The sequence below is a fragment of the Puntigrus tetrazona genome, chromosome 1 (assembly GCF_018831695.1).
Source record: "Puntigrus tetrazona isolate hp1 chromosome 1, ASM1883169v1, whole genome shotgun sequence".
NCBI lineage: Eukaryota > Metazoa > Chordata > Actinopteri > Cypriniformes > Cyprinidae > Puntigrus > Puntigrus tetrazona.
This window is the reverse complement of record NC_056699.1, coordinates 8,134,765-8,206,853: the sequence shown is the minus strand read 5'-3', so window position 1 is coordinate 8,206,853 and position 72,089 is coordinate 8,134,765. Positions and strand designations below refer to the sequence as shown.

At 38.2% G+C, this 72,089-nt stretch overlaps 1 protein-coding gene across 2 annotated transcripts; it reads left to right on the top strand.

Annotated features, from left to right (window-relative positions):
* Window positions 1–27,277: 27,277 nt before the first annotated feature.
* On the top strand, window positions 27,278–34,517 carry pcdh18a (protocadherin 18a). 2 transcript variants are annotated; one of them, XM_043247042.1, is made up of 4 exons: window positions 27,278–30,373; window positions 30,641–30,696; window positions 31,564–31,733; window positions 33,217–34,517. In XM_043247042.1, the coding sequence occupies exons 1-4, from the start codon at window positions 27,884–27,886 to the stop codon at window positions 33,870–33,872; spliced, it is 3,372 nt and encodes a 1,123-aa protein (XP_043102977.1). In that variant the 5' UTR covers window positions 27,278–27,883; the 3' UTR covers window positions 33,873–34,517. The 2 variants fall into 2 exon arrangements, with proteins under 2 accessions (XP_043102977.1, XP_043102968.1); XM_043247033.1 differs by having other exon boundaries at window positions 27,279–30,373; window positions 30,608–30,696.
* The last annotated feature ends 37,572 nt before the right edge of the window (window positions 34,518–72,089 follow it).

Here is a 72,089-nt window from a genome sequence, read left to right as displayed (position 1 = left end):
TTTCTCTTCCTCTCACTCCATTTCTCTCTGTTGCTCTGTCTCAGTGATCATGTATGCGTGACGAGTTAATATGTTGCACTGGCCGCAGCCCAAACTCACAGAATGAACAAACAGCTGTTCATAATTACTAATAAGGCAAAGCGGAGCACAACTGGTCATTTCTCTTCTTTTCATACACACCCTTCCATTCCGTATCTTAACAGTTAATGCAGTTAAAATGGACATTTTCTCTTGCAATTTACAGACCCTTATGTCATTCCAAAGCTGTAGGATTTTCTTTTGTTTTTTTTTTCTTTGAAAGAGGTGTTTATAAATATAAATGCATTTAAAAATGAGGAAAACGAGTGCTAAAAGCACATAAAACTAGTTCATGTGTCTAATGTGCTATTTTTCAAGTCCTCAAGTCATATGATCATTTTATGTGAAGAACAGACAGGGCTATTTAACAATTTCGTGAGCTATAGTATTGATTCAAAAGAATGATTCGTAAATTTGATTTCGTATAACTGGTGCGGTTTCTTTTCCTCATTCATCGTAATTGCTTTGAACATAGCAAGTACAGTGCTTCAAAATATTCCATTTTGTGTACCGTGGAAGTTTTTCAATAACATGAATAAAAACAGGTCAGATTTCCATTTTGGGTGAAATGTTTTTTTAAAGGCCTGTTCACACCAAGGATGATAACTGCAGAGAATAACCATAGAGGGCTGCAGCCATAGCATCACAAGTCTACTTTCCCAATGGGTTCCCTCAAAATGTTCCAATTGGTTTTCATAATGGGCCTTTTTTTAAATTTATTAGTGAAATGAGGTCTGTGGTAAAGATACTTTTTTGTTGTATAAAACAAACCACAGACCTTGTTGGGGGGGAATAAAAATAAAAATGATTGTTGCACTCTATAACTATAAATTATTAACAATCATTCAAATATACTGAGAATAGTGCAGTCCACACCACGACTATAACAATAATGACACAGAGGAAAACTATAAAAATAATTTTGGCCATTTGATGATGGCTAAAAACATTGGCAGCCAATCAGTATCCACTTGACTTCGAGGAGCTTGACCATTTAAAGCAGCAAACAACATAACTGCTGCTCATGCTTATAAACAGAGCATTACTATCTCTGTTAGTAAGAAAAGTATATATACTGTATATATTATTTTTGTTTTTGTTTTTCTTCCATACTGTAGAAATCTGTGACTATGGTTACCAACATTCTTCAAAATATTGTCTTGTATGTTAAACAGAAGAAGGAAACTCGTATACAGGTTTGAATAAATTGAAGATAAGTAAATTATGATGAACTCTTCCTATCTTTGGTGTCCTCTAAGAGCAAAGTTTGTACTTGTATGTTCACACGCACACGTTTTCGCACACTCCCATGACAATTTAGATCCTTTCTTTAGGGTAAAATAATCCCAACCAATTTCAAACTAATCTGTCATTACCTATGGGCTTCCAGAGGACTTTTGAAGCATATTCATCTTCTTTAGAACCTCCAGGCTTTACCCACGGCATCAGGCTTGCATGTTCATATCCCACACTGCTCTACATATGAAACATGAAATATTCATCTGATATTCAAGTAAATAGACTGGTGTCAGTATGTATGGACACAGATGAAGGAATTCAAATAATTAGTGAGTGTGTGTATGTGAGACAATTTCAACATTTCCAACCCAACATAAGATATCTTTTAAGGTCCACGATAAAAGGTAGTCAGAGGGACATGCAGCAGACAACAAAATACACGATTAATGTAAGTTTTAAGGGAATAGTTCACTCAAAAATGTAAATTCTTTTATCTTTTGTAAAACTTGTAATAATACTGAAAATGTCATTATTTGCAGTACTATCACAGCACCAAAGTTGTGTTAGACGTGTATGAATTGTTTCTTATTTGGGGAACATCTGTGAACGTTTTAATAACGTTCAGATCAGATTTAACCGAATTGGTGTATTCAAGCTTCAAAAGTGACTAAGCATTATAAAAGTCATCCCACAGTCCTTGGCATATTCAGGAGAGTTTTTGTTTTGAATTTTCTTTAATAATCCAGTTTACAAAATGATCTAAATGATTTATTCATGAATCATTGCTACTTCTCGTGCACTCTCATATAATCTGTCATAAACACGAGAGAATTAGGATTGAGGTCAAGACATCCAGAACACTTGCATACTTATAATTAGAATACTTGGTAACACATTACACTAAGGTGTCATTTGTTAACATTAGTTAAGGTATTAACTAACATAAACACACAATGAACAATACATATATTACAGCATTTATTAATCTCTGTTAATGTTAGTTCATAAAAATACAAACATTCATTGTTCGTTCACGTCGGCTAACAGTGCATGAACTAATGTTAAAAAAAACACAATTTGGGATTTTAATGATGCATTAGTAAAGGCTGAAATTAGCATTAACTAAGATTAATAAATGCTGGAGAAGCATTGTTCATTTTTAGTTCATGCTAACTAATGTTGTTAACTAATGAACCTTATTGTAAAGTGTCACCGAATACTTATATGCAAGTATTCTACTTATGTAGTAATAATGGCCATAAATAATTAACTCTTTAATCTAACCCCTTTTTTTCAGTTTTCAAGCTTTCAGCAATGGTGATTTCAGTTTGTTTTGAAGATTATGTCTGGTATAGATGATGGAGAATGGGTACATTGTTTTAGTGTAGCGCATGAAGCATGTCTTATGTCAGTCTTGATGTGAGTTTTGTAGTGTGTAGAACACTTTACAGGGCTACTGCCACCCCCGTGAACAGCTGCTCAGCTGCACAATTTCATTTGTCATCGGTAAACATTCCATTCACTCCCATTAATCCAGAGGACGTGCAGAAAACAATCAGCCGTCAGAAGCACTTCTGAAAGCAGATCCACGTTTTCCCACAGTCAACTTTATTATCTGCCATTTGATTTTAAAAAGATCATTTTCAACTCTATTGACCTACTCAGTCAACTCCATTGAAGCCACAGTTATGGCATGCTTGCTGGAGTGTTACTAAGAGCTTTTCCCTTGTAATACTGCACAATCTTTCTGGTACATCATTTACATTGGATGATGGGGAATTTGACTACACAGAAAGCCATTTCATTTTCAGTAATTCCATCTCCACATGTGCAGCATGTTGAGAAATGATAAGAACCCTGCATCTCGACGAACAACAATGCAAATTAGACCCTGGTTGTTTTGGTTCACAAGTAAAAGTCTCCAGTCACACACATTAGCTCAGGCATGTCTCTCACATCTGTGAAGACTTCAGCTAAAGTCGAGATATAAATGTTTTAATCAAACTCCATTAAACCTGGCCATATCATATCAAAACTTTAGGCTCAATAGCACATACCTAACCTTTAATTCATTATTATGCTCTACAAAGAGTGCTGTGTCAAAAAGGGCAAGGTATGTAGGTAAATGCGGGAAACCAAGGCTTTGACCCCATATCCCTATTGCTTACTTTCTATCTAAACTCTTCAAAAGCCCATGTTACTATTTCTTTAGCTAATTTATCATCCATATTCACTATTTCATATTCATATGGCCATTTACATCGGTCATGAATCAAACATGAACTGGAAACATAGGCATTGATTTAATGTACCTGGTGAAAGTGAGCGAGGGGAGGGCTGCAGCTGAGTATAAAAGATAAGTCATTTTTTCGCCCCTAGAGTCGACTAAAGCAATTTAAAGCTTCAATTATATTTAACTTATAGAAATCCATCACGGTATTAATGAGCAAGGGCGATGTGCCATTTTCAGCCTCACAGAAGGAATGCAGTTGATATTTTCAAGGCTATTTCCCTATGCATAATTTTTCCAATCACAAATTCATCCGGGTTACATTTTTTGCACTTATTTCCCATCTAATCATCCATCTATGAATGTCATTGAATTTCCTTGCAACTGTCTGAGTCATTATATTCCTTGTTCAGCCATAAACTCCTGTGTTCGCACTTTCAGTAATTTATTCATGCGTTAACGCTATAGGCTCACACGTTGCTCATATATGGTCTATTTTAAGCAGTGTTGAGTATGTAGACAAAAGTTCCCCTGCCATTTGTGGAATGTTCTTAAAGAACACTAACATCCTGTTTGATCCACCATTCCCAAGAAACTCCAATTCTTCCCCCTGTTTTCCCATCCATTCAGCGTGCTGTGGTTTAGATATTAGTAGTGTGGGTGGTGTGGCTTAGTGGTTAAAGATCATGGCTATACTGTAGGTTTAAACCCCACTCAGCAAACCAGAGAACAACACTTGTGCAAGACACTTTAGCACATTACTTCATAGGGTTTTAAAGAGAATAAGTACACAAATAAAAGTTTCTAACCCTTAATGACTGCTACAGAAACTGCCAGTCACTCATACATTTGCTCTGCTGCATCCCCATAACATTCACAGATATGTTTGCTCTTGCATCTGTTACTGATGAAAGTCTGGATGGTCCCTTTGGTCTTTGGGACTGAGAGCTTAACGGCAATTTTTCCTGGTATCAAGTTGAAATGTGAACTCATCTGACCATAGCACACATTTTGACTGTCTTTCTGATTATCAGATATCTGGCCCAGAGAACCCCAGAGCTTCACTGCATAGAAACTTATGTGAACACAGATTTAAGTTTTATTTCTTAATGCAGCAACAGTGTTTAGCAAAAACAATTAGCAAAAACAGATTCTTGATATTATTTACATTTTTAAAATGTCCCAACCCTGAAATATGGTCATGTGTATGGAGTAGAGTGTATTTTTGGAGTTATGTGTGAGTCATTGAATCATCATTCAACACAGGAGTTATCCTATTATCCTTTGGTGCATTTTTAACAGGAAAGAAACCATTAACATCGCTGTTTGACATTTACTTTCTTTTTATTCAGTGAAGCATGATCATTTTTTGTACTAATCTTGATCTTAAAGAAATAGTTCAACCCTAAATAAAAGTTATGACATCATTTTCTCATCTTAAAGTTGTTTAAAATAGAGTGGAAAAAGCAAACACAGAGAAAAATAAGTTTTTAAGACATATCCTAGTGTTTTTGTCCATATATTGAAAATGAGTGGGGTTATTCGGTCATTTAATTCTAATGGGACACCCGGAACACACTCAGTCCATCTAAATTTGAAAAAATGGACTTCTAACTGTCCATTAGAGCTCAATTTATCTCTAACCACTGCAAACCAGGAAAGCTACTATCCAAATGATCATAGTTAGCGACTAACCATAGGCTAAATAAATAAAATTCAACATACCTTCGCACACAAATCTATTCCTTTACCAGTGCTCCCCTCAATTTGCATAACCCCTATACCAGTGAGTTACCTTCTCAAGATCCGTCAGCCTTCGCTACAGACATGTAGTTTCTAAAGCTATCTGATGGGCAAAGTCAGCCTAGCATAGCACAAATCAAATTAGCATAATGATTCTGGAGTGCTGAGATGCTATCTGTCCACGTTGGGTTAATGTTCAGCTGTGAAGAGTGGCTGAGGGTTCTGGATCACAGTGCTGATGTCCGGGCAGAGTAATAGCCACCAGATGTGAGGGACCATTTTGGAGAAAGAATGAGTGAACTGGGGGATAAATAAACAATGCTAATGCCTCACTTCCTGTCACCCATAAATGCTTTCTGGGAGAAATGGAGGAAGAGAATTTGAAGAACAGCATTTTCTTACCTAATCACTATGTCCGCTTACTGCTGCTGCAGCACATTTCAGGAACAGAAGGAAGCACCTATTGCACATTTTTCACTGAAAGTTACTCAAAGCCAATGAAAGATCAACACGATTTATGACAGAGACAGAAATTATTGATTGTTTGCTATGAATAAACCTCAAACATAGGGAAATAAAATAAGGTTTGAAGTCATTGGATTGAATTAAATCAGACGCTGATAACTCTCACAGTGGCTTTGCCATTTTATCAATGGCTAGCAGATTTGCTTTACTTCGAAAAGAATATAATCCACACAGAAGAACGAACCAGGGGAAATGAACATTGTGCTTTCCATACATTCCCTGAGGTTGTTTATCATTCCTTGGTTATTTATTTATTTATTTATTTATTTTTTACTTTAAAGATTAAACATATAGTGTAAATCTTACTCCTGCCTGTGCTGGGAAAGCATAAAGCACGCTCCGAAGTGTTCGCATGTCTATCCCACACACTTGCTGTTGCCCGTTCAAATGCTTTATGTCCACATTTGACCTGTAAAGGTCTGGCAGAAAGAGACCCTTTGCTTGACTATATTGCTCACAGGAACATACTGCGTAGGAACAGATGCTATACTTCCTGAAAATAGTTTATTTCGTTCATTCACTTATTCAAACATTTGAATTTATATTTATATAGTTTCTATATAATATAATTTATTTTTCTGTTCATTTAATTTCACTTGTTTTTTTTTTTTTTGTTCTTTATTTCTGTGAATAGTGTCTATATATAATTTGGTAACAGTTTATAATAAGCTGTCATTTGTTAACGTTAGATAGTGTATTAACTAATATGAAAAAACAATAAGGAATACATTTATTACACTAAATGTTTATTCACCTTTGTTAACATTTGTTATCATCTTAGCTCACGTGTTAACACACACTTTATTTAAATGATGTATTAGTAAATGCTATATAAAATGAACATCAACTAAGATAATAAATGCTGTGTAAGTTAAAGTATCGAAAATTATATGAAATATAAAAAAATGATTGTTCATTCTTACATTCTTAGTTCATGTTCTTAGCTAAAGAACCTAAAGTGTTATGATGATTTTATTATTTTATTTTGTTTGCCTGTGCAATAGCATTTTATTTTTTTTTTTTATTCATTTTCACAATGTGAATGAAAAAATATGGGAAAAAAACTTTTGTCTGTTTTTAATTTGCTTATTTTTTTATCTTTTGTTTGTTTCTTGCTTGTTTGTTAATTTGTTTGTTTCTACTGCACAATTTATTCATTTTTGGTTGGTTTATTTCATTTTTTTTATTTTTTATTTTATCATGTTTTATTTTCTAAATATGATGGGTTTTTTTCTTCATCATTTTATCATTTTATCATTTTTCTTTGCACGTAAAGTTAGGAAATGGTTAAAGTAGTAATATTCAAGAATATTAAAAGTATGTGGCACAGCTTTGACAAATGTGTTATAGCTTTTTTCGTGGAATTTGTATTTCACAACAATAGTTTAACCACAACCCTAATTCATCATGCAGTTTTAAAGTCTATTATGAAAATCCTTTTTTGCTATTCTTTTATTTCTGGGTCCACAGGAGGGTCAAGAGAGTTGGCGATTCAGTGGGGACACAGAAGGTCGCTCAGGTTTTGGTGGTGATAGATTGGATTAATCTAGCCTCTGGCACAGAATGATGGAGAGCATGCGCACACACACATACACTATAGCCCACACAGTAAAATGCAGGCACAAAGATACACACACACACACACACGTGATAAACAGCCCTGGAGATGGTGACTTGATGAAATTGGGGAAGTGTCATTTTTAAGAGAGAGGCCATTAATAATAAACATGGGAAATTCTTGGCTGATGCATTCAAAGCTCCCTCTCCTTCTCTCACCTCTCTCTCAGTCCTCCACTGCCTGTCATACAGATCTATTTCCATATTTATATTCATATGTTGGCCATTATAACCGTTTTTGTGTCTTTGTATAGTTTCAGGCTGTTGTCACACTTGATTTGATTGTATCGCCTTAACCATAGTTAAATTCCATCACCCAAATGAATCAATAAGCGATGCAACTGATGCCATCTTCAATATATATTTTTTCTTAATTCTACTTTACACTAACATCTATATTCATTTACATTTTGAGATGCAGTTTTGCTTTTCACTATGCAGCGATTTAGTGGTTTTTCTATGTATACGTGCACTACACGAGTGTGTTTGAGCATAAAATAGCATTCTCAAAATGATAATTTAGTATAGTTAAAACACACACACACACACATGCACACAGACTTTCACTATCCTGTGTCTTGGGTTTTAAATGCAAAAACAACATTCTGTGCAAATGACCCTTTTGACTGTCACAGATGTCTTGCAAAATTGTTGGTTGGCTAGGGTATTTTATTCGAAGAAGCAGGTATGACAAATGCGTTTTGCTATAGCAAGTGTGACCAAAAACATGGACAGTTGCTAATTGGGATTTTGTATGAACAGCATTCATACCAAGATGCAGATTGAAAACTGCTTCCACACCGACCAAGCAACCCATCCTCCAGCGGTGATCGCACTGAGGTCTCCAACAAAAGCTTTCCAGTTTTAATTTGTTCCTCCTCACAATCGTATATATATATATATATATATATATATATATATATATATATATATATATATATATATATATATATATATTATACATATTGCATCACACTTAGAGAGTCAAATTGAGGTTTGAAGAACTTTTGACATGGTTTAAAGAAGTCTCGTCTGTTGCATCATCCAACAAAACATCGATCTGAGTGAAAACTATTGTGAAAAGGCTACCCTTCTTTATACGTAAGTGATTTGAACCCACACTGGAACACCTCAGTTTGGCAGTGAAGGGTTGCCCAGACAGACAGGCAGGCAGCGAGGAAGAGGATTTCTGCCATCAGTGTGAGACATCAAAGCAAGTGTGTTTGCTGAATTTACAGGAGACACTGAGCGAGAGGGAGAGAAAGACAGAAAAAAAAATGCCTATGGGGTTAAGGAGGCATCTCTACTGGTTTCTGTCTCTTTCATTTTTCTCTATTTCACTCTTTGTCAGTGTTTGCGTATCTCCTTTTGACGGCGGTGTATTTCCAGTGCAAGTTGTCTTTCAGTTTTCCCCCAAATGAGGCAGATGACTATGACAGCTCAGCCTTTCCTCTATCACCGCTAACACCTCTAACATCTTTTACTAGAGGTGTCTTTTTTCCTTTGACTTTTCAATGTACCTGTCGTCCCGTTTTCTCTCATTCGCTCTTTTTCTCGGCTGGACTGTCAGCCGTTCTCTCACTATCACACTTTCACAGACAGCTATTTTCTCTGCTCCGTGCTAAAACATTTGCCTCTCTCTCACTTTCTATTTCTGTCTCTCTCTGTCTGTTGTTTTGTTTTTTTCGCTCTCTTCAAGTCCAAACAAATATGTTTGTCTCTGTTTTACCTGTCTAGTCGTGCTGAAGTTTGTCTGCTTCATGTTAAACTCAAAGAGGCAGGAGCCCCGTCTGCACCTGGTATTACTGTAACATCTGTCTCAGTGATTTGATCACGAGTGGACAACTCTAAATACGGGTTTTATCGAGGCAGATGACTCAAACCACGTTTAGCAGTAGTCACAAAATGTGACCATATTGCATTTGTAGTATAAATCTGATGCATCCCTGGACAATGAAGATGTGGTTACCTACACATAATGTGTGTATATTGGATAAAAATATTTTTATTTTATTTTATTTTATTTTATTTTATTTTATTTTATTTCATTTTTATTTTATTTTATTTTATTTTATTTTATTTTACTTTATTTTATTTTATTTTATTTTATTTTATTTTATTTTATTTTATTTTATTTTTTCTTTACTTTATTATTTATTTATTTTATTTGTTTCTGTGTCAATAGAACTTGTCCGTCAAGTGCAATTTACATTGTGCACTTTTAATTAACCTATATAGATATAGTGTTTCTGAAATGTTGCGGTACTCATGTGGTTCAGTTCCAGCCTTCTCTTGCTGCATTTTTCACCAGTGCATAATGTGGCCTTTCTAACCAGAAAAACCTCTTCAAATAAGTTTTTCACTAAAATCTCCTTTGTGTATATTTACAACTGCATTCTTTCTTGACTTTTTGAACATGGACTGTAAGTTGTCCAACTTACTGCTGGAGGGAATTATGAAAATACTCTGAAAATGTGTTTATCTTGAACACTGCAGCTTTTTCTTAATGGAACGTATTTGTGTTTTCAGTTTGACAGCAGACATGTATTTGATTTGGCTGAATAACTAATTTATGAATGTTTTGTTTTGTTAGGTTGCTCACTCTGCGGATGATGGATTGTTCTCTCTCTCTCTCTCTCTCTCTGGGCCGGAGATGTTTTTTTTATTTTTTTTTTTTTTTTTTTCAGCTAATGTCCAACGATTATGACTTGTGATTTGGTGAAATATCACTTCCCTGCAGGATGCGCTGAAAGATTTTGAATGCAAAACAAAAGTTTGCAGAAATAGTTTGGCCTACCTTTTTCTCTGCTCCTCGTTTTAGCTAATGATAATGAAGTATTTCCCCATGTTTCTTTCTTCTATTCATGCAGCGTCTTCACTGGGTGGGTCTCCTTCCAGCAAAACGCATGATGTCAACCTGATATCTCATAAAACTCCCCTCACGTTTCTGGCAAAAGTGGACAACCGCAAATTCAATTACTTTTACATTACAGAGATGCATTCTCCTTACTAAAGAAATTCAGATATTGCACCAAAATATCAAAACACACTGAAGATTGATATCACGCTCTAACAACTTTTATTACTGCTGACATTTATGTCCATAAAATGAATGGCTCCATCATGACCCCATTAAGGCCAAAGCTTTTTTTTTTCTTTCCCAGAACAAAAAGATATTCTCAAAGAAATATACATTAAAGTTTAAAACAATAAAGTGAAGTAAACTGCTTGGGCCAGCATACTGTGGAATGCTTATTTGGACTCTGTAATGCACTGCAGGGACCCATACGGGAACCATGCTTTCAAGTTCTCATTGTGATGCATGCCTGCATTCAATAATAACATCTTTAGGGAATGGAAAGGAAAGCCGAGGTGACACATTCCCCCCCTACAGAGGCTGGACCTGGATCAACATCTGGGATTACACAAAGGTTTCTCCTCAGTAACCCCACTCACAGTTGTCTGCGTCAACGTTTGTCCTAAAGTAATTCATTTACATTACTATGCGAACAACCAGATGATGACGGCGAGTACATATAACCCAAACAGGTCAACGGCAGAATGCATCAGCATAACTTCCACTTCTCAGTTTGTGTAAATTGACACACAAAGGTCATGGGACTTCCTGAACAGGATCCATCCCATCACCCACTCGTTTCGCCACGGAAACGAGAGGGTAAAAAAAATGCCCCCAAAACTGAATGAAAATGCACACATGTTTTTTGTTACTCTGATCAGAGTCATAGCAGCTATATTTAGTAAAGCTAGAATTTCCCACCGTTCTCTGGGATGGGGGAAGAGGGGTGAATTAAAAATAGCTACTAAAAGACCATTTGTTGTTAGAGGGCGAAACACTTCCAGTAGTTCAGAAAGCTGAATTTGGCAAAAGTTGCTTTTTTAATGACTACTCTTGTAAGGGTTTTGCATTTTATCTGTAAATGTCAGGCAAGGACATGGAGCAAAAGCATTTAACACTGCGCTATTGCTACTGCCGACATAGTTTTGTCTCTGAATCTCTGACAGTTCATTTGCACCCCCGAAAAGAGCAACTTATTTTAGCACGGCAGAACAGTGAAACATATTGCGCTCTCCATTTTCGAATCTATTTTTGGCCGCTGCCCCAAATCGCAGACGCAAATCCAAACCATCATTCATAGACCCGAACGGGCCATCAGAGATGTAAATCATCCCTTGAAAAGTTGGTATGACCCATCAGTGAACCTAATAATAAACCTCCATCTTAGCATTCCGGACCTCACCGTCCGACTGTCCCATCCAAACAAAAGAGAATGGGAGGGGCGACCAATATTTCATTCCTGCACTGGTGCTTTCTGCTCCAGCAGATTTAGATTGAGTCCATTGGGAGGGGATTGCTGAGCCATAAGGGTCCCGGAGTGATGGAGTGGAAGTTTAGTGTGAGGGTATTCCATTCAGACAAAGGCCTACAGGCGCCCCATTTGTCCATTGGTCCCTTTTAATGAGACCTCCCTGACAACCTCAACAAAGGCCCAGGCCTCTTCTCACTGCCAGGCATGGTCATTATTTTGATATGCATTCAGAGAAAGGACCTGAAAAGTTTTGACGCTGAGAGGGACTTGAGGGAGTTTGAGTGGGTTTTGGTTTGCGAACTTGAAACACGTAAAAATAAGGACTTTTTTCATTTTCTGAGATAAATTGTTTTGTCAGCCGTTAGCCAGTAAGGGTTTACAATGAAAATGCATGTGACAGAGAGTTGATTGGTGGTTTTTGTAAATAAGTTTTGGTACATTCATTTTAATTAAACAGTTAATTTTGTAAAAACAAAATAATGTACTGTATAGAGTACAATTCAAAAGTTTGTATAATGTTTTTTGAATCTCAGAATGCTCTTATGCTCATATTTATGTAATCAAAATTAAACTAATATTTTGAAGTATTATTAATATATAGTACTTTTTATATTAATACAGTATATATTTAAAAAAACATATTTACATATATAAATTGATATATTCATAGTATTTATAATTTTGTTTTCATCTATACATACATACATACATATATATATATATATATATATATATATATATATATATATATATATATATATATACAGTGAACACTGAACATATATGTAAACAAAATATTTTATTTTAGATATAATTAATCATGATTAATCATTTGACATCACTACTTAATGTATTTATTATATAAAACAGCAGTTTTTGGGGGAAGAAACCATGAAACGTACAATTCTTTGAGTAAAAAAGATCAGCATTTATTTCAAATAATAGAAACATTTAGTAACTTTATAATTGGCTTTAGTGTAGCCACATATCTGAACAAATAAATGCATTTTTGCTTAAGAAAAATATATATTTTTTGAATAAATAAATAGTCACACCAACGTTATGAAAATTATACTGTATTATTCATTTTGCCCAACACTGGTAACTAGTCACTCACCATTTGTGCTAGTGTTTAAATGTACAATTTTTGTCTGACAAATAAATTCATACACCTGTGCCAGTCGAGACTGCAATAATAAATGCTTGTATGTGGGCTCTTTTCACTTGATCAAGCAACGCTTAGCAATAATTACTGACATGTTTCCAAGCCATTCAAAAATGGATGTCATATAAGACCCTAGCAACCATCCAAAACACATCTTCTAGTCATATCAATGTAAAAGGTTAGAATGGCAAGTAAATTTCACACTTTTTAACACTTTTAACTGCCCCTTAAAAATGTCAGAACTGTGTTCTAGTGGTTATAAGCATTTGAAATCAATGTTGAGTTATGATACTTGTGAGAAATCTTGGATTCCAAATCCTTCAGTAAATACCTTATGTGGGAAAAGCTTAAAAGGGCTCCAAGAATATGAATTCTGTGCAAAGAAAAGTTCTGTATTATAGTGTAAACTAAATCTTCAGATCCACCATTCTCTAAAAGGGGTTATAAATTCATTTGGGTTGCAAAAGAAAGCTTTACAAGGGGAATGCTGAGAAGAATGTATGTGATTTGACAATAGGGTGAGTGCATGTGTTTTCAGAGAGTCCATCTGTAGAGTGAATGTTTGCAAGGGTAATGATGTGTGTATAAATGGGGAGCTCCTTTACCCAAACCCCTCACCAAATGTTCCTCTCCCTCTAGTGCTGTAGCACATTCATACCCAACATCATCATTCGAAAGAGAGTGGGAGGGATACAACTGAAAGGGTGCTGGCAATGGTGTGTCAGTCAAGTACCATGAAAACAGATGTGTTTCAGAGCTGGACAGACGAGAAAAAGGGGGGATTCGGCCACTGAATACCATCATTGTTTGTCTCGCTTTCTCATAAAAAGCTGCATAGCAATCATTGCGATTCCAGACCAGGAAGCTTATTGCATGCAAGCACAGCGTATTCTTATCAACATTAGTATGGCTTGCTAGTGGCGACCAACTAGCAACCACCCAAAACATCCTAGCAACATCATAGATAGATAGATAGATAGATAGATAGATAGATAGATAGATAGATAGATAGATAGATAGATAGATAGATAGATAGATAGATTTTAGATTTTTGCACAGGCAAGCACCACTCACATTCTCTTCAATTAATCTAGTTTCATATCGTTGCTGTAAAATCAGAGATTGTTTTAATGACTGCTTAGAAGAAGCGTGGCATCTCATATCTTATGCAACCTCCTGAAACAAGTCATCACATGCACATGCATACAAAACCTCATCCATCAGAGCGGTGGAGATGTTGCTCAGTTGGTGCCAAAAGCATGTGAACCCGGCTGCTCAATCTCAGTTTAGATACATGCACACCCCCTCCTGTCAGGACGGTGGATAATTAGCTGGTGCTTTCTGGCAGGGGGTGTAGTGCACTGAGGAGAAAGACCTGCTAAACTCTTTTGTCCATTTTTTTATGATGTCACATGGGGCCCCTCCCCCGCCGCTCCTTTATGACACAGCCACAGGTTCCTTTTCACCCTGCTTGTCCTCATGCATTCATGGGCATCATTCAGCAGGCCCCCCGCTTTTGTATTGGGCTGAAACACCCATCAACCACCCTGATCCGCTCGCACTCACCATATGGCTTCACCGAAAGACCCCCACTAAGAGTGAGGAAGAGAGAGAGAAGAATAGAGGGTAATGAAAAAGATCTAAAGCTTCGGCAGCACATGAAATTGATTTTATTTTTGTCTCCTACAACTCACAAAATGGGAGAAAGAGTTTGGGTCTGAAAGAAAAAGTGATGGGCGGTGGGAGAAATGCAAAGGAAGGAAGAGCTGAAGCTTGAATTTTCAGCTTCATCATCACACGCTGATCAAACTCCCTCATGAGCTGCTTGGATATTTCAAACAAATCTTTTGAGTTTTGAATGTTCATTTAAAATGCATACTGTGATTAAAAAGCAAAAATAATAGGAATCTAGTCTTTTTGTCTTTTGCGGTTTTATCTTGGAATGTATGCTCATATTTTCAGTGCATAAGTATTTGAATCAGACTGATTCAGTCAGAGATGTTACTCAGTTCACAACACACTCCCTCACTGAATCGAATCATTCTGCCATTTTGCTTGATTGTTGAATTCATTATTACCGTTGTTGTTTAGAATGTTAGATCCAAAGATCCAACTGTAAATTTAAATTGTGTATTTTATAAGTTATTGCTTGTTTGAATCATCTCAGAACTGACAGATTCTATGAATATTGTTGATATTGAACATTTATTACAAGCGGGCAAAAAATAGCAAGTCATGGTGCTTTAAATTGAACAATACTGCAGGTGTTTTCCCCAAGCTAGTTCTTTCGTTAGTAACATCTTTTTTATAATTTACAAGCTAAAGATGCAGATCTGCATTTCCCAGGATTATGTACGTCACCATTGTTTTAAATAAATATGGACATACAGTGCCACTGGTGTTTAAATATTACAGCACCGTCATGTTTATGTTACACGTCTCGTATTAGTTCATATGTTTGCTCCAAGGCAAATTATTAAGAAACACATATACCTTAATTACCCTAGGTGTATTCTCAAGATCGCATGATAGCGATGTTGCTGTTTCACACAAACATACATGTGCACTTTTTTGCATGGCTGGGCATCTGAGCGTATCTGACAGAAAGTAAGAGTGTGTGCTCACCCTAAGGGTGTGAAACCTGTGCACCGAGACCCAACAGGTCATTCACACACCGTAGGGCAAAAAGACACGCAGCTCTACATGACTACCCATCCTGACCCATTTCCATCAGCTCTCATCAGATCAAACAGCACCATGCTACAACTCTCCATATATTCCTTCCTCTCTCTATGTCTGTACGATCCCTTATTTCTGGCTCAGCCGTCGGCAGTGAATTGAGAGGTGAGAAAAGATTTAATCGCTCAAAGAGTGTTGTGCTTTTCCCCCCCTTCTTTCTCTTGTTATTTTGTGTTTCTCTCCAAAGTGTAAAGTCTGAACACGGTGCAGCAAAACAAAAGCGTGGTTAATGAGGGTGCTAAACGCAACACACATGTAGCTATTGCAGCAGTCTCCTGACAGCGCCACAGATGAAAGCAAGAGGAAGTAGCTGTGAGACAGCGTAGAGAGAGAGAGAGAGAGAGAGATGGAAAACAACATTACACCGAGATCAAACCCTGCTGATGAGATCCGTGTGATGTTCTGAAAAAAACATGGTACAATCCATTTAGGTAGAACAACATATTTAGGTAAAACAATGCTTCCTTTCACCAGTAGAATTAGTACATGGCTGGCTATTAATGTCTTTGTGTGAGTATGCGTGTGTGTGTGTGTGTCACCCCCCCTCCCCCACCTAAAATAGTCCTTGTAATGGATGAAATCATCAAGGATTTATCCATGAGCTGTATGAATCATTTATACAGCCTAACCATAACAAACGTTTACCTGATCTGCAGGCATATTTGATCAAAAGTTTGTTTGAATGTCATAGACATTAAGCCCAATATTTGCAATGTATCTCTGAGGTTAATGAACCATGATATGGCCTGATCTCTAGAAAGAGAGAAACTCAATAGACAACTGCTGTTAAATGTGTGATCATCTCACTTGACCTTGTTATCAGATTTAAGATTCATTTTTACTTAGTTTATATCATTTTTAACTTTATTTCTTTACGTCAAAGCTGAAAATGAACATGGATGGATGAATGGATTGGTAGAAGGATATATACTATGGACGCATGGATGGGTGGATGAATATAGATGGATGGATACTGTTGATCATTAGGAGGATAAACAGATAAGATGGATGAATGGATATGGATGGATATATAGATACTCTAGATGAATGGATGGATATAGTAGATTAATGGGCTTATGGGTAGATGAATGGATGATTTTAATGTGGGGCTGTGCAAAAAAATCAAGCAATATATATTCATGCACATCTCGTCAGTAAAGCTTAACTGCTGCTCAGTTTGAAAACAGGTGAAGAAGATTTACTAATCAAGGAACCGCTCTTACTGACAAGATGCGTATGAATATATTGTATTTGATTTTTTACCCAGCCCTATTTGAATGCATATTGTAGATAGAGGGTTGGATGAACAGATGCAGATAAATAGATGGATGATACTATGGATGGATAGATTACTGGATTGGTGGATGGATAGATACTGTAAGTAGATAGATAGTTAGAGTTAGGATAGAGACAGTGGGTGGATGGATGCTGTAGATGGATGAATAGATTGGTGGATGGATAGATGGGTAGATGAATATATAGAATAGATAATGTTGAATAGATAGAAAGGGTCTATCTATTAATCTGTACTTGTGTTACCTTTAAAAAGTGAAAAAGTTTAAATATGACATTATTTTAGGCATTAGTTAAGACTAACAATGTTATGTACTTTTTTTTCTGCATCTGCTTCAGATGTGTAACTTGCCACAACTGAATTTCGTTTGAGATGCCAGATGCCTCTCCATGAATAAGGACGAAAAAAGACAGCAGCAGTCATCCTCTAATCATATTTGTGGAAGTTGTAGAAGCATCCAAGTGAACTCGATGCTGGTTGTGATCGCGCTTTACTGACAGAATAAAGAATACCCTGCATTGAGTCAGAACAGAAGTTGTGTGACGTCAAGTGAAAAGGGTCTACAGTAGAGGGATGATATTATTGATGGGAATATAGATAGTGTAGATGGATAGATTACTACAGTAGATAGATGTGTGGATGAGTAGATGTAGATGTAGATGGATGGATGGATGGATGGATACTGTAGATAGAGGGATGAATGAATAGATACTGTAGATGGATGATACTATGAATTGACGGAATATATGAATGGATGAGTAGATACTGTTGACAGATTTGTGTAAGGATATTATGGATTGGTGGATGAATAGATTCTGGACACAGATAGATAGACAGATGTGTAGTAATATGACCACTGTCAGTCAATTTTAGCAGAACACTTTGTGTATGATCAGCAGTTAATGATGGGAGCTTCATAATTTTGCTCGCACAACACAAGAAAATTATGTAATTAGGCGGGGTTGGGGGTGAGTGGGTGGGTGGGGTCACCCTGTCACAGCATTAACACTTCTGCACAGAGAACAGCTTATTTCTGTTCTGAAGGACTAATTTGCAACTTTGATTTTCCACAAGTCGGGTGAAAAAACACCAGGTCACAGTGTCCTTCTAGATGTGAAAATTGACTGTCTGTTTCGCAGCATCTTTTTTTTTCTCTTTCTCCCCCCTCACTCACTTTTCATAGTTAATGGAGTATTCATCGCAGCAGGTTTAATTTCACTCTTTCTTTTCTATTTCGCTTTAATTAACGGCGGGTTCCTCTAATCACTCTCTCTCTCTCAGGACTCCAACAAGCTAGACCGAAAGATCTTTACCCCCCATGGAGGAGAAGAAAAAAAACGAGAGGGAAAAAGCTGCTATTATCTGTCTTTGTCCCTCTCCTGTCTCCACTCAAGCCTGTGAAAGGATTTTGTATGTGTGACGTGATCAAAAGCCTGGAGGTCATCAAACACACTGACACAGAGGAGATGTGATCCTTCCAGCAGACACATCAGGTCTAATTATGTTTCTATCTATCTATCCATCCATCCATCCATCCATCCAGTTGTCTTCTGGTCTACAGTTCATTGTCTACTGTCCATTTTAATGCAAATGACTACATTATTAAATGATTGGGCAGAGTTTAATTGTAACATTACTGTGAGTGTATGTTTACAATATAACTTTATATCCTGCAATTGCATGTAGCATTATGACGTATGATTTTGAAAGAGCTGAAGTCAGCATGTCCATGCCAGTGCTAACAGTAGCTCACTTCTGCCCCAATTCATCGGCGGCTGTTAAAAAACAGTGATGCTAATACTATCAGACTGCTAACATCTGTTAGCATGTTTGTTTTAGTGAAACTATGATAGAGGCTACAAGTTACAAGCTCTATCGCAGCCAAACATCTCCATGCGATATCTCAGTGAAACATCTCCAGGTAGAGAGAGTTCAGCCATGCCTGTGATGGAAGCGCTATCAGCTGCTAGCATCTGGCCATGCTAGCTGCCATTCATCAATCAGTGAAGGCGGTGTGGGCAAATAGGGCAGGAGAAAGTGGGGGGGATCGGGGAGATAACAAAATGGAGTCTTATCACCTGTATCTTATCAGCTCCAGCCCTGTGTGTTCCAAACTGATTGGAAACGTACAGTTGATCAAGCTTGATTGAGACTTTGTCAATGAGAGTTGGAAGAAGGAATATGAGCACTATTAGGGCCTTTAGAAACAGACTATTTACCATTTGCAGGTATGATATGATACACAACACAAACACATCAAGCACAAAGCTACATGAATATATACACTGGTGATTTTCCAAGAAAATAAATGGGTCTCTGGTCTGGTCTGTTGTGATAACCATGTTTAAGTGTATGTAAGGAATAAAAAGAAGTGCTCTCATCATTTGGGCATTATAATGTCATTCCAAACCCATAACCCTGCTGAAAAAAAACAGCTAAAACCAGCCCAGACTGGTTGGCTGGTCTTAGCTAGTTTATGCTGGAAGTTGTTGGTTTTATCTGGATTCCCAGCCTGGCTAGGCTGGTTTTAGCAGGTCATTCCAGCTGCTAAGACCAGCCTGACCACCTAAAAAAAGGGCTATTTGAAAGCCTCATCCAATGCACCTTGGGAAGCTTTGGTGGATTCCTGCTTGTAGCGTAGATGATCTGCTCACACACTTTAACTTCAAACACAAGCAGGAGGCATGCTTGAGCTATTATTATGAGCTATTACATTATATTAATCATGTATGCTTGAGCTACTATATGCAGTGAACTGCATGTGTTGCTCATTGTTTGGATGTAAATAAAACCTTAAATTAAACCTGTATCAAACATCACAAATATGTTATAGTTGTTTATGGAATAGGTGGTTACACTTTAGAAAAGGGAAAACATATTCACTATTAGAAGTGTTTTCCCTTAATAAACTGCAAATTTGCCACATATTAATAGTTAGTAGGGTACAGTAGCTGTTAAGCTCCAGTATGGGGTAGGGTTAAGCTATATGATGCGCATTCATGCAGAATAAGGCATAAATATAAAAAGCATAATAAACATAAATATACATACTAATAAGCAGTTAGTTAAGAACTGATCATTAAAAGATGTGAAGAGTGTGATAAATATGCATTTAGTTAACATGAAAATTGTATAAAATTGTACTTATAATCAGAGTTTTGAAGCAAAAAAGCTATTGTAATTAATTTCGCCAGTAACGTTGTACCTACACAGTGAGTTATTTAGAAATTTTGCTTTAATAGTATCTAACACTATTCCTTTCTTTTTTTCCTTTCAGGTTTTTGGACCTCAAATATGTGAAAGGCTTGTTTGAGAATTCTTGTTTTTTCCTCACCATGTTTTGTTTTCATCCTTTTGTTATTCGACTTCTAGCATGCCAATCTCAGTGGAGCAGAAGGGGGCTCTGATCACTGTTTTCTTTTCACCATGGATAACGAGATGAGGCGAGATCTATATACCACCCTAGAAGAAGAGACACAAAGAGGGAGAGCTTGTTTTAATAGATCAAAGATGCCTGTTTCCCAAAATTGTTGCCTTTGGATCAGGTTTGGCAGTAGGCTCATAGCGATTCAGAATAAAACGTTTAGTTGGACCTGATGTAAGAGCTGCGATTCAAGTGAAGCCCCTTCAGTAGCTGCAGAACATCACATGGGTTGCTCTGGTCTCACATGCATGTTCTCACTGTGCCGTTCTGGCTGCTTAGGATTTGTTTATTTTCCTCTGCCAAGCATTTTGATGTAAATGATGCACATTTCAGAGCTTGCCATTTTTATCCACATCTGCATTGGACATGCTGCAATTTTGTGCAGTAGAGAGAACTATCGCCGAGGCGCATATGTTGCTAAACATGAAAACGATCAGTGTTTGGTTGGATTGCACATTCAGTTTCTCCACTTTCTCCGCTTTTAAGAATTGTTGTCGTTACCGAGTGAAAGGTTGTTTGATGTTCTTAAACGTTAATGAGGTCATGGCAGATGCAGGTTGCTCATTATGCAACTTTTGTTTATAAGATGTTATGTTTTGGGATAATTTTCTATGGGTCATGGTAATATTATTTTGCCGGCGATTTTGTTTTCATATTATATTGAAATTTCATATACACGGTATTTCAGCAAAGAGTTTTTGACCTGGAGGTCGTGTTTACTGTATGATGCACATTTCAAAAGAGACTCATTATGCAGTTTTGTTTCAAAGCCTCAGGTGATTATCTGTGTAGTTAGTTGGTATTGGAAAGACAAAACATCTTGCTAATGAACAGAAACTGTGCCAAGCGTATCTCAACCAATCAACCGCTGGTGCAAATGATTCAAAAAAAGATTTTTTACGAATTAAACATCACACTACAAAAAAAGAAAACAAAACTTTTTTTTTGCTCGAGTCTATTTTTGCTTTCTGCTTCTGCTTTCTAATCTGTCTACATCTGGAGGAATGGGTTATTAGAGAGGGAGAATCGTTTATTTTAATCAGTATTTTTTAAGTACAGTTTTTACAGTTGGCTTAAATCCCTAAGAGTCAAGATGAAATAATGTTCACTCATTTTACTTTATGAATATGTCAGAATTCCTAGCCTAACAGGCTGAAAACACATTCAAAATTATCAAATGATTTTCAAATTTTGCTTTGTTTAAGAAGTAATTCTCTGAGTTGTCTAAGATTAACTGCCTCGAATGTTCTTTTCAACTAAACTGCAGCAATTTATATGTATAGGTATGTTTTTAAGGTTTGCAGAAATGTATTTAGAGGCATGTGTTTCCAATGATTCGATTTTGCTTTCAATAAACTCCAGTTTAATGTCCTGCAAAGTGAAAGAGTGTGTGTGTTTGTGTGTGGGTTTTTTTACTTTAAATTTAAAATAAACATTATCCATAATAATGCTCTTAATGTTGGAATCAGGAGAGAAATACACACATAACAAGTGAAAAGAGTTCAAAACAACTTGATGTGAGAAGTAGAAGGATGTTTTCCACTCAAGGAAGTGTTATTATGGATTATAGATTTAGATTTTGTTATGCACTATCCCTAACAGTCTCATTTTATTTAACGTAAATGAAAAATGCTGTCTCTCTCACACACACTGCACAGCCCACACATGGACATAATCTAAAAACAGAAACATGTTAGGTTTGCAGCAGCTGGATGATAAAGTCTCTGTCTCTTGTCCAAGCCACCTAGGGACCCCTAAACCAAATTTACCCGTAGGAGCCTCACTTCTCCGCTGCCGAGCTGTTCTCCATTCCTTTACCCACAGCTGTAAATCTGGCCTCTAACAAACTACGGCATACACAACCCGTCTGATACATGTAACCCAGGAACCTTTGCTCACATGAGAAACACAGAAGAGTACAAGCCCCCGCTGTTTAACTACCTCTGCTGAAACGCCTTTGGCTAGCATGTGCTGTTGTTTTAAAACTCACGTTTTTGGCCGCTCACGTCTCCCCGAAGGAATAAAGGCTATAATGAAAAACAGACAGTCATCAGAAGTTACAAACCTAAGAGAAGCGCGGTTCATTTGTTTAAAAGACTGTTAAAGGCAGAACATTTTTTCCAATCATGTAACACGACAGTCTTCTGAGACCTAAAACCTTAGAAAGGCCTCCACTGCCATTAACACGCCTGTAATATATGTATTACTTTATGTGTTGACACAGTCCTGAGAAAACATAGCTTTATTTGGAGGTGTTTCAAACTAAGGGATTGTCCACTGAAATATGTGTCAAGAATGAAGCAATTAAGAATACGTTTTCTAAATAAAACACAGTTTTTTTTTCTACTTAGCTCATCTTCCTGCCAAGCTCTGGCACTGACCCATTTACAACTGCTGCTGCACATGTTGGCACTAATACCATCTGCATTCTGATACCTTCATTAAAACATTACTGCAACAACTCCATCAATGTGTATCCCATTTATGGTTGTCTGATTTGTTTCCATGGTGATCACTGCTCCAGAAATGAGCTGTCAGTCATTAAGAATAGAGTCCAGTCAGGGATTCAGGAACTAAGCATCACGTTCATCCTTAATTGCACTTTTTATATACTTGAAAAAAAAGAATGGTTCATCCAAAAATGTTGGGAAAAAAAACAACCTGTGTTGCTAGGTTTGTCCATATATTGTCCATATTTTAACCTCACTATGTTGTTTTTAACCCAGCTTTTTTTTTTTGGAGTGTATGTGTATGCGTGTGAATATTCTTTATATATAAAAGTAAAACAAAATGTAAATAATGGCATAATTTGCATTCATGAGTGTACTGTTCCTTGTTGTCTTAATAACTAGCCAGAGACATCCTGTTTCGTATTATTTCTGTCTATGTTTCATTTCTCTTTCCTTCTCTCTTTCTCATTCTCTCACTCGTCAGAAGAAGCCACCTCAGCAGACATCAGTGTCAGAGTGATTTGTCCTGGGTGACTGTGCTTGAACTGGGGATGAGAGGTTGGTATTACTCATTGCCAGTGTAAGACAGTGTGTGTGGATGGCTTTAGGGAGGTACATGACATTGACTATTAGTTAAAAAAAGAAAAAGAAATCAGGATTAAGAGAAACCTATTTCTCCAAGAACAGAGAAGATGCAGCAAAATTTTAAATGAACTCCATTGGCATTTTTGTTAAATGTAATTTGGGCTCAATCATAAAGAAGACTAACAAGACTTTTCTTAACAGATTCCAACATATAAATAAGACATCTTCAAATGGTACAGTAGCTGCTTGTCAGAAAAACATACACATTTGAACCTCTTCCCCTAAAGGGATGTAGTAGCCTACTTTTAGGGTACATACAGTATTAGTTCCTCAAGGTGTAGTTTTAAGGCATCTGTCCCCATGACAATGTGTACCCTACCTTTATTTTATTACTATTATTATTATTGTTTTTTTGTTTTTTTTTCTGGCAGTGCACGTTGCAGAACATGGTTCTCAGTGGGACTATTATGATTATTAATGGAATAAAATGACCATTTATCTTTTTTATATAGTAACACCAATAAAGCACTTTAGGGTTGTGCTTTATTGGGTATGTATAAAACATTTATAATATAATAATAAAGTGTGTGTGTGGGGGTGTGAATTCTTTAGTTCCTGATATAATTTATTTAACTGTATAGCAGCAGGAGATTGATCTAAAACAAGTGGAGATAAAGATTTCACAGTAGCTATATAAAACCCTGCGGATTTTCCATATTATACAGGTCGTGTTTAATCATATTAGTATAGCTACTTCAGGTTTAATTCAAGGAATGATTATAGATTTTCAGCAGGACTCCTTATCGCTGTCCTTAAGGATTTTTGACTCGGGGACTCATTCAAATATGTACGCAAGGCTTTTCATTCATACTAAATGCAAGCTTTGATTTCAGTCAACTATTAATGGGCAATATTAAGCCCTCTCTGCATGGTAAGCACAAACTTTCACTGGCAACATTAGCAACACAGTGTAGCTAAGGGTGGCCCTCGAGTGCAGCTGTCATATCATTTCCACAAATTAGCCGGTACACACACAAAGTTGTGCTTTTATAGCAGGGCTTGGATTACCATAGCGGGCTACTGTTAAAGAACAGCAATAAATTTGTCCCCCTCACCGCGACACGAAGCTCAATATGGTGTTTTTAAGAACGCGCTCTACATGCATCACGCGAGCAAACAGACTCTTGAGTCTTGTTATTCCGCTCAACGACTCATAAAGCAGTAAACGTCCCCTCCGACCGAGGGGGAGAGGACTAAGTTTGCTCTTTGGCCTAGTATGAATAACAATGTACATTGTCAGAGACCTTTGTGACCGGGGGTCTATTGAGAAAGCGAGACGCAGCCCGCCTTTAAGGAGAAAGCGCTAATCGAATGAGGGATAATGAGACAGACGAGGCGACAGATGCTCGCGTGCCTTTACAACGGCAGCGCGCGCTCGTTCACGCGCATTCCAGCGACACTAAAAGCAAAGTTCGCGCGCGAGTTTGGAAGCCAACATCATTTGGCCTGCGTTCCACCTGCTGCGGCCATTGTTTGGACAGAATATCAATGACAAAAGTTGAATCCGTGGCCTGGTTTTATGGCACATGCGAGGGATGCGCCTCTGTCAGGGAGATTGAGACGCAGTGGCCCCGTATGGTGCCGTAAAGTTGTACCGGCAGCAAAAATGCAGATGTTCTTTGCTCGTTGACTCGTTCATTACGCCATTCGAGTCATTAATATACGCTCTCGTTCGAAAGCTAAAAACGTAAGCGCCGCACCTGTCTCGCAAGTTGGTTTTCACTTAAATGTATTAGTTTCATTATCGCATTGTTCGCGAGTTTAAATGGGTTCTGTCAGATGAGGCGTTTTTTTTTTCTTCCCTCTCGCGCTTTTTTTAAGCTAAACCGTGTCTAAGTGCATTAGCTTGTGCATCTGTTTTTACTTATCGCACTTCTTTTAGACTGTGTGATTTTTCATGCAACACTGCGGGCATTCCAGAACCCCCGAAATTCGGCAAAGACTTTGACGTCTTTGTTCAGGCAATGTGATTAGAGCAGAGGTAATTGCATTAAGGCTTCGGAGCCAAAGAGAGCGCTCGGCCGTATCAAACCTGGTTAAAGTCGCCCTGCTAAAATTGGCCGGGCGAAACGCAGACGATTCGCAAACACGGCGTCTTATGAAAAGAATAAACTAAACAAAAGAAAGCGGCGGGGTCAAACGTGCGCCTTCTGGTAACGCTGAAATTTCCCGGTAATCACTTTCCCAAACAGTCGCTGGAATACCCCAGTGTCTCAGTACGGGCCCTCTTGGTTTGTTAAAGCACGTGGAACTCCAGACTTGGGAAAAGAGGAGCAGCATTTGTGTCAAATCTGTCGCCAAAGGGCTTTTTATTAATCCAAGCCCAACTTCTGTGGGTTTGATACGGTTGGCTACATTTCCACGGGTTAACATATCACCATGGGAATTTGAGTGAGAGTCAGGAAATAGGCCATTTAATGTATTTTATTCATCCGTTTGCCCGTGAGCGTGATAGAGCAATTGAATTGTCCCCGTTTTTACACTTTCAAACTGAACTAATTTCCCTCTATAGTTTAGACTCGGAGAAAGCTTTCTCTTAAAGAGGAACCGTGACCCGTGCGCGAATGCAAATGACCCGGTCCAGACGACCCGGTCCAGACTGCGCACAAGCGCTTACATGGATGTTAAGTTAATGCATTTTGCTGGAACCGCACCAAAAGACATGCACGCGATGTAAAAACCCGTATTATTCACGTGAGCAGAGCTGTTCGCGCGCGTGAGCGAGCATTTCACTCATTCATCAGAACAAGTGATTCGACACACGGCTTAAGCTTAAATATATATGGCAGACGAGCGCGTGAGAATACTTAAACCCCAACAAGGGAAAACGGGTCATACTAAAAGGATTTAAGAAAGACACTTAAGCAGTTTTTGAAACATATTCGACAGCTGATGCAAAGATGAATGACCTATGGTGTTACAGCGCATGCTTCTATAAATTATAGCGCGGTTTAACTTCAGTTTATCCAGTTACGAAATTAGATGTGCACCACTTCTTTGAGATTAATGTAAAAGTCGTAAAACGTATCAGTTCAATTTGTTACAACTCCAATACATAGCTTTCGTCATATGCATATTATTTGAAATAGTGTAGCTAACCTGACGGGAAGGATTGTAACACAAAACACTTCCAGTTTCTATTTGGTTTTATCTTTTATTCGTCATTTTATGGCTATATTTTCAGGACGGCAGAGAAGCAAATGGCAAAGAGCAAGAAACTGAACAAGACTAAGACATGACTTGAACCCAGGACCCCGCAAGCACAACAGCTCTTTATAAGTGAGAGCTGCACGCTGCCCTCTGTGCATAATAATCAATGCTAATGTTTTCATTTGGTGTTACGATCCGCCACGTTCTCCGAGGTTCTCCAGACTGCTACAATATCAGAACCCTCTAGAGAACATTAAGGCAACTTTTAGAAGGTATCTCTCGCATCCTATTAGTATTTTAAGGTCCTCTCCCTTTAAAGGAGCCGTTCCCCTGGGCAATTATTTCGGGATCCTTAAATGGTAGACCACGTGTCTTTTAATCTGAACACAACATCACATTTTATGTTAATTTACACACTTTAGGGATGAGTACGCTTAAGGAACGTAAGAAAAGTGTAGGTTAAAAGTGTAGTTAAAAATGTTTAAACGGAACGGTTCTTATCCAACACAGATTCATAAACGAGGCCGTATTATGAATTCATCTTTTCTGCAGCTGCATAGATGTGCCAAAAAAAATCTACCATGCTTAACCAAAACATAAATGTAAATATTACACGAATAAACGGGACTGACAGTCATCTTGAGGGAAAGTTCAGCTCGAGTTATTCTTAAATTCTGCTCTCTCATCCTTTGTTGAAGCGCGTTCAGGAGAGGGAGAGGAGAGAGAGAGGGGGGAGAGAAAGACCCTTAAGGGCGGAGTTATCCACTTCCTTTCTCCCCTTCATTTAATTGGGATCTGTAGTGGCTCTGTGTTGAATGGTCAGTCGCTGAGAGAAGGGGGCAGCCCTTGATTTAGGAGAAGCGTTTTGTCTGAAGCCGTGGCTGTAAAGGGGGCTTTGCTATTTTGGGTTAGTCAGTCAAAGAGTGTCTTCAGACAGCGGGAGACAGATACGCGCGCGCACAGGCTCTCCAGACGGAGGTTGCGCTTCCAGTCTCTTGATACGCGCAACAGATTTCTCCTTAGTGACAGAGGGATATGCGCTTTCGCTTTTAATGTCATTGCTTGTTTTCAGCTCCTGCGCTTTGTTCGTTTTTCAAGACCTGTTTTTGACGTCGGAACCTTTCGAGAAGACGCTTTTCTTTCGGATTTGGGGATGTTTTTGAGACCATAACAACGCATGTAAAGGATTGAGACCGCCCAACAAAGGAAGCGACAATCATTTTGAGAGTTTATTTCAGTGCCTGTCGGAACCCAACATGGATACCAGCAAGGGCACGGTGGTCTGTGTCACTTTACTCAAACTTGCTGTTCTCGTGACATTGGCACGGTACGTCTCGGCTAAAACTCTGAAATACCAAGTTTACGAAGAGCAGAAGGTGGGTACAGTAATCGCCAGACTTCGAGAAGATGTCGCTGATGTTTTGTCCAAACTTCCAAGTTCGATTCCGTTACGCTTTAGAGCCATGCAGCGCGGCAGCGCGTCTCTTCTCTCCGTGCGAGACCAGGATGGAGAAATCAGCATCAGGACCAAAATTGACCGCGAGAAACTGTGCGAAAAGAATCTCAACTGCACTATCGAATTTGATGTCCTCACCCTCCCCACGGAGCACCTACAGCTGTTCCACATCGAGGTAGAAATTTTGGACATTAATGACAATGCGCCACAGTTCGCGCGCCCAGTCATTCCCATAGAGATCTCCGAAACTGCCGCTGTGGGGACGCGCATTCCCCTTGACAGCGCCACCGATCCAGACGTCGGAGAGAACTCGCTGAACACATACTCTCTGACCCCATCTGACTTCTTTATGATTGATATTCTAACCAGAACCGATGGCGCCAAGTACGCGGAGCTCGTTGTGCTTAAAGAGCTGGATAGAGAGGTGAGAGCGAGCTATGAACTCCAGCTAACCGCTTCAGACAGGGGCGTTCCCCCAAAATTTGGAACAACGCTCTTGAAAATCAGCATAGCTGACTCAAACGACAACAACCCGGTATTTGAAAAGCCATCTTATGTGATCAACTTGCTTGAAAATTCCCCTTTAGGCAGTTTGCTTATTGATCTGAATGCCACTGACCCAGATGAAGGGACAAACGGTAAAATTGTATATTCTTTTAGCAGTCACGTGTCACCTAAAATTCTAGAGACGTTTAAGATTAATTCTGATAATGGACATTTGACACTAATGAGGAAAGTTGACTTTGAAAGCACAAATTCGTATGACATAGATGTTCAAGCTCAAGACATGGGCCCCAACTCAATGCCAGCACACTGTAAAGTCATAATAAAAGTGGTGGATGTGAATGATAACAAACCTGACATCAGCATCAATTTGATGTCCACTGGGAATGAGGAGATAGCTTATATATCAGAGACAGCTCCTGTAGATACGTTTGTGGCTCTGGTGAGGGTAGATGACCTGGACTCTGGGTTGAATGGAGAGGTGGAGTGCCGCCTCCATGGCCAGGGTCATTTCAGGCTACAAAAGACATATGAGAAGAACTACATGATCCTTACCAATGTCAGTCTGGACCGAGAGAAGAGGTCAGAGTACAGCTTGAGCGTTATAGCTGAAGACAAAGGCTCTCCAAGTCTATCAACCATCAAACACGTCACTGTGCAGGTCCAGGATGAGAATGACAATGCACCAAAGTTTGAGAAGAGCAGGTATGAGATTTCTAAGGCAGAGAATAACTCACCAGGAGCTTATCTGTCATCTGTGAGGGCCTCAGATCCAGACCTGGGTCCAAATGGTCAAGTGAGCTACTCTATACTTGAAAGTACAGTCCATGGGAGCTCCATCTCCACATATGTAACTATTGACCCCTCTAATGGAGACATTTATGCGCTACGTACGTTTGATCGTGAAGATGTGAGTCAGATCTCATTCCTGGTCCAGGCCCGAGATTCTGGAAGTCTTCCTCTTCGTAGTAATGTGACCGTTGTGTTGACCGTCTTGGATGAGAATGACAACAGACCAGTCATCATGATGCCTCAGCTGTGGAACCACACAGCTGATGTTCCAGTATCCAAATACGCAGAGATTGGTGACGTTGTAACTGTAGTCCGCGCGATAGACCGTGATGCTGGCGTCAACGGTGACCTGTCATGTTCTGTAGTAGGGGGTAATGAGGCAGTTTACTTCGCCATGGATGCTAAAACATGTGAAATTCGAACCAACGTCAGCATGCAGGACATCCCACAAGATCACGTGGAGCTGACCGTACTCGTGCAGGACCATGGTGCTCAACCCCTCAGCGCCAGAGCCCTGCTGAGACTTTCGCTTTATGAAAACATTGAGAACCACATGAATCCCCATCTGACAGGTGGAGGAACCAGAGATGGTCCTCTAGACGTGTCCATGATCATCATCATCTCCCTTGGGGCGATTTGCGCCATTTTGCTTCTCATCATGGTGGCCTTCGCCCTTCGCTGCTCACGTGAAAAGAAGGACACTCGCTCATACAACTGCAGAGTGGCTGAGTCTACTTATCAACAGCATCCAAAAAAGCCTTCACGGCAGATCCATAAAGGCGACATCACTCTGGTACCCACCGTCAACGGGACCCTTCCAATCCGTGCACACCATCGCTCACCAACCTCCTCGCCTGGACCTGAACGGGCCCACATGGGCAGCCGGCAGAGCCAACACAGCCGCCAATCACTGAACAGCTTGGTCACTATTTCCTCCAATCACATCCCTGAGAACTTCGCCCTGGAAATGACACATGCCACGCCCCCTGTGGAGGTAAAAGCAAAACTTGCATATTCGATCAGTGTAATTGATGTTAATCTTCATAAAGAGCTTGTGAATTCTCTGTCCATGTTTATAGTCATCTTTTCATTCATAACATTCACGTCATCATGTGTGCTGTTCTCGCACTAACAGTTTTCATTTGTTCATTCGTGTGCGTGTGCGTGTGAATGAGTGTCGTGTTCCATCAGTATTTATTTTTATTTATGTCATCTGTTTTTGCTATAGCAAGTCTCACAGCTCCTCTCAATACTCCATCAGGGTCAGTATCAGCCGAGGCCCAGCTTCAGAGGGAACAAATACTCTCGCAGCTACAGGTAAACTTACAAACAAACAAATACTACGCTCCCAGCTCCAACTCCATATTTGGGCATGATCTGCTCTAAATACTTATGGTAGAGTAGATGGGTAGTGATACTCAACCTGTTGTGTGCTGCTGGTTCGATCGGATTGGATGATAGGTATTCTAAAATGTTTGTGGTAGAATAGGACAGAACTTCCCTGTTGCCGTGGTCACCCACGTTCGCAGATCCTGATTGGACTGCTCCTCACATGAGGTCATAGCTTGCTTTCTGTGCTTTTTTTTCTTTCCTCTCATCTGCGTTTTGTTCTTGGATCATGTCATTTTACTCTGTGCATATTGTTGAAACCATTGTTCCATACAATGATGCATTTCAATGTCAGTTTGGTGATTCGAAAACATAATAGCTTTAGATAGTTGCACTTTTTTGTCCTGCACGCCTCTGCTGATGTGAATCAAAATATTTAAGAGACATTTCAGGTGTGAGAGAATCGCATGGTGTCAAAGAGATTATCACTGAATAGATCTGTTTAATACGATGGTTAAATAAAGTAGACATAGTCTGTGCAAGTTAAATTGATGGGTGGGGCATATGCTTGCCTGCTTTGCATATGCATGTTCATATACTGTATGCAATGTAGAGAGATGCATTTGGGAAACTTTAAGTTTAATGCAATCAAACATATAATGCCACTCTTAATGTGTCATGCTGTATGTTTGATTTCTCCGACAAATCACTTTTAAATGCAGACCTTTTGTAGTTTAGTGATTGATGTAACTTGAATGTTGCGCATCTTTTTTAGTAATTAGCCTATATTTTGTACTGCATGCTCTATAGCATCATTATCAACCTTTAACTGTGTTTGTGTGAATGTGTGTGCAGGTACGCCCTCCAGGACATGGATAAGTTCAGTCTGAAAGATAGTGGGCGTGGCGACAGTGATGCGGGCGACAGCGACTGTGAGATGGGCCGTGATTCGCCCATCGACCGGTTGCTAGGCGACGGCTTCGGAGACCTCTTCCACAGCGACGGACACCACCGTCTCCACCCAGGTGAGAAATGAAGTCCTATTGGTCTCTCATGCGGTTTCTCACCTTTTTATCACCCTGAATTATGACATTCATCAGCTTGATTATATAGAGCACATTGCGTTTATGAAGGCGTTTAACACCCCGTCTACAGTGACTTACTTTTATTACGCTGTGAACAGGTGCGGGATTAAATTAAATGACCTGCACTATGCTTTTATACTCAAAATGGATGAGAAAACTAAAGAAAAAGCTTTTAAATGATCTGGTTCTTGGTTGGAATCGTGTTATTTTTGTAACCACTACCTTTTGCAGTGTCAGTCTGTTTTATCAGTAGCTTAAGACAGTGTATGTGCATGTGCATGTGTGGAGGCGTGGACTGGAGTGTTATTTCCCTGTATTCATTCTCTTCTCTGAGTGACAGCCCTATGCTTTCAAAATCTGAACTGAGGAAAATTCACCGTAATTGCTTTCACAATGCAGTTAAACCCCCCCTTCCGCACGCACACTCTCTTTTCTCTCCCCAGAGGGCCGCTATTTCAGCCCTGCTCTTCGTCTTTCATAGAGAGAAAGAAGCAACCTGTGTGCATCGATTAGAGTTTCACCCTTTCCTCACCAAAGTGGTTTATTGTAATTTTCACTCAGTTGCTTTACCTCCATCCCAATTCCAGTTTGTCCTCTCCGTTTTTATTCCCTCGCTGCTTTGTCTCTAATATTCAAATTCAGTCATATCTGATTCTTATAAGGCGGCATTGCCAAAGTAATGAATAATAATCCAGCTTAACAAAGGATGTCAGCCTTCACAAGAGAAACTGGAATGGAAGAATGACAAACTCTCAATCTCCTCAGCTTCTCAAGCTCCCTCCCCAACTCACCCACCCACCTCTGAAATCCTTTCTCTAACTTCCTAACCTTATCATCCCTCTTCGTTTTCCCATTCTCTTTCATCCCTTTGTTTTCCTCACTTTCCTTTCTGCCATTTTTCACATGCCCAGAGAAAATTTAATTGCTCAGAGGTTGCTCTTTCATAGCTCAGGAGATTTATGGTTCATTTAAGTATACTGTATCAAATTTGTCTCAGAGGTTTCTCTTAAAATGTCTAGCAATAAAAGTAGATACAATTTAGACAGTGGATGAGAAGTATAGTAGATAATGTGGTCTCGCAAGAAGTAAAAAAGAAATGCTGGATTTAATATTAACCTCTTTTGATTAACAAAAATTTGTTCTCTATACTAAAGATTCTATATTGGCATTCATAATTCCATAAAGAACCTTTAACATTCACAGAGCGCCCTCAGTGCACACAAGGTTCTTTGTAATGGAAAAGGTTTCTTCTGATTATGAAAATGACCTTCATATTAACAATGAAGTTCTGTAAAAAGACCCCTTTAGAACCTTTAATCTCACATATGTGTTATGATATGGCATGATAGTTCTGATGTTTACATTGGATTGATTTCACTCTTCATTACTTCAAAAAATTGAATGTCTTTCTGTCTCTTTGCAGTCATGAAATTGTGTACGGAGGAGTGCCGTGTGTTGGGTCACTCTGACCAGTGCTGGATGCCATCTCAGGCGTCTTCGGATTATCGTGCAAACATGTACATCCCAGGAGAAGAGAGCAGGCCTCAGGTCCTCGAGGAGGACCAGCAGTCAGTCGACTCAGCTAAGAAGAGCTTTTCTACCTTCGGAAAGGACAACGAGGAGGAATGCGGCGGTTCGCTGCTGTCAGAAATGAACAACGTCTTCCAACGTCTCCTTCCAACTTCTTACGCTGAGGTCAATGAGCTCGAAGGATGCGCTGGCCCTCCAACTTCCTCCGTCGGCTTGGAGATCAGAAAGGGCTTCCTGCCGGGTAAGGCGTCATCTACAAGCCCCGCCTACCCGCAGGGCGTTGCCGTATGGGCGGCCAATACTCACTTTCAAAATCCCGGCAATGCCGTGACGAGTGGACACAGCTCGACCAATCACGCGGCATCACAGGCGCATTTAAAATGGCTGCCGGCAATGGAGGAGATCCCAGAGAACTATGAAGAGGATGACTTAGAGAGCGTGCTCAGCCAGCGGCAGGGAAAACGCAACGACACGAGACACGAAGTTGTCGACGCTAGCGAACTGGTTGCCGAAATTAACAAATTGCTTCAGGACGTACGCCAGAGCTAAACAACAGTTTGTTAAAGAACATTTCCCTGTCTCTTTCTTTTTCGTTCGCTCTATTTTCGTAGAGTGAACTAATCAATTAAAGGAGGAGAAAGGGAGAGAGTTCAGCGCTGTAGCCTTGATTGAGTCGCATGTGGAAGCATTTCGGTTAATATTGTTTACTTGGTATGACTTTTTGGTCTTTTCGTACAAAAGTGAACACAATGTGATTGTAAACACCTTTTATGTTTTTTTTTACTCCGTATTTATATATGTGTATATATGTGTTTGTACAGAAAGCAATACAAATGTCTATTTTTATACAGTATTTCACTGCATGTACCTAAAATTAAACCAGGATTTGTTTGTATACTTGAAAATGTTTAATGTGTGCTTGGTGTGTGTGTGTGTGAGAGAGAGAGTGTGCATAAGGATGTTTTAATCGATACAAATTTCACAGTGTATACAAACTATTGTTGGTGGTCCAGTTCTCTGTTATCATTATTGTGAGCACCAAAATACCCTTACCAGAATGGTTCTCTTTCCATGGTTTATCCATGACTGTGAAAAACTTCTTGGGACCTTATAAGGATTTTTCTCTTTGTCAGCAGACCTTTCTGTTACAATTTTACAATAATGTTGCATTAAAAACATACATTTGGAAAAGCTTTCACACTCTCTGTTTTCATTCATTATTTATTCAGCAAATCTATTGGTCTTAGCTGTAATTATGTTTACCCTTTGGCAAATCCGCATTCATAAGCTTTCATTATGAAAGCATCTTTTACCGTTAGCCTTGGAACTTTTCGAAATTGAAGCAGACAGAATCGATCAACTCCCTACAGAATCTAACCAGTGATTCTTGTAACAAACAGACATCTGTTTTCATGGACCTCTGCCACTGCTGTTTTCACTAAGAGCTCCCCCTTTTGAGCAGAGCAGGTATTGCAGCCACAAAAAATGATAAAAAGATTCATGGCTTGTCCATCAGGAGGAGTTCTAATCAAATACCGTTTGACCGTAAAAATCTAATTAATTACTTTATTAAAGAACCTGCTTTTTAGCAATAACATTCTGATTATATGTTTGATGAATAAAGCCTCATTTTGTTGTCTTTGCGAAACCAGAAAGGGTGTAATTCTGCCCTGGTTGCCCGGCCATAACTCCTAGTAATTAGCTATAACCCAGAGTAATTAGCTCGTAGAAAGATTATGGCTTTACATAAAACATGCCATGTCGCCCAAATGTTGTTATCATTGCTGTCTGATTACTTCATGCACACGTATAATATGACACGGGCCACTGAATCTTTCATACAAAGATCAATATATGATAACCTAACATACGCATGTGTGTGTGGGTCTACGTATGCATGTTTATAAATGTGTGTTCTTGTGTTTTGTGTGTATGTGTGGTTAACACCTGTCGATGTGTATAATTTAACAGCAGGCAGCTGTTCAGGATTAGTAATCTGGAGTGCAGCCAGTCGATGTGGAATCATCTACGCTGGCCTGACCGCAGCATAGAGCGGCCATTATCCTCACACACACACACGCTCGACATTGATTTTACTTTATTATTCTTTGCAGCAAGTGGCGAGCAGGCTCTGTTCTCGCACAATCACCTCTTTCAGTATGCATGTTAGCGTAATTGTATGGTGTAAATGTTGGGCACTCTGAACTTTGAATACAGGAATCTCACACGGCGGAAGCCGCTCTGACTGTACGACCTTGATCTGGAGTTCTTTTTCCTAATACGTTTGACCATAAACCACGCTTTAAGCGTGATGATTGTAAGTGCAGGACAGTTAACCTCAACACGCTCCCTACAATTAGTAAATTGCTTTGCATAAAAGTGTCGGCAACACTGGCGATAACTAATCATCAGGAAAGAAAACTGCAGCCAGTGAGCACCACTCTATTCATTTAGGCTAAGATGGGTTTCTGTGTGCAGCAAGGGGTGTTAATTCACCTCAGGGTCAGTTTAATTCGCTTCCTCTCTGCTGAGCATCACCTGTGGTGTGAGGTTCCTGTTTTCCTGCTGAGTAACTCTGTGGTAAAGCGGATGATAGGACTTGACCGGACAGGACTGGATTTCAGAAAGATTATTTTAGACTGAAGAACAGAGTAGTGTTTTCACATTTAACTTCTGACAGTACTGAAAGTACAATCTTTTGTTGTTTAAAAAAGTAATCTTAATGCTTAATGTGCATTTATTATAATATGTTAAGCCCGGTACTCAAATTGCATATATTAGGAAATTAAATGGGCCCAACACCGAGCCATGAAGCATCCCAAGTCGAATGGTTGTCTTACTAATGTTCACAAATAGCCAAGTGTAGCCAATTCTGACAGTAGAGCAAAAGAAGCATATCTTGATTTATTATTAACTTCCTACCTTTGTGATTTCTTTGCGGTCGCGACACACAGAAGATTAAATGATTTTGTATTCGGTCAATGTGAATGATTTTGTCTCTAGAAAGAGTCCAGACAGCTGCCATATACCGCAGCCAATACTTTCACACCATTGCTTAATTAAATCAACAAGTAAATTCTGCAGTCATGTCATGTACTTATTAATTAGCACTTCAAGTGTTTGGAATACAAATTTATAGGGTGCGAGTGTGTGTTTATATCTGTGGGTGGAGGGTATCTATGTTCTGTTAACACCCTCTGGTTTATCGTATTCACACAATAGAGAAGACGTGGGGAAATGGTGAAGCGTGTTGCATCTCAGTTGTTCTTCTGAAAAGAACTTTGTGCAATGTTACACAACATTTGTATTGTTTGAAACTCTCATGCTTAATTTTGATGTCATTGCAACACTAGAAATGAGTGCATTATCATAAATTGACTTCTAATACAATAATTACAGATTTAAATACATTTTTTTTATTCATTGAAACTAAAATGTTAAACTATCAAATATTCTAAACTTTCTCTCTCTCTCTCTCTCTCTCTCTCTCTCTCTCTCTCTCTCTCTCTCTCTCTCTCTCTATATATATATATATATATATATATATATATATATATAATAAAAATGTAATAAATAATATTAAATAAAAATAATTAAAAAGTATTTCAGATCATTTTTCCTATCATGCTTCTAAATGAGGCTATACTGGTAACATAGCAGTTTGTTTTAATGTATTAAGTGTATTACATTATATACTTAAGATGTATATTTTGTAATCCAATCACCTTTGTTCTGCCCGTCTGACCTTGCACAGCTGTTTTGTTTAAGTCAGACAATAAAGTGAGCTTTTTCAGTCTATATTTTTCAGGCTATATTTCATATTTGAAACTGTTCAAGTTATAAAATTAATCACATTTAAAACCTAGAGCTGAAAACACATCTTTTTAATAAGTTATGGATATCCCATATTAACTATTTTTCAAAATTGAAAAACATATTATTTGTAATTAATAACAAACTGCTATCATCCTCTCAGACTTAATAATGTCAAAGATGCTGCATCACAAGCATCCATAAGCACACACTGATGTGGCCCTACAACTACTCTACACAGGTAGCATATGCATTATTCATGCACATTACTGCATGTAGAATTGTTGCTAAATAAAATTACATTGTTCTATGAGAAACTGTGACCTCTCTGCAAGAATCAGTATTCATAACCCGAGACAATTCCACATTTCAGTAAGAAAGTCAGAGAGAGGTGAAAAAAGAGAGTGTGTGTGTGTGTGTGTGAGAGAGCGAGAGCGAGAGAAAGGGAGGTCACATGTTGTGAATCTTGAATTGGTGCTATTAATGTTTGGTAATGTGCTTCATGGGCATGCATAAAAGAGATTAACGCCACATTACCGAATCATATTTACTGAAGCACTATTTGCATAATGGAGTGTGTAATGGAATTTTTACGTGCACTATAATTTCATAAACTTCAGAAACGTTAAGTATTTGTGCTTTTCGTCCGTTTACAGTCAGATGTAGTTGTACTCATACACTGAGAAAGTGTTCACGATCCAATAGGATGCAAATGGTTTGCTTTGACAACAATTCAATTCAGATTACATTTTTAACTAAATGATGTGATGCATCATAAAATCTGGACGATAGTCAGAACTGATTTACATTTGGTTTGATTACGTTGGCATGATGCATATGTATTTTCCAAACAGTGCAGTTCATAAAATTCAGTTTTTCCATCAGTTATACACCCAGTTTTACAGACAAAGCTTAAAGCCTAGTCCTAGACTAAAATGTAAATCTGAGCTGTTTCAACTGAAAGAAACTTGCACTCACTGATCTTAAAACACGGCAGTGTCTTTGTTTAGTCTTAAGACCACCAGTAATGTTTTTTTTTTTTTTATAAGGCATGTTTATAAAAAATTAGGCCAAAGTTCACTTAGGACAAGTAAAAAATACTCGTCCTAAGTGAACTATGGCCTAATCCTGGCTTAATCCTTGCCATAATTTGTAAGTGAGGATTATTATTGGGTCTTTCTAAAGGAATGCCAACAGCAGCTACGGGACATTAATTCCAGTAGGTCTATATATTTATGTATCAGTGCATTTTGCACCCAAATAAAAGACTAAAAACCCATGAACATTTTTATCCAATGCTGTTGTCTACACTGATATGTTTTTTGAATACCAAATCATATTAGTATGATTTCTAAAAAAATCAGTACACAGAGTAACCACAAATGTTTACACTTGTGGAACATCTCTCTAGGCTCATTCGGTTTAGTCACACACACCTGAGCTTTTAATGAGAATTTCCCTCTTTTACTGAAGAGGTATTTGTCATCATATCTGGCTAATGAATTGACTTCATCCTTTCCTTTTCTCTGTCGTGTTTGATGAATTCGCTATGGAAATTACCATGGAGGCCCACGGGGGGCCCCGTAGAGACTAACACACAGTACATATTAGGGAGGATATATGTCTCCCTGTGCTGACTGGAACTAGGAAAATGAGTTCTCGTATCAAAACACTCCACACATACACGGTCTCCCTAGAGATGGTGTGAAAAAAGAGCCAGACAGAGATAGTGAGAGGCTGGAAGAAAAAAAAAAAAACAGGGACAGTGAGAGGACAGAGGCCCTGTTTACACCTGGTATTAACATCTGTCTTGGTGTCAGCCAAAATAGATTGCTGTTTACACCTGGATTTAACATGTGTCTCGATGCTTTGATTTGTAATTGGATTTCATTGAATGAAGGCCAGTTTTCCCTTACATTTCTTTTCAAGTCAGTAACGAAAAAAAAAAGTGAAAATTTTTTTTATCAATATTTTATTTATAATTAAAAAAATTCCCTAATTAAACATTTTTTAATGACTATTAAAATAACTAATAGTGTTCACTTGTATAACGTTAGTGTCTACAGATTATTTTGTGCATACATATTTTGTTTTAATTGTGAACGAATATGCATGCGCGCAAACTTGTTTGGCCTTTCTTAACCAATCATATTCCAGGACTGGTACACTGAGCCAATCAGAGTTTTGTTACTATGGCCTCGCCCCTAGCCCCGCCTATGCTAGTATGTGTGTGAGAAGAGGGATAGAGTAATTAAGCAGCAGCTTATTAACTACCCAACCTAAAACTAGAAAATGGCAGAGTAACAATAACCAACATTTACCCAGTTAACTCCTGCTAGAGTTACATTTAACTCTATAGCAGTTCCAGACAATATCATTCTGTGCTGGAGGTTTTAGCGACGCCCACGTTTTGCTGATTAACAACGGCGGGCAGGCATTCCCTCATTTAAAATAATCCATATTCATCAAACATTAAAAAAGAAGGTAAGGGCACTTTTATACACGTATGCGCGTGTGTGAGAATCAATTATTAGTGAATGAGACCCAGCAAGTGTTGAGGCTGGTGTTTGAATATGGATTCATTCACCTGCACATTTGGGTCACTCAGGGCCAGTATAAAACGGTAGTAAAATCCGCCGACGATCCAGTTAATCTTGCATACTTCTATAATACTAGAAGTATAATCAATTTTATTATATCAGTTGTACTTTCAAAATCAGCACAGAGGAAAAAAAGAAAACAGGAGAAGTCGCTTGCATAATTTACATTTATTACATATATGTCAGTGTAATAATATTAATCAGCTGTTCTATTATTTTCTGCAATTTTTAATTACCAATCAGTGGCAGTGTGTGTTACTTGATGGGAGGTCATGGCTTGTTTGCTGTCACCAGCAGATGGCGCTCTGTCAATGCCACATGGGAGCTGTGGCTCTGCTCTGTTATGTAAAAAATATCTATCAGCTCCCTCTGGGTCTTTGAGTAGAAGGGTTTGTGTTTTATGTGTGCTTGTACAGAGCTCAGATAGACTCGTATTTTGCATGTTAGTGTTTCCCCCCTCACTTTGTATCAATCTGATGTTAAGACATCTTTTTGTTAATTTTTACTCATTTCTTTCACAGAGAACCTGGCTCTTTTTTAAGGTTAAAACTACCGGTATCTCTCTCTCTCTCTCTCTCTCTCTCTCTCTCTCTCTCTCTCTCTCTCTCTCTCTCTCTCTCTCATCTCATATATATAAATATAAATATAAAACATGTGGGTACTTTAAGTCTCATGCTGCCTCAGTGTAGGTTGCAATATGTAAATAATAGTAACGATAATAAAACGACCTTGCATGTCTCACAGCAAGTTGCAAATGTTAAACAGTGCAATATAGGTTGTATTTATGGGTAGTTAAGTATAGCTTTTATAATCAACGTTTATTTTCTCTAACACTGGTTTTTGTGTGTCAGGTTGAGCAAGCAGCTGTCACATATGATCTGTGTATTGTCATTTAATATCAGTGATTAATTTAATAAAATGTAATTAATTAATTTAAAATGTATTTAATACATTGATGTTAGGCTAGTTAGTGCTGCTGAAAAACCACTAAAGAGCATAGCACAGCGTCTCTAGCATTTTAGAATGTATACATTTAGAACTGTTATGAAATCAAAACAGACCTTACATTTATTTGATGAATGCGTCCTACTGCTCTTGTTATAAATTATTAATATGTGGGCATGTGAATGATTGCGCGTCTGTGTAAAGATCGATAGATGCCAGAGCATTTGAACACCCATATGGTGAAAATCTTGCCACAAGGGGAATAAGCCATCTAGAGACATTAGAAAGAATGAGAACAGCTGTATTTACGCTATGTTACACGGAGCTTGAATGGAGCTGAAGCGGGCAACACTTTTCATTAAACTTCTGAGGTTTATTCTTGTTGCTATGCGGTTGCTAGGCTACCTGGGATGGTTGCTAGGGAGTTGCTATGCGGTTGCTAGGTTGGTTTGGATAGTTGGATGGATGGATAGAAAGGCATTCTACATTCATCTGAGGCAGCTATACACTTATGAGCTGTTGCACATGCAGCTAAATGTAAATAAAACTACTTTTAAGATCATGAATCCCTCAGGAATATCAAATGCTGTAGACTTCCAGTCGTAGGAACCATTGAAGGGTTCTCATTCAGGTACCTGATCCGTGAAGCAGTGCATTATTTGTCTGATGGATGAGTAACCTGACCATGCTGCTGTCAGCCCTGACATTTGTTTGTCTGCGCTATTACAGACATGTGTGTGTGATTGATAACCGAGCGTGCTTGCTCTCGAGCAGACCTATGAGTGTTTGATAGCTCCGTAGCGTGTGTTTGTGTGCACATACTTGATCGTGTGTGTTTTCTCAATCTGCAGTCCTTGTTCACCCTGCAGCCTGTGTCTGCTATCCAGATGGACTCATTACAACGATTCCTCCACAGCTGTAAAGAGCTCGCTCTACTTTTGTGTACAAAAAAGACAATTGAGCATAAACAGAAAAGGTAAATTTGTGCTCTCTTTGTGTGTCAGGCCAGGTGTGTGCAGATGGCAGTAAGGGGCTGATGGAGAATTGCCATATGACCAATCAATACTCAGATGACAGTAGCAGGATTGTGTGTGTGTGTGTGTTGCTGTCAGGTAAGACACACTCAGTTGTGTGGAGTTGTTTAAATTTAGTTCTGAAAGTAACTTGTGGACTTGAGCAGCATAAGTGTTGGAACAGGTTCAGTAGGTCTTCAGAGATGAGAAACTTGGACAATATTCAGCTTCTCCTAAGAACTCAAAATATAATGTGCAGCCAAAAGAAGGACTGGTGAAAAATGTTTGGCCCCTCTCCTAGTTGGTGGATGTCACAAATAGAGGAAATAAACTGATAATATCAGTACTTGATAAAAGAATAATTATTCATCCATGATGCCCTTTTGGTGTGTGTCTGTGTGTGTTTGACTTCTGCAGGTCACTCTTATATCAGATAATGCGTTCATGATATATGACTTCAGATTTGCAGGTTTTTGCTTAACATTTTTTTATGCTAAGGCAAGCACCATGACAGGCTTTGGGGTTTGCTGTAGGAAGTGTTACTACTTTTTGAAGCGGTATGTGATTTTTGTAAAAATATCATAGACTTGCACTAAATAAGGTACATGAAGCCCCTGGGCTGTAAGCAACTAGCAAACTAGAGATGTCCTAGCAACTGCATGACAACACGCAGACAATTTGGTATGGTAAAAATACAAATGTATAACATTTCTCTGTGTTGTCATGGAGTTGCTAGGACATCACTAGTTTGCTAGTTGCTTAATGCTCAGGGGCTTTATGTGCCTTCTTCAATGTAGGTATCTCAGAAAAAAAAGAGAAGTGCATTCTGGGTATGCACATTGGGTTTTCAACAGGGGGTCTGTGGTGGTACAGCAGGGTTCAACCAATTATTTTTTATCAAAAATGTTTCTTTTGAAAATTAAAATATATTCTTAACCAAAAAAACTGTATTAGCATAACTTTAATCAAAGCTACAGTTAAGAAGTTAAATTTAGATGTTTATTTGTACATTGAGATGCACATTGCATATTACATTTAACTGCAAATAAATGGCTTATTACAAGTGTTGAAAAGTTCTTAAAATAATCATTGTAAGCATCAAATGTAATGTTTAAACAATGTACATATTATAGGCCAAGATAAAATCCAGCACTCAGTTTGTACCAGGGTCCTTGCATCTATATCCTCCAAGGGTTCCTGGCCTCGAAGACCTCTTTTCTAGCTGATGCATCACATTTGAAGCACAAAATGCCCTTTATAGTCATTTAAGAAGAAATAGAGGTGACCTCGTGTGACCTTTCACCTCAGTTTTGGCCTATTCCTTCTCCTTGTGTTTATACGCTGGTGCCTAGCATTAACGATCTTCCATTCTGGATGATTTGTCTTGCTTTCACCAAACAAAATCTGTCTCTCTCCCTCTTGTCTCCCATATCCCTTTCCTCTCTCGCTTTCCTGGCTGCATTCCTACAGTGGGTCTCATCTGTCTGTTCTTCCAAAAATCAATGTCTGTCAAAGGTGCAGCTCCTGTTCAGAGCAGAAAAAAAAGCAAGGGGAAGGAAAAAAATGTCAGACAATAAAAACAAAAGAAAGCAAAACATTATATTAGCTTCAGTGTCTGTGAGTCTCCATTTTCCTCTCTTCTCTAGCTTTCTCGTAACCTGAGGGAATGTACTGCCAAGAATTGAACGATGAGGACAATTCTTTTTGCACTCTCTTTCTCAGCCTCTTTCTTTCTCTCTATCAGGTCTTGTTCATCCTCTCCATTCATTTCATTGTCTTTCCAGTACACTCTCGGCTCAATTTATAATTATTCTGTCCTTTCAGAAGAAATGGTTGTCCCAAAAGTCAGTATTCTGTCATATTTTACTCACCCTCTTGCCCTTCCAAACCTGTATAAAGGGTTTTTTGTTTTTAATGCAGTGATCACTTCATGTAATTACTAAAGGGACTGGGGCACTATCAAACTTAAAAGCAGACGCAAAAGCACATTAAAATGATAATAAAAGTAATTCATAGGCAGTAGCCATCCCTTAAAACAGTCCGAAGCGGTCTTCATTTAAACACTAGCATTCGCTTTGATGACAGAAATTGAGATGTCTAATTCAGAAATAGTTATTTTATGCAGGATGTTTTCAGTCACTCAGCTGATCTGGTTCACTAAACCAGTCTGAATGATTTGTTCATGAATCCAACCAATCAGGTTGTCTGCTTAATGACCCAATCATCCAGCTGTAGCAGTTAAGTTTACTGGAGTGAAAGATTATGCATTAAAAATATCCCTCCCACAAAGCTTTTGAATGGCTTCAGATCACTTAGAATATAGCGCAACAGTTGGACCACTTTTAACAAATGCTGCTTTTTTTTTTCTAACCTTTTCAATCCTTCTGACCTTCTGAATGCTCAGCTCACCATGCATTGTAAGAAAAAAAAAGAAGTGACTTTGATTGCTTCTACAAAAAGCTAACACTTTAAACTTTGCGTTGTTCTTGTTATCTTTTTGTTCACTCACCCTTTCTGTTGTCCTTGCTATCCCTGCCTCGTTCGTCTCAGTATAGCAGTTATCTTCTCTCCTTTTTCATCAGGTTCTCTTGGGGAGAGTTCTAGTGATGTCAAGTGTTGTGTGTCTGCAGCGTGTGTGTGTGTGTGTGTGTGTGTAATGAGAGGGATATCCTCTTGGAGACTCCTGTCTGGCAAGAGCTGGAAACAGATCATCACCTTGTGGACCTGATACCAAAGAAAGAGAGCGAGAGAGAGAGACAGGGAAAGAGATGGGGAGGATGGGAATGGGATTAGGGAAGCTACTGTCAAAATAGTTTTTAAATGTTTTTTTTTGTTTGTCTTCTTTCTTGGAAGCTGTGCTTACAAAACTTTACCATAAAAATACAGTGATAGTTTCAGACATTACGGGGCTTTACAGGTCAATTTAATGACTGTATATTGCTTAACAGGTTTATGCCATGGCTTTTTATGTTCTTCTCCCATTAACATTACTGACATTTTATACACTCTACTGCCTATAATATACTAGATTTATTTTCCTCTAGATGGTGATTTTAAGTCTGTTTAGGGGTACATGCTGTTTATAACGTCAGAACAGGAAGTTATAATTGCCACCACAAGCTATAAGCAATGCAACCCTGTGCACAAGCTGGAAAATATAGCAATTTCATAAACGAGAAGAGCTGGCCCAATCCCACTGATAACCTGCTGCTATACTTCCTTATATTTGGTAGCAGTATATGCAGTACAATCAGGAAGCCACATGGTCAGCAAATATACATTTAAAAATAGCTAATTAGGATGCAATTTTGATAACTAATTGCCTCAGAAATTGTTCAGTAAATATTCAGTGCAGGCCTTTCTTTCACAACCAGGCAGTGTGAGGGAGGTATCACATTTTCTATTTTAATTACCTGCTTTTGCAATAAAAGAAGGTCGCTTGTCTAGGATTAAATAAAAATGTATTTAATGCATTTTATTAATCATATTGTGTTTGTTTCATCTTTCAAACATAGTTTTTGAATAAGCATAAGTTTTAATTAAAATGTCAGAGATCAATCTTTCAGTAAAATGTTTAACCTTCTGTTAAAGTAATCCAGACTTCTCCACTCATTTAATTAAATAAAACCAGTCCCCCTTTTCACTCTCAAATTCCGATTTAATATGCTTCATTATTCTTTTATATATTTTAATATGTACAAGTCATGCAGTTATAATTTTACATGAATATTGTGTTACACTGAATGACAATAACATTATTTAAACCAAATGTTGATATTTTGCTCTTCAAAAACTTATTTGAAAGCTTAAAAGTAGACACTTTACTTACATTTAATGTGCTTTCTACGGATATAAAATCACTTTTGTAAATTTCTTTTGATGCAGACTTCTTAACTTTGACCTATTTATATAACCAGTTAATATGCTAATTTTATAGACAACATCCCATAGGACTTTTTTCTTTTCTTTTCCAGACCTAGTAACAGTAACCAAGGGGCTTGAGTCTATTGTTTGTGTAGAATGTGAGAGAAAAGTTTTAAGTTGATCTGTGGGTTGAAAACAGAAGGTCAAGTAAGGATTTAGACATGATCAGACATGTCGCATCGAGCTGTGTATTCTTGTCTTTTTTCCTCCATGAGTCGTGGTCATTAGTTGGATCCTGGAGCTTATTGTCCAGGTATACACAAGAAATGACAGTAGACTGTGAGAGAGACGGATAATAACCATCTTTTTGACGTCTGTGAGTGTACTTATCATAGACAACATAGCAGGACCGAAATATGTGTGGGTGTGTGTTCATGCCACTGTCATAGGCTGTATGATTAGTCCATCAGGGTTCGTGTCTAGGTGACAACTGGCAATCATTTGGACTCACTTCATCAGTCTCCATCATTCTGTTTCCATTTTTCAATCTCTCTCTCTCTCTCTACGCCTGCAGCTCTCCTCGCAGCGCTCCACCAGTGAGTGAAGATTCCGCATTCAGCTATTATTATATTAATGGTTTACTGGCATGAATGCTCAAGTGACATTGTTGCCAATCCCACAAAACAATAATTATGTTTAGCAGAGTCTAAATAATGAATCGCAAAAAATGCTAAAATGTTTTAACTATAAGATATTACAGTAAAGAGAAATACAATGTTTATTTATTATTTAACAAACATAATCGGCATCTTAATTTTCATTATAACACACTCCAGTTTATTATATTATTAATATGCTATATTTAAAGATTTCTACCATTTTTAATGACAGAAAACAATGAAACACTGCTGTCAAAAGATTTATCACGATTAATTGCATCCAGAATAAGTTTTTCTTTTACATATGTGTGTGTGTATATATATATATATATATATATATATATATATATATATATATATATATATATATATATATATATATATATATATATATATATATATATATATATATATATATATATATAATTATTTTATTATTATTATTTTTTTTTTTTACATTTTCATCATTTATTCATCCTGATATTATTCTAATAGCATTTACCCTTCTTTCTTTTTTGGACCACAAAAGGAGAATTAATTAATAAATGTATTATTTGGTCGGTCCCATGCAGCATACTGATGAACAGTGTGTTTATAAGACATAAGAATAATGCAAATAAAAAAGCCTTTTACGCATTATATGGACTGAAAAAGAAAGAACGTATGGCATTGGAACAACATGAGGTTGAGTAAATGACTGGATTAAAATTTTTAGGTGAACTATTCCTTTAAGCATAAATGTAAAAGGAAGTTAAAAAAGGTGCATGCCATTCCCAAAACATCCCTTCATCCCTTTGAAATAACATGCAAATATGAATTCTTCACTACAAGACCAGCATATAAGAGTAGACAGGAAATCGGTATGGGAATGAGACACTATGACAGAGGGGAAGTGGGATCGAAACAAATTGTGGGTCAGACTACTGCGTCATGGCTCCGACATTGTTATTACCATCTAAACCATCCCCTCTTTCCTTTCTCTTCCGTTTCTGACTTCTTATTCCTTTCGCTCTTTCCCGCTTTCTCTCGTCAGCTCTCTCTCCTATGTCCCATTATCAGTATATGCTAACTGTCTGAGTCGTTCACAGAGACTGATTCCAGTTAATAACCATATTGGTGACATTCTGTTTTATCCTTCTCTTCCGTTGTCGTTTAATACAGAGCCATCGACTGGGCCCTGACTGAATTTAATCTGTCTCCTGTGCTCAGGCCTGAATTTATCACAGCCATTCAGGTTGGCTATAACCTGTCCCACGTGTGCCTCCTGAGCCACTGTAATAAAAGCAGACAGGTCTTAATAACAGCCCTCTCTCTGCCGTTCACACTCAGCAATACTTCTTCTAAAGATACTATAAACAGAGAGAGGGAGAAGGGTTCTACCACACAGCTTTAGGAAAAATGGTGACTTGTTTCAAAGAAGTACACAAATGCAACTTCTTGTTTTAGTTTAATTTGCTTTGTTGGAGGGATAAATAATAGTGCACTTAAACTGTATCTGATTAAAAAGGGAATAATGTAAACAAAGAACATAAAATAAAATGACAGAAAGCTAAATATAGAGAAAGTAATTGATGAAAAGGTTAACAGTGAATACTAAAAAAGTTAAGAAATTAAAAAAATAAAAATAAATGTTTTGTACGTTGATTATAAGATGGATATAATAACACTATTCTGTTGTTATGTTGTTGAAAAGTCAAGGCTTTAAGCGCACACTTAAATTCTTAAGCTTGTTATAGTCAGTGTCAGTGTTTGTGTCGCTTGTTGTTTCCCTGTGCCTTTGTCGTTAGAACTGCGGTGTGGACTCTGCTATTCCTTAATAATATTGAAAACAAGATTTGGAACTATATCTTCATGTGAACTGAGTTCACAAAGGTGACAAGAAAATATCAAACTTTCAGGTTTTAAGCGCTATAATCAGGTCCCCTGTGCATTTACCAACCAACAAAACCTGAAAAAAAAAGTAACCCAGTAACTTTTTCTGGTAACTTAGCCTGTTTAGCCTAAAGAAAAGAGTGAGTTGCAAAGGGATCTCATTATAATATTACCGCCTCTTAAGCTGTATATTTCCACCTGTTGCGGCGTCACTTTGATTGCACAAGCGTCAAAGATTACCAGTTCTAATTTGAACTAGAATTAATATTAAAAAAATCTAATCTCTATTATAGTGATACAAAAAATACCACTATTACCTACACAATCTAAATGTGCAGTATATCATATGATCATATATCACACAATGCATTCAACATGCTGGTTCAACTTGACCTTGTATGATTCACTTGTAATTATCATTATTATTTTTTTATAGAATTTTCCCCTGACCAGGCACCTTTTTCCATTGGAGTAATGCCGCCGAGAACTTGCTTCAGACAGCAAAGTAGCTGTGAAATGCTGTTTGTCGTCTCTTCTTCTTTTTTTTTTTACATGCATTTTTTACAATGTGTCCATTAGCTGTGGTGATTTTAGCATGTAAAGTGTTTAAACAGTTTGCTAGGCTGAATATCTTCAATCTCCCAGTAATGATATGAGCGGTGGGAAATCTCCATTTCTCTTCCTTGTTCTCTTCCTTGATTCATTTATTTATTTATTTTTTGTATTTTGCACCCAAAATATCTCCCTGATGATTTATTACATTTTTTTAAACTGTTTGTCTTTTAGTTTGTAGGAGTTCTGATCTGTATTCTTTGGGCACCATTTGTTCTCTCTCCAGTCAGTGTCTAATATGAATGTAGGTGGTCTGCACACCTGAGACGTAAAACCCTCATTAGCAAATCCACATTTGAGTTTCAACTTCATGTTCTCTGTATGTTCGGTCCGTAGAGACGACGCCTGCTCGTGTAATCCCTCAGCACCTGTGGAGACGTGCTAGTTTGTGTGCGCCGTTACGATGATTCAATCCATCCTTGCACGGATAATTTAGACGGGGTGTCAGTTTAATTAGGACATCCGCTGTCTCCCCGCTGAACCCGACTCCGAAGAGTTTAGCTTCGTTTTGTGTCATGAGATTCAATTCAATAAACCCACTTGGTTTATTGTCTCTCTGTAGTATGGGCTGTTGTGCCCTACTAATTGTCCACCAGACAGAGGGCTCGCAGAGCCATTTAGGGCTGAAAGAGCTTATTTAAGACACTTCCCTCTCTCTAATAGGATCAAAATGGAATTAAAGACAATAGGGTGCTATTTAGATAGACTACCCACTGAAAGCCGAAGAGATAGCTCCCTGAGAGAGAGACAAAGATCGAGGTCTATTTAGTTGATTAGAGTGTGAGAAGAGCTGTGGTTATCTTTTGGGTTGTGTGTGTGTGTACTTATTACGTGGAGATCATTTCTAGCCATGTTTGAAGCTCAGCTGCTAATTAACCCAAAGTCATAATGGACGACCTCCGATTGATATGCACCGCTAACAGAGATAATGTGTCTGTGATTGGCCAAAATAAATTTTAATGGCTACACCGGCCTATCGAGTGATTTTGTCATTAAAATGTCACACGTGATTCCTGCCAGAGCTTGTAGGAATGATCTGAAAACTTTGTTGATGCTGTAAGGGGATTATACATTTTGTAAGTTTGGCCCATTAATAATATGATGTTGGTACCCAACGTGTGTTATGTTTTGGATGCTGGTGTCCCTATTATCTAGAGTGTCCTGGTTTAACCAGCTTCATAAGAAAAGACCATTCTGGATGATTAACTGTGATTCCACCAAACACAGTAGACCTTACTGAAGGTTTGTGCTGTTTAAGCTGATCGTTTCAACTCGGCAGTCATGTAACTTGTTTTGTTATTTGGGTAGTAGTCAAAGGGGTTGACCCGATACCCACTTTCATGGCCAAGTGCTGGTATGTAACAGGACATTTAGAAATTTACTTTGAAGTGCAAGTTAATAAAAAAATCAAATGTGCAACTAAAGCTAAAAACTTCTTAAAACTATTTCAAAAAAATCTCTACACTTAGTTTTATAGTAGATGAAAATTTAAAAAAACCGCTGGGTTAAATTCAACCCATTGCTGGGTAAAGTATGGACAGAACCAGCGATTGGGTTGTTTTGACTCGGTTCAGTTAAACACCCGAACTGCTCTGTCAAAGCAACCCATTTGCAGGTTTTGTTTTACCCGTTATTTTTAATTAATTTAATTTATTTTTGAGCGTACCTTGATCTGTAGAAAGTCTTGGCCAGAAATGTGTAGTTGGGTTACTTAGTTACATCTTAGTCAGAATAAGTTTGAAATCAAATTCTATTTCTATAGCCATCTTCTAAAAACAGCCCGAGTCGATAATCTTCCAGTTTTACAGAAGCAAATCGTATGTGCTTAATGACCTTTCAGGCAACGTTTCAGTTGGCGTTCATCAGAGGTCATGAAGCTCATGAATACAACATGCCGCGGGATCGCATATGTCTCGTCTAATTGTACATTTCTTATTCAGTGCTTGAGTTTATTAACCACAATAGTCATAATTGTGGCTTCAGGCAGCAGTGTGATGATGGACAGTACTGGGCAGATGGACCTGGGGAGTCTGGATGAGGGAAAGCACTGCTCACAGTATGCTAATAATCATTATGTGTTTACGTTGCTGGCTCACAACCGACGTGGCTACTTAGGATGTCGAAAAGAGAAAAATATTAAATTGAACAAACAGTCAAATAATGACATGGCCATTTAGATTTAGACTGGAAGCTCATTTGCAAGTAAAATAAGGGCAGAAACTAATGAATGTAGCTTTCAGAATGCATTTAGTACAAATGGTTTTGTTTTTTTGAGAAATGCCAGGGGCTTGTCATTTCTTTTTTGTACTGAAATGATTTTCCAAGTGTGGATTGTTATCAGAGATTGCTTCTTCCAAAAACAGCCTGAAACAAAAACCCAACTGTAAAAGCTTGTAAACGGATGCATGCTGTTTTTGGCAGCTCTGTAGTGCTCACCTTTGCTGAAGTTCTATGAACAAGAAGTGATCTCCCACGTGGAAATTAAGTTATATCCCCTGCGGAAATGAAGTGACAAACCTGTGTCATGTGCAGTCTTGTCTGTAGTAAATTTATGTGACGGTTATAGATCTCATCCCAATCTAGGATCTACATTTGATGTGATGTTGCATAAACTGTTAGCTACCAGTCCACACTAATGCAGTAAAAATCCATCTGAAGTCTTGTATGCTTGCTGTATACATGCAGTAGTCCTGTATGACTTTTTTTTTTTTCACACTTACTTTTAGAGTTTGTCCTGTCAGACTTTTGTTGTCTTACAATTACACTTATTGGCATTTGATTTTTGTTGAATTTTAATTCTACATCCTTCCTTTAAGTTTCAGTTTGCTATCTCAAGACTTGATATTTGAGTGTATGTGGTCCCATTCCAAATGGTGCATCACTTTGATTTGAGTATATCTATTCCATGTCTGTCAGGTTTGAAATTGTGCGTACTGTTAGTATGCTAAATAAATACATCAGTCAATAAAAGAAAAAAAAATAAACAAATGAGTCAAATGTTGGAGAACATAGACATTCTTGAGATACAGTAATGTGGTGAGGACTATTGAGTGAGATGCCAAAAGTCCCATTACTGTACCTTGGGACATGTGGAGGTGTGATACATGTGGTTGAGGGCTTTGTGTGGCATAGCTTTTTAAAGATCTGGGCTGAAACTAAAGGCTGGATGTTCAAACACTGATCTACCAGCAAGTCAATACCTGGTTGCTCCAGGGTTTTTTCCCCAGCTGCAAAAAAGCACTAGAAGTTATTTTTAATATAAGCACCATCTAAGTGACTCACACATTTAGTCATCCTCAACCTGTTCAGATTGTCCCTTTTTCTTTATCTCTTATTTAGTTTTGGTTAGGCAAGTTGGCTTAATCTGGCCTGCTTCCATGCAGGTTACACTCTCTGCTTACCATCAAAGTCCCATTCATTGTGGGCTGTAGTATCTCTACGGTGTACTAGTGTAATTATAGATGTGCTCAAAGCTTCTGTACCACATGTTCCCGCTCTCAGAAATATAAAATCATTGGCTTTATATGTCTCTGTGGCGTCGTCCTGCGTGACATTATAATAACTCTTTGCATTTGTCATCTGTTGCTGATTTAATTCATCTTTGCAAATTGGTTCACCGCTTTTAGCACTGTGCATGAAAACGGCACATTTGTCCGTTATTCTCTGACTGCTTGATTCTTAGCCACAAGGTCTCCTTGCTCTCTCGCTCTTAGTTCCGCTCCTTGGCAGTAGGTGGCAGTAATGTCCTACATTTGAGCTCAGATGAGCGACGTTAGTATGGACTATACTACATGACCACCGGAGACCCCGCTGTGAAATACATTCAGTGCATGTAGTGCCGTCCGACCTCTCCCTCTCTACCTCTGCTGCTCTCTTCCTCTCTGAAAGGATTAATTGTGAATGCACAGACAGTTTCTTAAAGCTAATGATTAAAAAGAAACTCAGAGCTCTTCCAATTACGACCCTGCCAAGCATCCATGAGATACTACAGCCCTAATTGGTCAGATCATTAAATCGGGAAGGGAAAAAAAGGAGAGGAAAGGAGGAGAAATGAGGGAGAGGGTCTACGTAGTGAGTCTTCGTGATACCATGGTAAGAAAAGTAGAGAGAGAGTATTGAAAAGGGGAAAGGTATGTGCTGTGAGATTGTTCCCATGGAGACAGCGGATTCTGGGATGCTTTGGGGAGGGAAAAAGTTTCATTTTTGTTGATTGCAATGAAATTGCACCAGGGTGGCTGCAAATGTAGTGTGTTATAATCCAAAGTGTAATTACTGTACACCTGCCGGAAATCATAAGGATAGTAATGTTTTCAAATAATCTTTCTCTCAGACTTAGGACAATTTACAGGAAACATTGCTGATTAAAGCAGAAAATTAGAAATGAGATGAACCGGTTAGATTATTCAAAAACAATGCGGAAAGGACGACGGATTCACAAATCATTTTACTTCTGTAATGTGACACATTTCCAAGTCAAATGAGAGAAAGTGTAGTGAGACCTGATTTAATCCATTGGGGATTGATATGAAATGGGAAGGCAATAGTGATGGCAAATATAGTATGATATACAGTAGCTAGAATAATGTAGAGCTCGTCCTCAGGGGGAAAAAAATGCTCATCAAAAATGGTACCGTCGGCTTTGCAGGGTTAACTAAAAAATGACATTTCAGTCAGCCTCGCATTGTTCCAAACCTGTATGAAACACATATTAATATATTTTAAATAATGTTAGTACCATTTTTGTGTTCTGGAGAATAATGTATGTTGTCTTGGTTTAAGCAATACGAGTTAAACAATGACTTTTAAGCAAATTTAACCAACATTTTTGCTCTTGTATTCCAGTAGACTGTACAGTCGGACTGATATCAATAGATAAAGTTGAACTGTATATAGACTAAGTCTAGACATTCACAACAGTAGTATTATAGTCCAAAAAAAAAAAAACAATGGCATGAAACAAAAAGTGACATTCTTTCCTGCATTAAGCTACAACAGAGTGTCAACCCTCCTAATAGCCACTCTGCAAATTGTTAGCGATGCTGTCATCTAACAGTCTGTTTGTCACGGATGTACACTCACAGATAGAAGCTTTTGAAGCTCTCGTCGTCTCTGAGAGCAAACGCTCTATCAAATTCATTCGCTCTGTTAGACAGACGCCCAGAGTGAAATGCTGTCGTCGCAGAGCTGCCCGTTTTGTCCGGCTGTTCCTCAGAGGGTTGCTTTGTGACTGCGTGTTTGTCCTGATCCGCTTTTTCGGCCTGACCTCATGAATCCATTAGCGCACTTGTTCTGTTCTCCCGTCCCCTTCGTTTCTCTAAAGACTCGCCGCTCAACGGGAAAGCAACCTCGTGTGAGTGGGAGGGAGGGGAAACCCTTGTAAAGAAATCCGACCAGATGGGCTAAGACACACACAAAGACGCACGGCGTACACGTTAAGTGCTGCGGATCTCTCGGCGCGCATGCTGTAAGATGGGAGATGGATACGAAGCGCTACCTTTATCAGCTGTTTAGCGATTGTGGTTGGTGTGTGGATGGCAGTGTGTGTGTGTGTTACGGGATATTAATAGGTGATGTGCGTTACACTTACGGACGATGGGGTTCTCGATTTCCCTGCGCCCATCAGTGCTATTGATGAAGCCATTTGGCTGTTTTAGATTCCCTCCTACACACACGCTGTTTGTGGCATGTGTGTAAAACTCATCCTGTTGCACTTCACGGCCTGAATTCAAGAGGGAGAGATGAAGTATTTGCTCTGGAGTACTACCCGATCAGTGCCTGATACGACACATCAGCGCCACACTAAATGCTTTCTTAGATCAGTTTTTTCTCGTTTGGTTGATCATTTTGTTATTGAAAGAAAAAAAAAAGTTTTAAAATAAAGTAAAATCTCTTTTGTGGAGTCCTTTTAAAGTAAAACTATTTTTTTATTTTTACAATAAAAAGAGACATGTACCACAACCTGAAGGTGGTCCTTTTTAGAACGAAGCTTAATATATGAATTGTGAAGTAGGCCTATATTATAGGGGAGCGATTATGCCAGCAGACGTGATTAACGGGATGCGTTTTAGATATGATTTTTCATGGCCAATTCATATACAGATTTTTTTTACAAGCAAAGTGGTCAATTCCGATAACAAGCAAGAAACAAAACAGAATGAGAGGATACATAAGATGTTTATTTGTCATTTAACGCAACAAACTGTCTTTTGAAAACAATAACTAACCATCTGACATTAACTGCAGCACATTCAATACAAACATCGATGGTACGGACATCAGCATTTAGCTTTTGTTTTAGAATTGGCTTGAAACTGCATAAAACTGTTCTTAAGTGAAAACATGAACTGTAACGTTGTGAAATTAAAGGCAACAACTGCATAGTTACAATCTAAACAACACAACCGGGGGTCGTCACACGTTTTACGAAGCAGATTTTTGTAACAAAAACCCATTGATCTGCTTTATAGGACATGTGATAACCCTCCGAAGGTGCATGGGTTAGTTTTACGTCGCAGTAGTTACAGATGTATCCGATTTACAGAGCTTCAAAATAATGGCCGCCATCCACGAGCATTACCAAGCTTGAAAGAGTTTGTCTGAAAGAAGAAAGTCATATACATCTAGGATGGCTTCGGGGGGAGTAAAATATAGGGTAATTTTCATTTTTGGGTGAACTATTCTTTTAAGCAAACACGTGTTCAATTTACGGAATAGGCTACAATATTTACAGAAGCTGTCAATAATGAGTCATGTTGTGAGTTTGTTTTAAGTTATAATTTGTCTGTGGCAATTAAAAATTAAACGCAAGTTAAAATGGGTAAATCTTCTATACATATTTTTGATTTATTAATTTTCTTTCCTGACATACTCCAAATGGTGTTAAAACAAACTAGGCATGCTTATTCTGTGCATTTTAGCCCGTTTTGTGTGAAATCATATTTATTTTGTCCATCAAATATGCTGTCAATTTAATTGAGCATGAGCAACACAGCAAAAATAGACTCGGCGACAAAACGATTGCTGCAGCGCTGTTTCTGCTCCCGGTGTGAATGGACTCATTAGTTAACATGCACGCCAATAAAAAAAAAGCGCTGCTCGCTCGTGCGGTGTAAAAACGGTCAGCGAGCGTGAGAAAGCGGCTCTTACTTGTGCACCAGTACACCAACAGCCGTTTGCTTCTTGGTAGCTGTTTTTCAGTTTGTTATGCACAGATTACATGTTCGTTAACTATTGCAATGTAGTGAGCATGCGGGAGCACTTCTGGAAAAATCGTCCGGTGCCCTGACATTTTATCTTACCCGTCAGATTTTCCTTCCAGGGCTTACTGCACACATCAATTTTGCATCTCATGCTGAATAACAATATTTAATGCATCTGCACTATGAAGTAGGTTTAGGGTTGGGGTAGGTGTAAACCCCTACATAAATCACAATCTAAAGGTAGAAAAATGATTTGTGACTGGTTTACAGTATCTATATACCTTTTAATAGTCAAAACCACGAATATAACGCATAATTACTATTATAATTATAATTATAATTGCATTATTTTTAGGGTAGGTTTAGGCATAGACATTAATAAAACGGGTAATATTTTTCGTTGTAAAATTGTACTACCTACTATTTTAACGGGAGGTACCAAAATCTTACAGGGTAGGACAGATTGTGTCCCTAGTTATCATGTCTATTGCAGTTACACACTGACGCAACATTACTTTGCTTGGTTCAAACATGTGTTAATGCTTGACAGTTTTAAAACAAGTGATCATATCAGCAGTAAAAGAAAAGATGATGTGAAATAGGCTAAACACATACACTCTGAAGAATATGCATTGTTTTAGTACTTTTATTACAGTATATGGAGCACTTATTTAATTTTCTATTAATTAGTTTCTTATTCTTATTTAATCTCTGTTTACTTGAGTTCAGTGAGGATTTTTTTTTGTGGTATTCACACTGATCAAATGAAAATTTAATGTGATATCAGTGTTTTTTATTCTATGAAGTGCTTATTTATAACAAAATAGCTATATTTTGATTTGTTACAGTTACTCATATAATGATAAAAGATTTTGGTCATATCGCTCCTCCCAAATGTATACCGCAGTAAAGGGACACGTGCATCACAACCTGAATGTGGGCAGATATATAATTTACATCATGCCTGATGCCAAGTTTGACACCAAAGCTCAGACACCAAATGATCAGCAGTGGGAAAAATAAATTATTCCTATTTAATTTTTTTTTTTCTTTCTTTCTTACTGTTTTTTTTTTTTTTTTTGAAAAGATGAGGACTGGGTGAAGGGCATAATTAGTGACCGATGTGGTGGTGAAGTTGCCTTGAGTCTTGAGTCAGATGCTGTAGTATTGATGAAAGATTGTTGTATCCTTTCTGTGGGTGTGTGTGTGTGTGTGTGTGTGTGTGTGTGTGTGTGTGTGTGTTGTCTCCACAGAGCTGATGTTGGTGCCAGGCTCTATTGATCAGTCCTAACAGTTATCCCAGCCCTTTAAACTCGGCCTAGGACTACTGCAGCACAGAATTAAATGAAAGAAATCCCTTAGAGACAGCAGAATGGTGAGTGGGGCAGGGAGAGGAAAGGATGGAGTGAACGAGTGAATGAAAGTCTGTTTGATAAAGAGTGTTCAGAACTGAGGGCTAGGATTTCAACATGTTGAAGATCTCAGAGCTTCATTGATCGAATGTCTTCCTCTCAGCCACACACACTGACCATCAAACCATCAAAGATCACACGATACACCACACCTATGGATCAGGCTTCCAGGAACCTGAAGAGTTACCATACATGCTTACAAAAGCTCTTCAACAATACGCAGTGACTAAAGACAGCATACCGTTTCATTCAAGGTTTTCATCATTATTCCTTTTTGACAGAAATCCCAAAAAGCTCAGAACCAGTCTGCATTTCCATATGATGAAAATATTACATGAAATCTTAAAAGTTCAAAAGTTTGATGTCAGTAAAAAAAAAAAAAATTAAATATATTTTTGAAAGACGTCTGCTCACCAAGGCTTCATGTATTTGATGAAGAATACAGTAAAAACAGTAATACTGTGAAATGGTATTAGTTTAAAATTGTTTTTATTTCTGATCTAGAAATTTTGAACAGTATTGCAATATGAAAAGAGCAATAGAACCAATGTACACTGCAGATAAATTAATGAAATAACATATGAGAAAAAAGAAAAATGACAAAATGTAAAAACTAAAAGAAGAATAAATCTAATCAAATAGTTCTAAATACAAAAGTCTAAATTGTTCCAATTTGTTTAGAAACTTCAGTTTATATCATATACATCATTTTTTGTCATTTGCTGCCAGTCGAATCACCAACGCTTGCTGCATCTAATGTAGCCTCACATCGCCAACTTTCATCAAAGAACGCATATCTTCCAATTGCTTTGACATTATAAGACAGTGTCAGTGTGTATATTTTGATAGAAATAATCTAATTCTGCATATTTATGTCGCTACAAACTGACTTTGATGTAACTGGGAGAAGTTGTTTAATATATGGCAAATAAAAATCATAGCAGTCAGTTCACACACGATTTATATAAAAAATCATTTTAGATGGGCAGGGAAGTGGTTGAGTAACTTTGCAGTGCGACAAAAATAGAATGTGTGTCAACTGAATATCACATCACTTCTAGTGTTCTGTGCTTTGCTGACTTTTAATTGGAACAATGCATTTATCTAAGTTTTGTGGTGATCATCTGGTCGGCAGGTTTATGGGAGCTGGTGCTGAGCCATTTTTGACCTAGAAACACATTTTTCAGTAAAAACACAAAGAATAGGACCAGATTGAACACTGGCACCCACACTTGTGCAGTATAGAATTCTTCAGGCTTCTGATGGATAAAACCATTTTGGCAGTCATGATTTAAGCAAGGGTCAGGCTCTCTGATTGGCTCCTGTGATCTTATGGCCACTGTGTAATTGGCAGAGGTAAACTTATGGGCACACTGGCGTGACACTAATATGTCTTGTGGCTGTTGACATTCCTGTCCGAATTTACTGCTGTCATCAAGGTCATTCTCTCTCTCTCGCTCTCTTGCTCTCTCTCTCACTCTCTCTCTCTCTCTCTCTGTATAAGCCTTAGTCCACAAGAGTGATGACCACAAGTCAGGCTCGGAGAGCGGGGCAAATTCTCTGTCTGTCAAAGCCCTAAAGCATTTTATAGTGAGCCTTATACAAAACACACACACAATGCATGCTTTTGTTGACTTTCTCCAATATACAAAGGCCTGCAATGAATAACAATGGGATTGTTCTGTCCGCAGAAATTGAAATCTGAAATTTATTGGCAAGATTTTTTTTTTTTTTTGAAGGTGTGTATTTTGTGAGCGGTGAGCAGTCCAATGTAACAGCATTACCTCCAACTAGTGACTTGAGTTTGTTTTAAATGCTGTAGCTGTATTTAATACTGTAAAAACAGTGGTATTGTGGAATATTAATACAGTTTAAAGGGGTCATGAACCGAGTAATCAAAAGTTCCCTTACCTTTCGGTGTAGAAGTGCTGAAGTTTCAACTTAAGAACTTAAAACTTTCTCTTTTGGCAAAATATGGTTTGGTGTATATTGAAGCCAATCTGCCAAAAATGTTAATGTCACTTTATGACTACAGAGCTACCTGTTTAGCCCCGCCCACCAATTATAGGCACTCTGTTTAGCCCCACCCACCTATTTACACGCCACTAGTTAAATAAGAGTGAAAAATGGAGGATTACATGGAAACCAAACAGCAAAGTTTGATGAACTTTATTTTTCATCAAGTGCCAGACACGTTTGTCCTTTGAACTTGATTTTGTTCACTTCATTTTACGATGGATTTGCTTACAAACATGGCACAATTCGACACATAATTTCCAAAAATACTGAAACTAAGAGACAATGATAAATTGGATCAATATTGCTTTGAGTGTTATGACGGACCTTTTAATATATAGTCAGTATTTGCGTTTTTAACCTAAATCACAGCAGCACTGGTCTGTGAAGGATGTAGTCTGTCAAATATAAACTGTTAGCCAATCATAGCAGTGGGCGTTTACTTTTAAGTCTGTACATGGCACATCTATTCACACAGCGTTCTGCTGAGGGGACCAAAACTGGAGCTCACTTCTAAATTTTGATGATTTTTTTTTATATATAAAAACCTTTAACATTACAAAATTACAATACATTACAAAAAATATATTTATTCCAGTCTGAAGCATAACATGGTTCTGTAGAGTATAGAGACCTGTGAACAATGACTAGTGGGGCTTGTAAAAAAAAGAAGAAAGTAACAAGCAATCATGTTCCAACAACCTGACAAAGACCCCAAACACCTCAGCATATATCTATATAGTCAGCATTGGTCAGCATAAGAGACCAAACACATTTAGGGCCAGACGTACTACAGTGCAAATTGGTGTTAGGCTTCAATACTATAAAGTTGCGCATTAAAGAACATCTCATTTCCATAATGACCAGTACCATCTACCAAGAGCAATGCAAATAACCACCTGCTTTAAGACATGCGTTTTTGAGCATTAAATAATGCTGCATATAACAATGCAAATCTTTGCAAATCATTCATTTAGATAATCTTTTCTTATAATTTTCTATTTGAAAGGGGAACATCTTCAGATGCATTTTTAAAGTCACAAAAATGACAGTCCATGCCTTTTCATAGCTAGAATTTTGTCTTTAGTAAATACTGACAGTTTATTAACATCAAATGAAAGTTTGATAGTGAAACCATACATGAGTAAATATTACATTTCATTTATTTGTTTTTATTCGTCCATTACATTTGTGAATGTGGCTTTCTTTTCGTTGTAAAAAAAAAACAATCATCTTTTTCTCTCATGTTTTTTTTTTTTTTTTTTTGTATCTCCTTATGGTGATGGCATTAAATGAAGCTAGATTAGATTAACAACAATCAGTGACCTCAGTGATTTTAAAAAAATCCATACTATACGAGATAGAGGGGAAGAAATATAAGGAGGGTGTTGAAGCATAATGACGTAACTGGAATATAGCCCCATCGATCCTCAATCCGGCTCCACGCTGTCAGTTTACTGCTCACATGTGACGATTTTATGGGGCATGCACGTGCACTTATACACGTGTGCTCGGGGAAAGAGAGGATATGAAAATGAAGTGATGCAAATCAAATCCTCTCTTCCTTGAATATGGAAGAGTCATGCTCTTTCTCAGAACTCTGAACTGGATTAGCACCATGTCACCAGAGGACAGACACTTTCCTTGTGGAAAAATACTGTGTGATATTGGACATGAAGGCAGAATAAAGTTTTCTAGTCTCTTGTTATAAATGGGCTGGATTCAGCCACTTGATCTATCATTAGTTTATCATGTAATATTTTTTAAAATAATTATTTCATAGCAATTTGATAGATATGCATCTAGAAAAAGAAAGACATACCTGCTAACAAATGGCGAACAACTTTTAAATGAATTATTTTAATTATGCTGATTTGGTGCTCAAGTAATTTCTTAATAAGGCTCTGTGGTTTCCACGATGTAAAAGTCTAGTTGTACAAAAGAGTATTTACAGTAAAACACAGAACGTCACAGAATTTGCAATGTAGTCTACTGTCTCTGAATATGAAGCCAAGTAAATATGATTCCTGCATCTTTCTACACATTTTACTTCACATATACTGAAAAGAGTTGGTTTTTTTTTTAACCTCTGGCGCCTTAATATATGAGTGCATGATCACATGAGCTGCTCTGAGAGTTGTTTTATGAGCATTTTTTTGTTTCATTGGAGAACAACTATCTTCTCATTCTCATACAGAAACTTAAAGGTCTTCACAACAACCCATCAAAATAAAACTTACTTTAACTTGAAGCTGACAGAAATATATTACTTAATGTAATGATAGTACTACTACTACTACTACTACTACTACTAATAAAGTTATGTTTAAAGTGTTATTTCTCATGGAATATTTACCATAAAAAAAAAAAAAAAAATCATCTATTAAAATGATCTACCCAAACCTCCTGAACAGACATGCTCCTTGCAACTTTTAAGAAATGTCTGAAGACACACTTGTTCCGTGAGCTCTTGAACTGGCTGAATCCTGTTAATGCACTCTTTAATGCACTTTCTTTGCCGTCTGTACCTCTTTGAACAGTCTGTATTTCTCTTTTGTAAGTCGCTTTATACAATGTTGGGAATATAAAAATAAAAGCAAAATGGGCCCGGGCCTGACAAGCTCAAAGTATCAGAAGTATCAATAAAGAAGTCCATACGACTCATGTGCTATAATCCAAGTCTTCTGAAGTGAAGGGGTTTTCATTTTTGGGTGAAGTATTGCATTAAGGAAAGAAGCAGCTATGTTTCAGTAGACAGAAAGAGTGTGTTAAAGCATGTGTGAAGTGTGACGCTCTGTCTGTCTGTGTTTTGTGTGTGTGTGTGTGTGTGTGTGTGTGTGTGTGTGTGTGTGTGTGCACCAGTCGGTTCTGTGGACTCCAAGGGCCCATTTCTTCTGTCTGGTGCACAGCCTCTGATCAAAAACCCTCTCTCTCTCTCTCTTCCCCTCCAACATCCCAACAGAGCACCCCAAGCTTTTTTCAATTATTATCAGCTTAACGGGTGATCCTGAAACCAATCAATACTGGTTGAAGAAAACTTTTCACAGTAAATAATAGTTTCCTTTCACTCTCCCCCTCGCTCTTCTTTAGCAACTAGAGGTGTTTCTTTTTCTCATTCTTTCCATTCATAATGTTTTCTATTTTGACGCTCTTCTGTAGCTGTAGATACCTCTGAGAGGCCTCATCTATTACAGCTAGCCTGTATGAAACCACCTCATAATTCACTCCTCCTAATTCTGCACACGTGAGAGACATGTAACGCCTCTGCTGTTAATAAACTGAGATTTAGTGGCATTTAATGAGATTATGAGCTTGATAAATCAATTAAATTTCAATTAAATACTAACAGCTTTCTGCATTCATGCCGTTTATCCTTATTGTTAAAGGGCAGGTGATTGATATAATCCAGCCTAAATCTACAATTTTACACCTGCTTATATTCTATCAAATACAATATGATGATAATTGTATGAATGCCCTATTATATTAATAATAGAGATTAGGTGGAGGTAATGTAATAGCATATTAAAGAGGAGATCCAACAAGAAAAAGCAGTATGAGCTGTGACCTGTAATGGCACTGTTCGCACACTCTTTGTCACTCATTTGGTTGCTGCAAGTTTATATAGACTTTTTAAGTAACTTTTTTTCATTTGGTGGATTGACAGGGGTCATGCTATGGAGCTTTTTTTGACAGTTAAACGAGTTCAAAAGGTTAAGATTCAAAAGATAGTTACGAAGACAAATCTTTAGTCAATCTTCAGTCATCTGCTATTTAAAATAAATAAAAATAACAATACCGTTTTCGGGGGGTTTTTTTCACCAAAAAACCCAATATTGCTCTTGTGGTTCTTATACGTATAAACATACACTCTCAGAAATTAAAGTACAAAAGCTGTCATTGGGGCAGTACCTTATCAAAACTATTAGGTTCATGTGTTTACGCTTTAGGTATGTACCTTTTAAGATACCAAAACGGACCCTTTAGGTACAAACATGCACCTTTTGAAAAGGTAGCACCCCGGTGACAGCTTTTGTATCTTTATTTCTGAGAGAGTATGTTCAGAAACTCATCCTTGTGTACATACAGGGATTGAAAGGTGATTTTTTCACTCACCAGCCAATTTGACTGCTAAATGTTTGTTACTAGCCATTTTTAACTTCTGCTAGCCAGAATACACCAACAGTTTCAGGCTGTTAGTAATGAAATCAGTGTGAATTTTATCTATGCAGACATTTACACGAAATGCTAAATAATGATATTAGAAATTAATAAAAAAAAAAACCGAAAGGACACTTTAAATGTAAAATTAAAAACGCCAATAGGTGGCAGCAAATCACTGTGAACAGATTTGAACCGAATCATTTTTGAACAGTTCGGTGATTCATTCAGGATCCAAATACGTCACGTCATGTTGCTCAGAGATGCAGAACAATGCTGTGGATGTGTTTGGATTGTTGGATTGATATTAACATACTGTTCTAACATACTTCTTTTTAAAAAAACAAAAAAAATGGCACTCTTTGAGTGATACAGAAATGGATTTTAAATATGGATATGAAAATATACATTTTCTGCCCCCTCATCTTGAATTATGTGATCATTCTTCACGAGGTTTTGCACAGGTTTGGCCAAAATTATGTAGCGAAAAATAACACGCCAAATAGGCTAGCGTTTTGATGACAGTACTTGCCACAACTGATTTTATTTTTTTCCCATAATTGACTGGTTGGCGGGTGTTCATTTCAAACCCTGCTTACGTACTTCTACATAGTGCTTCAGTACAACTCAACATTTCAGTTTAACTTTTCCAGTTTGTGCGCCACATTACGCATGAATCTTTGGTGAACCAATCTTAATGTAATGTATGCTTTTCAGAGAGGCAATATGAAATATTGGCACTGACAACAAACCTGCAGACCATGTGTGAGTGAAACTTATATAAAGTTTCTGGAAAAAAAAAAAAAAATCCTATATGTATGAATCATATAATGTGTTTTAAATCCAATAGAAATATTTTTTAACTCAAACTCACAGTTTTTGCTAGGAACCATTTATACATTGTTCTCATTTTCTAATATCCATTTAACCTCAGGACAACCACAAAGCTGCAGTGTATTAAACCTCCTCCGCACAAGCAAATGAGGGAGGCCGAGAGGGAGAGAAGGAGGTGGAGGAACAGACTGAGTGAAGATGGGAGGAAGGGGAGGGTGGGAGATATAAATTTAATATTCTGTTGTCATCATAAAATGGCGCTGTGGCTTTAGTGTGTCAGAATTGAGCGCTGAGCCGCAGATTTACTCCAGATGTCAAAAGAAACGGCTCTTCATATTTCAGTTGGTGTCACGCAGCACTCGGCTTGATGAGTGATCTACGGCTCTCATAGCTGCTGCGGGATGGACATGTCAGACAGTCTTCAACTTCCTGTTTTACAGGGAATCATTGTCCCCTGGTTTTTACTCCTGAAGAGGAGGAGCTTTTAGCACATTTTCCTTCTTCTTTTGTCATTTCTTTTGCTAGTCTGTTTTTCACATTGATACATAGGGATCCGAGAAGGCTTTGTGCCGATTCGCCTTTTTGCCACTCCAGCACTTCCTTTTTGACTTGTTTCCTTCCTGGTTTATTCTATTCAGTCATTATTTATTCTCTCCCCCTGTTTTATGCTGCACAATTCACATCTTATGATCTGTGCATGCTCAGCATTTCATCTCAGAAAAGGATCCTCAGTTTTTTCCTATGGACACACTCACCTGTCAGGTCATTTTTTTTTTAAAGGGTAAGATGTCAAAATATAGTATTGACTTCCATTGTTAGTTTTTCCCTAGAGGGATTCTGGTAGGTGGGGATGGGAGTATTTTTGTGTGCGTATTTGAGAATGAGAGATCATTAGTGGTTCTTGCTAAAGAAAACATTGATTTTACTTTTGCCCGTTCAAAACACCTAACCCCAAATATAAAACTTGGAGACATAACTTGTTCATACTGTACATACATGGATAGTATTTCGATTTCCTTCAAAGAATATAAAGTCTAGTTTGTGTGTTTGTTTCATGGCAGTGATACTCACAATTTAATTAAGGTGCATGTTACACATCATGACTTTTAAAATGGAAAATAAAATCCCCTCAAAACTGAGTTAGCGCTCTCTCTCTCTCTCTCTCTCTCTCTCTCTCTCTCTCTCTCTCTCTCTCTCTCTCTCTCTCTCTCTCTCTCTCTCTCTCTCTCTCTCTCTCTCTCATATGCACTGGGGTAATGATGCTTATCTCTCACAGACTGTGTCATCAATAACCTCTTTCCTGAATGTTTGTGTGTGCATGTAGGGCCTGTGTGTATGAAGAGCACTCTTTTATTTTGCGTTTATGCTCTACTAATTTCATATATGAAGTACGTGTCTGAGATGATCAACTTTTCAAACTAACACTCTGGGAATGCCGGATTATGTCACATCATCCGAAAACAGATTTTTATTATTTAGTGTTCCAAAATATTTTTTTTCAAAATTGACAAAACCATTAGTCGTAATGTGGCTTTTCTTCAGATTTACATTAATCACACAGTTTCTGATATCATAAAAGAAATATAAAAAAGACAGCACTGATGTTCCATGTCTCTCTCTCTCTCTCTCTCTCTCTCTCTCTCTCTCTCTCTCACTCACTCACTCACTCACTCACTCACTCACTCACTCACACACACACACACACACACACACACACACAGCCACAACTTAAACACGATAAAGTGACGTTTGAAAATAGTTTGAAACGTGTGTCAGCACGTCATAAATGGAAAGAGACCGCTGTTGTCGTGCCATGCTTCTCGCTTCCATTGTAGACACGTAGTACCATTATTTTGCTTTGTTTCACCTAACTAACCGTTGTCTGGGTTACATGCGTATGTGTGGGGTGGAACTATCGAAATGGAGGTAAGACTCATTTGGGGTAGGGGCGTGTTTGTTTTAGTGATTTCAAAGATCAACGCTGGCTACCAGAAATCGCTTACCCTGCCTTTAGGGATTAATGGTGATGTTATCATAACCATATTTTATGTTCACAGGTTTCTAGTTATTATATTTGTTCTTTAGGTAAATTCTACAACATTGAAAAAATGTTTTACACAACATAACTGCAACCAAAAGGTAACGTTCTAAAAATGTTTGGCTTTAAAATGAGAAGAATTGAAGATCAGCAGTTTTTAAAACAACATGTTCATTTTAGGCAAGATTAGTATGCATGAAGAGAGGTGTTAAACATGAGTGAGTTCAGAAACAGGTGTGTGTGTGCGTGCACGTGTGTGTGTGGGTGTGCGTGTGTGTGTGGCAGGTTGTCAGGTCTAGTGGCATATGGTGTGTGTGCACCCAGGTGATGTCAAAGCACCGTGCCACACTCCGACTCTCAGCCCCATCTGATGACCATCTGTACCCCTTCTTCAAAGAATCTCTCTCTCTTCCCCCCTCCCCCCCCACCAGACAAATGAATTATTAACTCTCTCGTTCAGTTGACATCCGAGCGATTTGTTTCATCCTTCCATTCCAAGGTGCAGGAGAGAAAAAAAAACCTCCGCTTCGTTCCATTGTTCACCGGCAATCCCCTTCTGGCGTCGAATTATAACAGTGTCAATGGTGTAGTGCTGATTTATTGATGACATCATAGTTGTGTTATTTTTGTGAGCCTGATTTGTCATCCGTAAGCACCCAATCACCTTTGATGTTGTCATACATCCTACCCGTAATCGTGGCACCCCTGTGTCTCGCAACACAATGATATTTTTCCATATTCAATCGCCTGTAAAATGTTCCTTTATTCTTTTTGAGTGCAGGAGCTGTCCCAAAGCCTCCTAGACACCTTACCATCTGTTGTGTTTGCATGTAGTTTCAGTTATAATAGCATTTTGACAGATTTTCAGATAGACATTTTTGTTTAGTCTAAGGATATTGAGTCCAGCGTTTGTAAATGAAGTAATTGAATGAAAGAGGTAAAGATCGTAAGAAAGAAATGAAATTGGCGGGAAACAAAAAATCACTTTCATTTGCACTCACTTTGACCTGATTTGTGAATCGCAAACACCTTTCATCTATGTCATTTCATCAGCTGATCAATCACATGGTAATACGTGCTTTTTAAGGTTAACATGAGAATGCCTTCAAAACGTAGTTCTGAGAAGCTCTTCAAAGACTCAGAGGGATGAGGTCGGACACATGTTAGATATCGACCCTTTCATCTTCAAAATATATGAATGCATATTCATATTTTTAGCTAAACAAAGGTCGTTCTGATATATTTACACTTTAAAGGCTGCTTGACTCCACTTTGGTGTTGATGTGTGGCGGAACTGTGGCGATGAGTGTGATCTCTTTGAGATGCGATCCCATCAGGGGAGTTTTATCTGAGGAGACGTGAGGCAGCGACTATTCAAACAATATGGAGAGGGAAAATAACCGATTTGGAGAAAATGAAGAAATAAAGCTAATCAAGTGCAGAATTATAGAAATGAGTGTCTTCCATATCTCTGAAGTAATGATGTTCTACAGAAATGTTTGTTAAATGTCGTTGTCAAGGAGTGAAACGGGACATATATGTGACTATTTATTTATAGTGTTGCTATTTATAGTTGGTGCAAGCAGTATCTAAATTTGCTGCTGCCATATTAGTTGATTGTTGATAGTGAAATTTAAGGTGAAATGGTGCTGTCTTTAAACTGGAAAAGGTGTAAACCTCATATGGATTTGAAACATGAAAAATGCAAACACAGAGCACGGACTTCACTTCAGAAGTCGACCACACACTACTGTTGGACCACATGTGTAAACACTGCTAGAATAAAGCGTATTTGTCAACACAAGTAAACCGCTCAGCTCACTAAATCAATGAACTGGTATCAAAAACATACTGTTTTTTTTTTTTTTTTTTTTTTTCCCTTTAGAGGTTTGTGGAAAAATATACCGGCATTGAAGTCACATCAGTAACAGGTTTCCTCAGGCAAAGATCTGGTTTGAAATGCATGGCTGCTCATGTACACACAAGATCACGCACCTTATCCTTTGACAGCATGTTTAAGTAAGTCAATATTTATTATTTCATTAATCTCCTGACAATAATGCATCATAAACAATGATGCAAGCTTTCTGAAACTGCCCTGACGGGGAAGACAAAAGAAGCGTGAAGACGAAGGAAACTTAATGAGGAAAGAAAGAGAGGAATTTGTGCGCTCCGTCGGGAGGAAGAGCTTAAGTACTTTCTGACGGCATGCCTGTCTCTCCGACATCAAACGATTTGTTTTATCCGTTTCATATTCTGCTCCTCAAACCGCCGGCCACACGCTGCTTTGATGATGAAACGCCGAGGACACTGATACAACGGATCGGTGCGCGCGTGTGCGTACATGCGTTTGTGTGTGTGTCTGTCTGATCTGGGATGTTCGAGTGTGTAGATGCAATAACAAAGTTCACGGTGCCAGACAAAGGCTGCCATCATTGCCACAGCAACACCTGTGCTGCTTAGAGAGAGAACGAGCGGTGGAAGGAGGTGGGAGAGAGAGCAACAGATTGAGTGAAAGTGAGAGAGTCGCCGACAGATTCGTTTGTTCTCCTGCCAACTCTCTCTCCCTCCAGCAAACTCGTTCAATACAAAAGACGAGTGGGGGGGGAAATGCTCAAAACAATACGGGGGGGAAGCGGGAGGGAGGGGGTGGAAACGCAAGGAAATGTGCTAAAAGCCTCTCCTGGGTCAGCAGGATTCAGCCTAAAAATAAACAAATAGCACTTTATCGGTCTAGAAGACATGTCTCAGTCTTCGAGGACTGCCTCAAATGGCCTCTTAAGGACCGGGAAAGAAGCAAGCGTGAAACGGCAACATGCCGAGTCAACAGAGGCAGCTCTTCAGCTGGGGATCCAGGTCCGTAAAAAGAGGAAAGGAGACAAAAAGAGGTGAAACACCTGTTTCTGGGACAGATTGTGTCTGTTGAGAACATTCAGTGTTATAGGTATGTCTGCGCACCATCTGCTGTAAGCGCCGATCAAACACATTCGAAGACTTGTACACCTAATTATACATATTTAACACTTGTGCCATATTGTCTTCGAGTCAGGTCTGTCCTTTGGGAGTAAAAAAAAAAAAAAAAACAGGCTTCAGGTGCATGCTCACTCATTCACATTTTGCAGAGAAATAGTAAATATAACACAGTTTTAACCTAACGTAATGTGATAAAGGGATGATGAAGCCTCCTTGCAGCTTTTTTGGGGGAATGGGGAAATCCTGATATCTTCTTGTCATGTAACATGAAAATCTCAGATTCAAATGCTTTTCAGTTTTTTTTCTATCAGGTACTGCAAATCGCTTAAGTTCAATACATAAACCTGTGAAAAGCATGATGCCTTGTGAACCTTTATGCTGGTGATTTAAATACATAGCTTATTTTTTCACTGTTGTACGATAAATGTGTGCGAGAGCCAATCAGAACAGTTCTCTCGGTTACGTGCTCTGTGTTATGAATTGATTTTTTTTTTTAATGTCATGCCCCCTTTTCACTTTTGGTGTGGAAAGACAAATTGCTTGTCACCGGAATCGTGTCACGTCATGGCTGGTTAGGACACTCTGTTCATTTAATCACTTGCTGTTCCTCTAAAACAACTTTTTTCACTTATGTCACAGAGGCCTGTCGTGCTACTGAATAATGTTAATCATTAGCAAAATAGCTTTTATCGACTAGTTTTAGCAATCTTGCGTTCACTTTTGCAAATAGTTCCAAACCTGTCTGCCTGTTTGAAACCAGGCTGTTTTGGTCACCATGGACTTCCATAGTAGGAAAAAATGTATATACTATGAAAGTCAGTGGTGCGCATTTCATTTTTGGTTAAACTATTCCTTTAAAATAATAAACATTATTTTAAAAAAAGTTAATAGCTTTTGATTAGTTTTGTCTATTGTCATGAGTCTGGATTTCTTTGGGTCATGTTTAAAACAGCAATACCAGTTATGCCATATGGATTTTGTCCACCATTTCAGATCATTTTGAAACATACTCCTCATAGAACATTAGACTGATTTTTACTAAATTCGATCTTCAGACCATGCTGATGAAAGTTATGAATTCAATGTACATCAATACGTTTTAATGCATCAACAAATTTTTGATGGAAACAAAAGCTGAGACTAATGCCTCTTGACACCAAACTCATTTTATGCATTCCATTTTTGTGAATTGTATACAGTCAGAGTCAGAATACATTACAGTTGACCGTTAGCAAAGAGCTTGACTGACAGGCGATCTGACGTCAGGATGCTTACATTATGTACTACCGCTGTTATCCACCATCTTGCCCAAACATTTACAGCCGGTCTACAAAAAAAATTGTGCTAAAACGGGGTTAAAAAGACGGAATTAAAACTTTTTCAATATGTCAATATAAAAATGTACGGAGGGTCAAGCTGTGCTGTTCCTGTTTGCCACAGTAATGGTAATAAGCTAAGGATTTTCTTAAGGAAGTACTTGTTTTGCATACGAGAAAACCTATAATGCCCGGCACTGTATGCATGGATTTCAGCTCTGAAGTGAAATACTCAGTGTTAAATAAAGTAATCTGTTAAAACTTGTGTACTTATTCTGTGGACAAAATCCTGTGACTAACCCTTAACCAACAACTTTTGGTCATGCCGTTTTAGTTGTCATGGCTTGTTAATTGTTGATGGCATGGCATTACTAAACTTTAATGCTTAGGATGTGGATGTATTAGCCCCACAAGATAATTGTGATGGCTATATGCTGCATATTTCTTTTAACATATGAAGAGGACATCTTGCAAGCGCAACCTGTGAGCCATTTGTCGAGGAGGTGACCTTCTTAACGATATAATGTCACAGTGTCACAACTCTCTCCATTCCCGGTCATGGCAGTCTATCGCAGATGAATTAGAACCATTCCTTTGGTTCTTCCCAATGCATTGCCACCCACCTCTCTCTGGGACCACTCTTAAATTCTGTGAACAAATTATCCTTGCGTGTGCAGATTGAAACACTGACAGTCGAGCCATCTTTCAGCCTTCCCGACCCCTTCAAATGTAATCTCTACTGCCGGTGAGCCAGTCAAACCCCATGACTGATGCTCCGTCAGGAGCGGGAGCAGCTGCTAGGCCAGAAAGCAGCCCAGCTACATATTTCTCGCCCGGACACATCATGCATTTCTTCTTACAGCACGTGATGTAGAGCGTGTGCCGAAGTGTCAGTGCGACGACCATCATAAATGCGCCATGCCGGTATTTGATTGATTTATAAGCCGATTGTGGCACTAGTTGTAGGTTAGGAGAGAGAGGAATCTTGCTGCCTTTGACACTAAAATAGTACAAATAATGTTTCATTTGTCACCTTGCTTGCCATAAAAATCCCTGTGTTCTTGATGGAGTGTGTGGGTGTGTCATTTCTGTGCTTTATGGTTTTTAGGAACAAGTAATTTTAAGATCCGCTGGGTGTGCGTTAGACTTTTGAAGATACGAGCGATAAGAAAAAGAGCACTCATGCGAAGTTTGCTTTTAGCATTGTTCGACTGGGAATGTGTGAAAAGATTATCATAGCGTGATCCGTGAGTATTTTCCAACATCAGTCATTTTTGTAAGATTTGCCTCAAATTTCAGTACAAAGGCCTCACAAGAAGGATCATTCTGGCTTTTCAAATTTCACAAGTGTTCTTTAAGGTTATAAACCTTTAACATTTTCTCATCAGTTTTTTTGAGAAGTGAAATACCTTCATTTACCTTTTTTTGTAGTTAATGGT

What these genes read in the sequence shown, in the direction of transcription:
- pcdh18a (XM_043247033.1), top strand. Translation starts at nt 27,884, where the DNA reads ATGGATACCAGCAAGGGCACGGTGGTCTGTGTCACTTTACTCAAACTT. An exon ending in ATGCCACGCCCCCTGTGGAG is followed by an intron (nt 30,374 to 30,607) that starts GTAAAAGCAAAA and finishes TTTTTGCTATAG; the next exon opens with CAAGTCTCACAGCTCCTCTC. An exon ending in AAATACTCTCGCAGCTACAG is followed by an intron (nt 30,697 to 31,563) that starts GTAAACTTACAA and finishes ATGTGTGTGCAG; the next exon opens with GTACGCCCTCCAGGACATGG.